Source organism: Pagrus major, chromosome 14, assembly GCF_040436345.1.
Source record: "Pagrus major chromosome 14, Pma_NU_1.0".
Lineage (NCBI taxonomy): Eukaryota > Metazoa > Chordata > Actinopteri > Spariformes > Sparidae > Pagrus > Pagrus major.
The window spans coordinates 10,045,438-10,101,282 of record NC_133228.1 but is presented as its reverse complement, the minus strand read 5'-3'; the positions used below and the strand labels follow the sequence as shown (position 1 = coordinate 10,101,282).

At 41.0% G+C, this 55,845-nt stretch overlaps 1 protein-coding gene across 1 annotated transcript; it reads right to left on the bottom strand.

The window, feature by feature from the left end:
• Window positions 1-4,842: 4,842 nt before the first annotated feature.
• On the bottom strand, window positions 4,843-55,600 carry gramd4a (GRAM domain containing 4a). The gene is made up of 19 exons (XM_073480512.1): window positions 55,250-55,600; window positions 46,190-46,391; window positions 39,223-39,343; window positions 22,222-22,342; window positions 20,291-20,352; window positions 18,138-18,276; window positions 17,593-17,618; window positions 17,199-17,290; window positions 16,122-16,213; window positions 15,474-15,522; window positions 15,293-15,364; window positions 15,160-15,203; window positions 14,929-15,038; window positions 13,087-13,241; window positions 11,168-11,312; window positions 10,889-10,982; window positions 10,424-10,514; window positions 10,147-10,215; window positions 4,843-9,624 (listed from the first exon to the last, which is right to left on the bottom strand). The coding sequence occupies exons 1-19, from the start codon at window positions 55,276-55,278 to the stop codon at window positions 9,514-9,516; spliced, it is 1,824 nt and encodes a 607-aa protein (XP_073336613.1). The 5' UTR covers window positions 55,279-55,600; the 3' UTR covers window positions 4,843-9,513.
• Between the last annotated feature and the right edge of the window lie 245 nt (window positions 55,601-55,845).

The window sequence follows — 55,845 nt, the reverse complement described above, 5'->3', positions numbered from 1 at the left end:
GCTTTTTTACACCAGCTTCATGTGATGGAGGACGAGCTCGCGCAGTCCTGGTGCAATCATGGTGAAACAGTTCAAAACCCTGTAAATGATATCGGCTGCAGCTCTACTGCTCACAGGAATATTAACTATTGAAGCAGCCAGAGGCAGCGTGGAGGGAACTCTTCACTCAGTGAAGACAAGGGATCAAAACTTTGTAAAAATAAGCCAAAAGTTTAAGAGTGATTCTTGAGTGCTGACTGCTGTGTTGAAAAGATAAGGACTACAATCATGTCTACCCACAGTGCCCTTCCTCAAGCACCCAATCAACCAATAGCAGGCATTTAAGACGTCAAACATTGTCAGATTTCTGATGTATACATGACAGATGAGAATATTGTCGTTGTCTCTTTCTTCTGTCTTGATTTCTGATCATTGACACAAAACCAGGTGATGACATCTTCCTGTGTGTGTGAGGAGCGTCCCAAACCCTCCAGCACAGAAGAAGAAGAAGCAGATGATGACAACAACATCCTCTGTGCTGGTCGGGCTGGGGCGCTCCTCATCGTCTGGACCGGTGGCTGAAGAGGGTGGTGTCGGGGGTTGGAGGGCGGAGGGGTGGTGATGTACTCACTGGGTCTTCACACAGAGCTTTTGGTCCCTGGAAGCGGGTCGGCTGCTGAGAGCGGCTCAGTGGTCTGCTGGGTCTTCATGGGAGGATAGGTGGGTTGACGTCCACTCTCAGCTGCTCCAGGACACAAAACACAGAGATGTCCTGCCCTGAGACACAAACACAGGTCAGGAGTCAGTATGGACACAAATATACGACCTCAGCATGTTGAATCTGTATAAATATTATAAACACTGTGTGTCAGTGCTGGTACTTACTCAGCCCACTGACAGAAAGCTGACCACCACCAGCTGGTCCTGGTCATCCAGCCTTCCCATCTGCTCCGTATCCTCTCTGTCGTCTTGGAGATCCTGGATGTCCCACTTCGTCACCTGTTGTGGGCAAAAACCAACAAACTGTACAACAGAATGAGCGACGTGAACAATCCTTGAATTACTGGTGAATGAGATGAAGACGACAAGAAGTTTTTACTCACCTTTGTCTGGTAGAACCTTCTACACCTTCTAAGGACAAATACTCAACAGCACAACAGAGTTACATTTGTAATCTCTAAACTTTAAATGAGTGAAATCAAAAACTAAAACACTTTTGTTAAAGCAGAAATAGAAGACTTTTCACTGTTTCCCTGTGGTATCACAGACTTTGACACAACACCGGAGCTCTCCATTGAGTGAATGCCCGTCTTCACCTTCTTTGCCTCCATCAGCGTTTTTCTTCTTCTTCTTTTGCAGTGTGTTTCCACAGTTATTCCAGTTGTTCCACCGTTAACTTGGGATAGTGACCGGGGAAAACAATGCCTCTTCCTGCTTTGGTTACGAAATGACGGAAGCACTTCCTTTGTGCTGTAATACGACCTTCATTTTTCCGGTAAAAATGGAGTATGGAGGATGGCGGCCGACCCGAAAACGGTGTAGTTTTTAGAGAAATCAAATAAACGTGCCGCGTGCATGTGCGTGTGAGCCAGTGCTTTGGATTGAAGCACTCGAGTTCAGCTCATTCAGGGATCAGACTTCCAGTCCTGCAGCTGTCGGTCTTAATCCGAGTCGCTGTCATCAGATGGAAGAGGACGCATCCATGTTCTTCTGAATGTGGAGGGTCCGAGGCCAGAGGTGGAAGGAGCGGACTCCTCGCAGCCGTCTTCACAGTCCCACCGCTGCCTCTTCGTACCTACCTGCTCCGTGTCGCTCTCTTCTCTGCTCCTCTTAGCAGAGGAACCGAGGCCTGAGGTGGAGGGAGCAGACTCCTCTGAGGGTAGACCTGGAGGCGGTCCCGCTCGCTGCTCAGGACGTCCTGAGGGGAGCTGCTGGAGTAAATACTAACATTTAATATGAGAGAAAATATTATAAACACTATTCTGGTGAGGACCTGAGCCATGGGTCAAAATGATGTCATAAAACAGGCGAGATTTTGGACATCCAGTGTTACAAACACAACAACATCAACAAGCATATGACCGAAATGTTGTGAGACTTCTTGTAAAAAAAAAATAAAGTTTTAATCATAAGTCGCTCGTGAACAACGTCCTGTAACAGCCGGAGGAGAAGAGGAGGAGCTCAGTCCATACGCGCGTTTTTACGCACGAGTCTTTCCACGAAAATTCAATCATCGGAAAAGTTGAACAACAAGGGAGGTAAAACAACATCGGAGGGACTGAGTTAACATCATACAACTTCCAGACGAGACGTGCATCGCACTACATGGCCGTTACGCACAGCGAACCATGGATACATTCATTAAATCATGCGCAACCAACAACAGGGCCTCTCCAGAATATCCACGCTAACCTCTGTGCACACCAGACTAGCAGATTATAACTCGTTATTGTCTCAGTTGATGAGCTGCACATCACAGCGCTGACAAACTGCTGCCTCCACATTAAACCAACCGAAGTGACGCGCAGAGATCATCTCAGTGCTGCTAAAATACCAACAGGTCAAGTAGAAGCGGTGTATCCGAGAGTTCATTTAATGTGAAACTAAACTCTCTGAATGTTTTCTGATACAATAAGTCAAAGCTTCAACAATGAACTTAGGCCGCACACAGCAGAACGTTCACACCCTGTGCGTCCTGACGTCGTTCGGCTCCATCGTCTCCATCGTCTCCATGGTGCGCCAGTTAATGACATTTTTAGCATTTTATCAGATTCGGCCCTGTCGCCATTTTTTTGCCTCAAATTTCAATGCAAAATATGGATAATTTAATGCCCTCAAAGCAAAATAAGAGTGTTTTCCAAGCACTACACTGATGGTTGTTGGTTGAGACACTCCACACCTGTCGCGGGAAAGTTAACACATTCTGTCAAACAAATCATCATTTTACATGAAGAAATCACCGAGTTAAAGTCTGTTTTCACCAAATCTGTGTTTTTCCAACACATCTAATAACCTGCTGTGAGCTGTCCAGCTTTAAATGAACAAAGTTACACCGATTCCTGCACTGATAAGGCTTCTGATGGTTTCAAACAGGTGAGTCATGAAAGACAAGATGTCCTACCTGCATGGCTGTAGCCCAGCACACGGCCTCCTCCCAGCGGCAGCAGTCCCTCGAAGATCCGCGGGCCACCGATGGTCATCTTTCACCTCCAAGTGTCCCACAGGAAGTTCACTGATCCAGAAGTTTTCCAGAAGATTTGTCTCAAGCGCTTTAGTTCTCAGAGAGAGAGCAGCCTTTCACAGTTTGGGTTTGCAGCAGGTCAACAGGTCAACTCGTGCCAAAGTCCAAATGAGAAAGGGGAATAAAACATATCTGCAGGTCCACGAGCAACGTTCTGTTTCCATGGCACTGAGTGGCGTGAGTGAGTGAGGGACACATTATATTTCATATTTTTGTTGAATGTAGTTGAATTTTAATGGTTTTGTAGACTTTGTTCAGTCTTTTTTGCAACTATGTGTTTCATTTCATTACAGTGCAGCTGTGTTTGTGTTTTCTTACACTTCTTTCTTAAACCTTCAGTTTTTTGGGTGTTTCATTATCACCTAATCAGTTCTGAGGTCAGTCCAAGAATGAAATCCAGTTCAATACAAACGATACAAACACACAAAAACACTGCAACATTAGTCATCTTTGCCCTTCGAAGGCTGTATTCATCTCTTTCTCTGCCTGAAAGAACACTTTTACATGAATACAGATGCAACAGAATAAGGTGTCAGTGTTAGAAAGTGCAGTAAGAATAATCATGCTTCAGTCAAAATATACTGTGAGCTTCAGTCCACCTCCGACTGCTGACTCATAGCCTTTCTAATATTTATACCTTAAATTTAAATATTTCTTTTACAAGTGAATACTACCGCTCCGCCATGTTCTCAAAAGTCATTTAGCATTTTATTTCCGTGGGAAAACTGCACCCACAGATGTACATTTCCCAGATCCCCCCTCTGTTTTGTAAGTGCAGCCATGTCCTCTACCTGCACAGAAATACTAGAGTGCCACATGTTAGCGTGCAATCAGGGCTCACAGACTTTTTCACAGCTTGAATCTGGTACACTGACTTCATTTCCTCCTCTAGGAAGGTTTATATTTTCACCTGTGTCTGTTGGTTGATTGGTTTGTCAGCAGGATTACACAAAAACTACTGAGCGGATTGCCACTGAACTTGGATGGAGGACGGTTCTCGGCCCAGAATAGACCCCATTAACTTTTGGTGCAGATCAGCATAAAGGGACAGATCCAGGAATACTTTTTCACTTCCTTTAACCTTAGCAGATAGGGCGTTTTTTGACAGTTTTGCTAATCTCTCAGGGATCCTGATGGCAAAAATCAGGCATATTGAGGTGACTTGTATCTATCTATATCTATTATTAAAGACTTTTTGTCATTTGAACCACATGAGAAAAGAATCGGGACACATATTTCGACAAACGTCCTGTAAAATGTTTTGGCTGAGGTCACGAGATCCAGATAGAGAGAAAACACGTCTTTATCCACCTCCTGATTGATTCTTTGGCCGTCCAATCACCATAGGAATGGACTTAGATCGGTAAGACATCAAAACACCAAATTTCTTATTCCTACTGAGGGAATAAATCACTGAAATATCCTTGGGCAGCTAACCCTGACCTCCCTGTGGAGAGGGGGAGAAAAAAAGGGATTCTCTCCCAGCTGATTGGTCTCCACACAGTCTCATACTGACCTCATGTGGTTGTAAAGAGGTACTGCAGTTTGGAGCCATTCTTAAATAACGTCTGACCTAAACTGAGGTAGTTGTGGGACAGAAGAAGACAGAGACGAGAGCAAAGTACCTTAAATTCATTTACTTAAATTAAAAAATGTACATCACATTATTCTTTACAATAGACATGTCTTTTAAAAACTCAGTGGTTTTTGTTTTCTTCACTGTACATTTCAATCATTTGTATACAAATTCCTCTTTGACAAAAAAAAAGGAGAAAAAAAGAGGAAGTCATTACAGCGACTGTCACAGATGACAAATTAATCACTCACTGTAATGACTGCAGTGTTTCCCAGTTACACTTGGGCTTTAATTTGCAATTCAGTGACTGTACCAACTGAGAGCTGTCTCAGTCCATAAAACAGGACTGAATCCTTGAGATGTTTTCGATTTATTTAAAATTCACTCCAGTTATAACGTCAGATTAAGGCTGTTTGCAGCCTTGAGACAGTTAATTTTTCAAACTGTACAGAATGAGACAGGAGCCCTGGTACAGTTAGCACTGTACACTCAGCGTCACTTGAAATGCTTTTGGAAAACCCTTAATTAACATTTACACACAGTTAGAGGAACTACATATTTAATACAACAGCGAGACATCAGCTTAAAACGGAGGGGACCTTCAGAGGACAACACCACTGTTTTTGACCATGTCCCTGTCATTTACATCAGCAGTTAAACCCTCGAACTGCTCTCTATCATTTGTCAGTAGCAAGATACACAGTATGGCAGTCGGTTAGTGCAGATTACCGTTAAAGGAATATTTCGACATTTTGGGAAATATGTTTATTTGCTTTGTTACCGAGATGAAAACATTGATACCACTTTTTTCAGCACTTTTGGCATTTCACACGTTAATGATAGATTACCATCCTTATCCAATTTATCATTTTTTGAATGTATGTTGGAGTGGCCTTTATTAAACATTTCCCATAAGCCCTTGACCACTGGGGGTTATATGTCACAACTCGACACAAGATGTGAGCCCATGAGCTGCAGGGCCGTATGAATGATGAATGGAGTAGGTTTTTGACAGATTACAGTTTTTTGTATGCTTAAATGTAACACAATATAACCATGATCACGAAGGTTTCAATTTCTAATTGCATGCGATGCAACTGCCCAATTAGCTTACAAAAAAAGTGAAGAAACCAGAGTAACTGTGAGCTGACTTGAACTGGAAAAGACTTTTCCAATCAGTGCATTAATTAATGTTGTCCAGCTCTAAATATCCACATACAGCCAGCAGTTAAAAGACTAGAAACAGCTAGCCTGGCCTTGCAAAGGTTACAACATGTATGCTAAGCTAACGGGCTGCTAGCATTAGCGTCATACCAATTATACAGGCATGTGTGGTATCAAATTTCTCATCTAATTCTCTGTAAAAACATCCGACTATTCCTTTGACTTTCGCTGGATTGCTGGAAGTGCCTTACAGTGATTAGTGAACAAAATTAGATATCATTTTCAACAACAATACAAATCAACTTTTGTTTTATTTCTGCCTCTTCAAAAAAGGTGCATCAAGTCACAATGGACAAAACTAAATGTCAAAAACACTGATGTTTCCATTTCAGTCCACCATGACCATCTCTGCTCTGTATGAAGCCTGTGTTTTAATTGCATTACACTGTAACCAAGTACTGAGATGTTGGATATGACCATTAACATGCTGTATGCGATTTAAAATACTGCTCTTGTTGTCACTATGATTCTGAGTTTCCTATTGGTTAAAGATGAGCAGAAATAGTCATGTGAGTGGTGCAGAGCCATTGAGAGCTGAGACGTTAATTCAACAACAGCAGTCCAGTCTTCATCACTCCGGAGTCAAAAGGAATTCAAACTGGGTTGAGGAAAAAAAACAAAACAACAACAAATAATTAAATTTTTACAACCTTCTGTAAACATGAGCGTAGGCAGAATATGGCAGACAGAAAAATTTAAGATTTGGCAAAAGAAAAATAATCCTAAACATTTAGAACGTGATACATTCTGTGCTTTATCTGAGCGCAGCCATGTTGAGGTCTCCCAGACCCCCCGAGAGCTGCTTTTCAGCGTTAACAGATTACAAAAAGGCTTCAGGTAAAAGCTTTAAGACTATGACGAGCCATCCAATCACACAGTGAGACAGCGTTAATAACTGATTTCACCTGCTCTAATATCCAACAGGTTTCCCCCATTCATGGATCAAATTCATCCCTAAACAAAAATAGATAAATCCATGTCTGGGAAGGAAGGCAGCCTTTTAATAACAGGCCAAATCATTCAAATGGATGTCAATGAAAAATATCCATCTTTAATTAGTCTAAACTACAATTAATAATGTGGTTCATTGAACTGGTCCATTGCCTCTCTGGCAACTTCATATCCAGCTCAGTTGATTCTAATTGGTAATGATGACAAGAGGACTTGTATAAGAGAAACCTTGACATTTTTAATCTGAAGGGACGATAACAGAAAATAATCCTCTGGTTTTCTTGGGGTTCTGTGATTTAAGAGTGATTTAAGATTGCTGAACTAAAAAGAAGTGTCCAGTGAGTAAAAGTGACCAGGATAAACGTAAATATTCAAATGTCAAGGTTTCACTTTTAACAGTGTTTTGTAAGATTTACAAGGAAACTAAAGCTTGTGCTGCTGGGCAGACAGTAAATAGGAGTTATGAGTGTGGAACAGCTACTCTACTGTCTCTCATACTGAAATCTGAGGAGAAATCATCACCTCCAGTCCCGTATGCTAGCTCCATTCAAATCACAAAACACGGTGTAGTTTGGCATTATATATCTCTACATATCAAACCATTCTGCAAGAGTAAAGTCCAGCTTTATTCTCGCGAACAGTGTCTTAAAATAAAGTGACGCTGAAATATTCTGATCAGTCTAGACCTTTATCCATATACTTTACAGACTACTGTTTTAAAAAAGCAAGAGGAAAAGTGGAAGAGCACCCAGATAACTGTCTCTACTCGCTGTGGCTTTACAGATAAGTGATGAAATACGCAAACAAACAAAAAAAGGACCTAATTAGGCATGTCTTTATAGCTCATAATCCTGGTTTTCAGACATAAAAATGGATTTACACTAACAGATTAGAAAGAATTTATATTGATGCTTAGGTCGCCTCAAACAGCCAGAGCAGCTGAGAATATATGCAAGTGAGAGTAACCAATCAGAAGGAGACAGCACTCTATTGTATCATCAGGTTTAGATTTACTACGTGGTTATATTTTGAAGTCAAGTACCTTCTTCTATGGTCTTCTGGTATTAATAAACTGTGCTCGCACTGAGACCAGCGAGATGTGACCTGCACCGGCTCAAGTAGTCAGACGAAAGAGAAACACCATACTGTAGGACTTTGGAACTATTTGCTAACACTGACCATGTATTCCAGCTGAAGTAGTGAGGATTTGAAGACTATTCACTGCAACATAAATGTCACAAATTCCAGTTAACGTCCTAATAAAGTGCAGGAAGAATACCATTGATGGGACAAAAAAGGGGAAACTCTCTCTCTATATGTACAGATTGTGCCTTGAAAAGAGAAGCTCAGACACAGGAGGCTACTGTGACACAGCTCCGAATGGCAGTCAGTGTTTGAACCATCTAACAGTGGTTGTGCTCTCGTCTTGGGACCACCAGTTACTCATCCTAAAGGCTGTTTGTTACAAAGACATTTTTCAAAAGAAAGGCATTTTTTAGAAAGAAAAAAACAAACAAACAAAAAACTACACTTTTCACATACGCACATTTACAAACACCGAAGCGGATGCTGAACGCGGCGGCGCACATTTTACTGTTTTGTCAGATCGGCTTAAACACACTGTCGCTGCTGAACCGTGTGTCTAGAAAGAAGAGGAAGAACAAAACGAAAATTACAGACAGCAGCAATGTAAACTAACAGAAAGGCTCTGTGTCAGTCGAGTGGTGATCTGACATTTTCACAGCTAATACACATTAAAAAACAATCACTGATCACACTCAAACTATAATTTTGTTGGGCTAAGCCGTGAGGCACCGATCAGCCGGTTCAATTTCTAAATATTTCAACATTAATGGTTGGTTTTGCACTGATTTATAAAGCTAAAACTTACAGATTTGTTCCTACAGATGTTTGCTGGCAGTTGAAAGAACCTCTTATTTTCTTTTATCTTCTAGTTGTTGTTCTATGATATTTATTTTACAGCCAGGATGAGCACTTCCTGAAATCCTCCTACCACAGAAGAAGTCACTCCACTGACTGAGGGGTAAAGACAAAAATAGAGCCACTTGACGCAATTTAAGAGCTTAATTTCAGCTCGCACACACACTCACACATGCAAACACGGACACAAGTAAGTCAGGAAACCAGTCAGCCAGTCCGTTGGTCAGTCAGGTGGGAGAGGAGAACCAGCCCCCTCGCCAGCCTTCTGCTGATTGATAGAAACCACACCGATCCTCACTCCTCCCCAGAACCAGCCGACGGATTTTGTTCAATATCCAACACCCACAAAAAGTGTGATGTAACTAAATCCTGACATGTAGCAGACACGCCCACACACCCCCTCCAACAGGAAATCCACCAATCAAAGCTGGCCGATGACCATCGATGAGGGAGCAGACGCCCATCACAAGAAGAGGAGGAGCAGAGCAGAGGAGTGTGGTGGGTTTTTTAAAGTATCTTCCAGTCCAGTTGAATCTCAGGAGGCCCTCTCTCCCCAGACGTTAGCCCCAGTATGGAGATGTGTTGCTGGGATGCAGGCTGTCTAGAGTTCTGCGCTGGCCGGTGGTTTGGTGGTGGTCATGATCTTCATGTACTGGGTGAAGATGGCCTCGAAAGCCTCGTCTCTGTGGATCATGGCACCGAACACCAATGGCTGGAGGGAACAGAAATGCTTGGTCGTCAACATCTAGTTTATGTTCAGGCAGCAGCATCACATTTTAATGCAAGCAACACATACACTGTATTGTACAGGCATGTGTGTTATCAAACTTCTCATCTAATTCTTGGCAAAACACTGCACTATTCCTTTGATGTTTGGCACTGTCAATCACTGAAGTCAATCAGAGTGAAATATGCAATTTACACAAGTGGGATGTGAAAACTAGGTCGTCTAAACTGTGGTCTTGTGATCTGTAGTTAAACTTTTGAAATAAACAATATTTACATATTCAAAGATGTATTATTAATAATCTCTATCCAGGCAATTGGATAAACTGTATCAGAATCTTGGAAGGCCACAAACTCATATTAAAGATGTTACGTGTTTTGTGCAGCCCATCTGAAAAGGCTTGAGCTTTTTTCTGGTTGAAACAAAACAGCTGAATACACTGAATCTATTCAACTCATATAAATCTAAAAAGGAAAAAAAAAACACTTCAGTGTCTCCATACTGTACCTTCTGAGTGGAAGGAGTGGCTATAGAGATGCCCATCCCACTTCCTGGTAGGACTGACAACACTTTGTACTGGGGGGGGTCAAAATAACAAGATGGTTACTATTATTATTATTATTATTATTATTATTATTATTATTATTATTATTATTATCATCTAATAACACTTAATCATACAATGATATTCGTGCTGAATCAAACACAAATCTGTAATTCCTAAATGATCAATCATGAGTTTTCCTGCCCCTAATTCAAACTGTCCATGTGTTAGAGTATTTACCTTCTGTATGTCAGTGATGTCCACCAGCTTGATAACTTTATTCTTCTTGGAGGAGCTGGATCTGGAGCTGGAGCTCTCAAAGCACAGGTAACTGAAGGGGAGAGACAGAGAGAGAACAGCTTGCTGAAAGGGGTCTCGTGGGAAAACAAGCAGGGAGGCAAAACGGACGACAAACTGAACGGACTTCTTGTCAGTTCCAGATCCAAACAGGTGAAGGGATTTATAGATCAGAGATATTCTCAGGAGGAGGCCTGTCCTACTTGATCCACTCTTGACTGACTGACACAGACATAGGGAGGGAGAGAGGGAGGAGAAAGTGTAGCTATTTTCCTTTTACTACAAAGCCATTGGCCTAAATTGTTCCCTGCAGCTCCTCCTCTTGGCTCCACCTTTGAAGAGTAACTCTCGTGCAGTCAGAGATTTAATGATAAAAGATGTCCTCCTGAGAAAAGATGTCCCACTTACTTCTCTGTGACGTAGAGCACTCCGTTCCTGATGTAGTCTGTTGGCATCTTCCTGTCTCTGTTTATGAGGCAGCACCTCCAGCCATTCTCACACACTGAAAACACACAAGATAGAGATGTTTGCTTAATCTCAGCTTGTAAGCTTTTTGTAATCTAAAAAGTGGAGCAAACATTTCTAAATTTAACTTACTAACCATTATGAATGAGGCCTGTACTAAGCAAAATGCAGAAATGTGGGTACTTGGTACACTTTTTTTAATGCTGCAGTAAATCCCCTCACCCGGCAGAGGGCGCTCTGACTCCTGCAGGTTGAAGATCTCGTGAAAGGCTCCCTTCTTGGTGCTGTGGGAGCGACCCGTCTCCTCCTCTCTGCTCACCCCACATGGGACGGTGGCGAGGCTGCTCCGAGACACCACCGGCTGAACCTGGAGAGAGACGGAGGAGGAGGCGGGGGAACAGACAGGATGACGGGAAGACGGAAGTCAAAGCAAAATCACCATGAAGGAGACGAAAAGGGCATGTAGGAGGGAATGATGAGGCAGAGGAGGAGGGACAGGGAGACATATTTAAAATCAAAAATCTCCACACATTCTGTGGTACCGTCTAATAGGATTGCATGTTTCCAGAGCTACTGAGAAGAGTGGCCACAATCGAAAACAGCTCAAGTTTCAGTATTGCATTATGTGCTTCTCTGCATGTGCACTTGTTTGCAGCAGGCTCAGCTGTGACGTGCAAAGCAGAGAGTGAGGCCATCATTCAGTCATCATCCAGTTTATAGGCAAAAATACTTGTTAGTTTGTGGAAAAAAGATCATTTTTATCTTAAAATGTAGCCTGGTGTACATGTTTAGGTCAATCTTTTTAATACAAGCGTTTCAGTTACAAAGGCAATTAACTGACATTTCAAAAAGTAATTACATTTTAGGGTCAACTACAACAAATTATTGAGAACAGGAAGGATTTAATGCACTATCGTTCTAAATTGCAGTGTAAGGGGAAACTCTATGGGCACTTTAACTATTCTGTAAACACACCGCTACTTTTCACAGAGCATCTATATCAGTGGATCGAAAATGTCAACAATCTGGACATTGTTTTTTAAAAAGATTCAATGTAATCTTTAAAAAATATATATATATAATAAGGATTTGAGAAGTCCGTTTTGAAATTTGAATCTTAGTTATCATGACATTTTGATCCATTCTGTCCACAAACACTAATGGCCAGTCCCGAGGTGTATCACACATTTTGCACACACACACACACACGCTTTGAGGTGAGCTTGCGGCACACCCAGGCGCAGCACGGTAACCAAAGGCAGACACACCAGAGTCCCTACCTTCTCAGTGCCAGAGAGCTGAGAGAGAGAAACGACAGAGTACACCTGTGACACAGCAACACACACATGCTCACACACTCAATCCTACGTAAGAGAGAGAGATACACGAACACTTTGTGGTGTCCCGGGCACATCCTGACAGAGAGTGGCTGAGTTGTGATGCATTATTGACAGGGGAGATGATATTTTGATACTTTATTGATCTATTTTCTCCCTTTGGCCTGCCACAGGGGGTCAGTGGTGGGAGGGTAGACACAGCCTGTCCTGATACAACCTACAGTTGAAAGATGGTCTCCAACTATCTCTCTCGATAGAAATGTGTAAATGTTCTTCAGTCTTCACAGAAATTACTTTTTTGGTAGATATAACAGCTGGCTTCTGTTATTTACTTTCCTTTCTTTTTTTCTGGCATTTTTTATATGTTATCAAAATTAGCCTGCTTACTAAACTAGCTAATTTTGTAGTTACATAGCAATAATCTCATTTCACAAAACTTGTTGTATACAAAGCTAGTGTAAATCTCTAATGGACCTCAATGGTGTCAATGCAGTAGCTGCTTAAAGATTTGTGACACAACTGCAAAGCCTCTATAGGTACTTGGTCAACTTTAGCTTTTCTAATTAGCAACAGGGATCGCTTTAACAAAGAAGTAGGGTAACAGAAATAATCCTCACGCATTTTGAACATATTTTGTCAAGCTTCAGACTAAGCTGTGTTGAAAGGTCTGTGTGGGTTTTTATTTTTATGTGCCAGCAATTTAAAAGTTAGATTAAGAAAGCAAGAATCTGTGAAGAGGAGGGAATAAAGGAGGAGAAACAGCAAAGAGCTGATACAGATCTGTATGTGTTTATTCCTCCCTACCCGTCGGGACACAGTGGCGTTGGTCCTCTCTTTGAGTTGAGGGTCTGTGGGAAGGCTGTTCCACACGATGTAGGGTGTGTCATACTTGTCCCGCAGCTTCGGACAGCTCTTAAACAGGAAGTCTATGATGAAGAACTTGATACCGGCATACAGGCCTAGAGAGGAGAGAGGAAAGGACCGAGAAAAACAAAAGCAGAATAAGGAAAAGGATGAACAAGAGTAATGGAAGAAGGAGTTATAAACTAAATCTTGTTGGAGAAAAAAGGCTGCTCTTTCCCTCCCTGCTAGCATAAACTTTGACTTTTCAAGGCCTTCCAATTTTCAGTCTTTTATCGTTTTAATCTCAGAACCATTCACGGTGCAGAGTTACAGAACTCCTTCACATCATTCAAATTCTTTTAAATAATTTCTCTTTCAATATCCTTCACATTTAAATCTTTTTTTAAGGGCTATTCACACAGTAAGTGAGATTTGACCTTAAATTATGCTGTACGTATAACTGCAGAGGAGGGTCAGATGAGGAGGGTGTTTACAAAAGTAGTCAGTTCTCTAAACTAACTTGCAAAAGCCAAGAACAACAGATGAATAACTGTGAAAGTGACTGAACACCAAACCTTTGAATTATGTTTTCCCAGCAGAATGATGATCGCAACTGATAAAACGATTGGTCAGTTGAATATTGATTTACTTTCGTTAGTTTAATGATGAGGACATTACAGAGAACATTGTTTACATGTGGAGAAGTACTGCAACAGATGTAACACATACATGCTGTTTGCAACACTGGTCTGAGTAATTCTGACCAAATGGCTGTTTTGCAGACAACACAGTGACAAGAAAAATAGAGATTTACTAGAATTACTCCTGTGTCTCATCCCTTCCCCTATTGTGAGTTGTTGGTCGTTTGAGGATTACACTGTGCGTTGATAATAAAACAGCATATCCACTAAATCTTGGTTTAATTTCATTGAACGACGGTCTTTGACTGACATGCAGTGTCCATTTTTTGTTTGGTTTTCATGCTCTTCCATATTATTAAAATGCAAATTTGGACATATTGTAGAATTATTTCTGTTTCACAGGCATAATAATGAATTGGATGTTGACAACACACAATTACAACAACTCTAATGCAACATGAACACGGCATTTGGCAAAGTGGTGCTCTGAACTAAATACGAAGGCCCATACTTTCATGGCCACAATGACAATGCTATTGTTCCCATGTTCAACAAGTACAATGTTAACCACGTTTGCCACCTTAGATTAGCCTGTTAGCTAACAATTGCTAACTAGCACTAAATACAAAGCACAGGTAACGCTGGTAGGAATGTCATTAGTTTCACTAAAATTGATCCAGTGGTGGACAAATTTCTGTAGCAAATTTTACGGCAATAAGATTTTTCATTTCACTCAGAATTACAAATGTCAACCTCATGGTGACACTGGAGGAAAAGTCAGGGGGTCATAAAGTCAGTGGGATTCATTTTCAGTGTAAAGAAAAGTATGTAGTGCTCACATGAGAAGTAACAACTATTTAAATGAACATAGACATTGTATCAAGAAATATTTTTGCCCTAGCCATTTTCTGATGAGCCCGCAGCACTCTGGAGACATTTTGTGTAATAACTACAATAACTAATATTCAGATAGGCATGCTAATAGCCTGCAGCTGCCCCTCACAGCCAGAGGGAGAACAGTTACACAAGTGCTGTATGAATGCATTTGTTTGTGTGCGCTGGATTGTGTATAAGTATTTGCATTCTTTCAAGGGCCAACGCAGAACGTACAGTACGTCAGAAGGATAAAGAAGCTTTGTCTGTGCGCGTGTGCGTCTCTCACCGATCATGAAGCCCATTAGTTTGTATGGCAGGACGCAGGAGGTGATGAAAGCCACCCACAGGCAGATGTAGAGTTTCCGGGTGCTCTCGGGCTGCACCCACATGAACAGGCTGACAGAGAAATATCACAAGAAATGAAAAGATCATTCAAAAGTTGTTGTTTTTTTTAACCATCATACACTTTTTGTATACCACAGCATTTAGTAAAATACAACAATTTCCCTTTACTTACTTTTTTATCTTCTCTAAAACATCTGCCATCTTACCAAACAGGTTCTGTAAGGAGAGTTTAAGCACGATATGAGTAAGTACTGTTTCATCATCTCTGTACACTGATTTGAGAAGTAACATGAGCTGTGTTGCACCTGTGCTTTTTGTGCAACGTCAAGTACAAGCTGGAACTTCTCAGATACAGTCAAGTCTTCCTTTGGAGGCTCCTGCATAAAACAAAGAGAAAACGTTCACAGGACTCCACTGATGATCATGTTTTCCTCCTGACACACAGAGACAGGAAGCAGTGAAACAGGAACTGGGAAGTCATCTTACCATGGGCTCAGAGACCTCAGGCACAATGCTCCACTGGATCCTCCAACCTCTGGAAAAGAAGGAGGATGATGTGATTAATGTGCATTTTTTACGAGGTGTTTTGTTTGGATGAAATTAGGCCACCAAGCTACTCTTCACCCTCTAAAGCCTGCAACTCTTTACAACCTTCATCACTTTTAAAGGTGAACAGGTGTCCCAGTTTAACAGTGCAAGTCCAGGCAGATGTCTGACAAATACTAATGTGCCCTCATTTCATAATGATCCCTAAAATGCCCCACTTTATTTCGTTGATGTTAATGTGGTAGAAGCTCAAACAGGAGTTATATCATGTATTAGAAACAATGTTGATAATAAATATATGTACGTGTGCATGTTTTAAAAATCAGCTCATTATGATCAACACACATTTGCTGTAGCAGATTCATGTTTTTATGTGGCGCCACAGTGTGCATCTGTTCACCAACAACAACTGTGGCTGAGTAGTTAAGTCTGAGATGGTTTTATTACACAAAGCACACACTAAACCTTTTCACAACTGGAACAAAATGTCAAACTAGCCCTGGCAGCAGTATAGTGACCAAATCATAAAAACTGGCACAGTGGGCGTTTCTCAAATATCGGAGTATCCACTGAGGAGACGTGTTTTACCTGGCAATGAGGTAATTTAAGGACAAGCGCAGGATAGCCAGGAAGAGTAACATGGGAATGGCCCAGCCATGCCAAGCAGCATTCATGTAGATCTGCAGGCAAAAGGAGCATAAGACAGTTCAACATTCAGTTTACTGATTAAAGTGATCATTCAGCTTTGTTTCACATGAATATACACACAATTCAAAGCTTTATAGGACTAATGTCAAATTGATTCAAATATTTGAATTTTTCCACCTGTTATGAAGTTGAATTGTCAGAATTTTACTTTAATAAGTGACGCAATGACATATTGATAACAGCAGCTTATACAAACAGGTTTCTATAGTTATATAAAGTATAAAGGATTCCCTTTACAAAATTCTGGTTTTTCTTTCATAACCACCAACATTATTTGACAGATCTCTACTAAAGAAAACTGTGTAGTTTTATGCATGAGAGGGAGACAAACCGATGATAATATGACAGTAAAGATTCCCTTTAATGATGATTTAAGACTCTGACTTAAAACATGTAATTCTGGTGATAAAATGCTGGTGGAAAAGGCTATTACAGTCACCTGTCGAACTAGAGTGAGATTATCTCTAGATACTGAAATGGCCTTGGCATGTATGAGTGCAATCAATAGGTTGAAGACGATTTAGCTTAATCACCAACTGTGGACAATCAGACACAATGAAGATCTGATTAGACCTCTTTGGTCCTTGGCAGAATCACTCTAATCTGTCACTGTGGAGCAGAAATTACTTTGCTATTCATTTCCTTCCATTGTCATGTACAAACAAAAGGGTTCATCAGTCACTTTATAAAGCTCACTATTTTCTCTAATAAAGCTTAGAAGTTCATCAACATAGCTTTGTGTCACCCAGAAACAGTAGAATATACAGAAGTAATATTGTGTTATAGTAATGACATTTTTTTTTTTTTAATCTTGTGTTCCTGACTGCAAATCAAGTTTCCCCATCTGGGATAATAAAATGACTGAACTGAACTGAACTGAACTGAACTGAGAAAGACTAGACAGCACATCGTTCAACATAATGGATTTATGTGTTAGAAATTGAAGTGCACACTTACAATGAAGGCAATAGCTGAGGTGTAGACAGAGTGCCAATTAGATAAGGCGGAGAGGTTCCTTAAGAAGTTGGTGACAGGTCTGGCTCCTCGCTCTAGAACAAAGGATATATTCAGTGTGGTTTAGAACAAATACATTATGTAGTTTTTGTCTATTTTCTGCCTATAAATACCAATTTCAATTGTATTTTTAGTGTGTTCAAATTTAATATAATATCAAATTATTTCTTGAAAAATCATGTACAATGAAGCTCGAGGTACTAGGTACAATATCCATAGTCATGGGTGGTCAACAAACAACTGCTCCAAAAATGAATGTTGCATACAGCAAAGTTTGTATTTTAAATGTGCTTCTACTGCGGTGTTCTACTCGTTTGTGTGTGTTTTGAATACTCACTGAGTCGCCTCATATTTTCTGTTAACCTGGACAGAAAACACAGAAGTGAAGGTCAGAATAAACGCATTTGCTCACGTATAAACACATGCGCAACAAGAAAAAAACTGCTTTATGTAAGAGGAGGTGGCGGCACTTTGGCCTTCATCAGCTCAGCATGACTCATTCTCTTTTACAAAGGAAGAGAGCAAGGAGGAACAGAGAACATAAGTAAGGAAAGAGCTTCCTACTTTCTCCGTCCTCTCTCTCTTAAAAATAAAGCCTTGTCCAAACACATCTCATCTATCAGCCAAACTACTACAAAGAAACTGTGGGAACATTGCACATTTCAAAAGGTGCATGCAGTAAACTGTATGATTTAGATTTTTATCCATGATGCACATTCAAGGTCTAAAATATGAATCCATTCTTTAAATGAATCAAAATGCACATCTTTACTACCCAGCTGCCGTCTAGCTGTCTGACTCCACATCTTCTTGAACAACCGCAGAATCAATACCTGAGGACAGACACTTCATGTTCTATTCCAGAGCCGCTCTTACTCTCACCTTTTAGCACTTAGTGGTTCCTCGGCTTCCACGGTGCTCTCCTCCGGCTGGAAGCGAAAGTCTTCGATGTAAACCCCGAAGCGTTCGTACAACCACTTCTGCAGCCGTGAACTCCAGACCTCCTTCTGCTGTTTATCTGCTACAGAGAACAAACGGGTGTGTATACACCCCCTGAGATTAGGTTTATTCATCAAAACTTTTTGGATTCCCTTTACCAACGACAATTTGCTGTTTACATAAAAAGATGGCTATGTAGCAACATAATGTCATCTATGAACATTGTCAGTGAAAGTATGGCCTGTTTTGCTACCAACATTTGGCCACTTAAAACTTAATGGAAAAATCTTCCACCAACTTTCAACTGATCTTTCACTAAACCCTGCCCCTGAACAGTGACTGTCCAATTTAGCAACTGTAACTAGCCATGACAGCCCTGTCAAGCCTTGGATTTCTCCATATGATGAAGAGCTGTGCATGGGGTGTCCACGTAATCCAGAGTGCAAGTAAGAGAGATACTCTGTATCTCAAGAGTTAGGAGGGCAGAAGCAGAGATCAAATGTAAAAGTAAAGGATTATTTTTGTTGTATTGTTGTCATTACAGCAGTGTTTGCATATTGTGATTTTTCCCTTTAAATAGTACGCAATTCACATACTATTGGTTTCATACCAAAGTTTCAGACATACTAAAAACCTCAAACAGTTCTCACCTACTAAACAGCATGTAGGTCAAGTAAAATTCGAGTTCACTACCCAACAGCAACAGCTGTCAGCCGACAAAATCCATAGTTGTCGGCTGCAAGTAACCAGTCTGTTCCTGTTCAGCTCTTTCAAATATTAACGGAACTGTTAAATCTGTTATCGTTGTGAACTGCATTATGAGAGAATGGAGAGCTTGATAGGCATAGCAACAGTAACTAAGGGGGCTGGGGCACAGCAAATGGTCAATTACTAATGCTGAAGTGCCCCTGAGCAAAGAACACTATCCTCAGCTGCTCTGGTGTAGCTGCTAAGTACACACTAATTGACTCTAATTGACAGCGGTTGTACTGATCAGCTCCCCTCAGAGACTGCGAGTGAATGTGAAGCTGGAAAAAAAAGCAGCCTGTGCTCTCTGTCCTTTTTCAGACAGTGTGTGTTTATCCTCTCTGTGAAATTTGACTATGTAATTATTGCAAAATGGGAGCTCGAGCTGTTTTTTTGTTTTTTTTTGCTGCAGATTTAATACGTAACACAACAGATAATGACATTCTGTTAGAAGCCATTTCAAATTGTAGTTAACACAGTTATCACAGAGCCATCGGCCTAAATTACTCTATTCATCCTCTCTTCTGTACGTGACAGATTACACTCACTCTCTTTGTCCATTTATCCACACAAAAAAGCCTAAACACACACACTCTTAACCCATCCTGAAAAAAACATTGACACCCACACGCACCTCCGACACTGGATAGAGCTCCGGCATGTCTGCCCTAGATGAAGTGATCCACAATCATAACCCATTTTCCAAAATTAGCCACTACGTCTCTCTGAAACCACACACACACACGCGCATGCACACACAACTGCTAGGTCATTAGAAGTCACACTGTGACAAAAAGTTTCAAATAATAGCCAAAACACACACATTTTAGGAACTAAACTAAACCGACTATTGCTGCATTAACAAACTCTCCTCTTCCCTAACTGATGTATCTTATGACAGCAATTAACCTCCACAGTAGAACAGTTTTTGATTAATTGCTGCAGTTTGTTGTTGCTTGCTTGCTCTTGAGACAACTAATTGCACACTGGAAATCACCATGGAAGAGTGTGTTTCCGTTCCGCACACACACACACACTGTTGCTGTATGTCCTAGAATAACCCATCAACACCACACTCTGTCTGCACTCACACTGTTGCTGTCGAGCGCTCAACCGCACACATCCTACATCCCCACCTCCCCTGCACACATACACGCACATGTGTGCGTGTACACACACACACACACACACACACACACACACACCTCTTGATTTACTCCCCCGCTCAGAGGACGTCAAAGTCTTCCTTCCCTTCTCATTTCCTGTTCGTCCCCATGGACTCACACCCACCCACCCACCCTTCTCTTTGGCACACTCCCTCTCCCCTCCTCCTGCGGGGGTACTCATACCTGTTCCATTGTTTGAGGGCGACTGCTGTTTCCGGGGAGGCTGTGGCGGAGAGTCCTCCAGCCTGAGGGGGACGGACAGAGAGAGGGAGAGAGAGAGAGAGAAGGGGAAACATTTGTCAAGCGTCCATCTAACTTCTCTATTCAGAGCTGCAGTCCCACAGCAGGCACGTCTCCGGCAGAGTTAAATAGACACATATGGAGATGGAGACAGAATGAGGCGAAGACATTTCAGTCTCAATCTGCTTGCGTGAAGTCAATATTCTCACCGTTATGATCTCGTAGCATGTGCCAGCAAAAACAGAACATTTTTTGGACAATCAAAAACAAATAGTGAAAAACTGGCTCTATGAATCCATCACCCTCCACCACACTGAGTGGCAGCATATCTCCTCAGAACAAGCGCTTCACACTTTCTCACCCAGCCAGCACTTATTACCTCAGACTGCTCTAGTGGAGCTGTTAGCAGACTGTGTTTCTGCAAAACAACCTACAGTATAGACGGACATGTGTAACTGGTCAAAATATTCTCAGACTTATGTAATTTGGCACAGTACAACAACATTATTCTTTTTACATTTCTGCATGTTCAGCTTACTTGCTACATGTATACAAGGATCTAAAGACTGTCTGGGTTACACTTCCAATTCTGATGAATGACATGGAAGCGTAACTATTGAACACAATTTAGCATTTAGTACCAAATTACATAGAAACATAGTTACAAAATGTCAGAAAATGTTGCAAATGCCTATCACACATTTCCAAAGCCCAAGGAAACCTCTTCAAATTGTCTTACTTTGTCTGACCAACAGTCCAAATCCCAAAAGTATTCAGTATACAATAAAAGAAGATTGAATATTCAGTTCACAAGCTGTAATCAAACTGAATTATTTATCCAAATTGTTGCAAATTAACTTTGACTAATCCATTTTTGCTGCAGCTCTAAATATATGAGACAAATTGAAGGAAACACTTGAAAAATGAGCGGAGAAACATAGTGAATAAGCTTCAACAGCAGTGGTGGGGTCACTAAAAGTATCCTGTGACCTCAGCCTTCACCCGCTGCATTGAAGTGTCTCCATTAATGAGACAACATCTTACTGGGACGTGATTCAGTTATGTTCCTTTAATTTGTCAGCCATCTGTATCTGGAACATTGCAGTGTGCAGATATTTTACAGAAGACATTTAAGTCCACCCAATTATATTCAACTTCTTAGTGAAACCAGTGTTTTAGTTTTGGCTACCAGGCTCTACTGCCTTGCCCAAAAACACTTGGATAGTAGCCGCAGAAAAAGAGCACCCCCATCTCTCCAGCTGGATACTGCTATCAGAGGATTAACTGAAGAAAACTCTGCTCACGGTACATTAGCTTACCTCTCACACACTGTCTCAGACATTCTTGAGGCTGTGTTTCTGTGCTGATAATCACTTTGAGAGCACTGGTGGAATTTCCCATTGGCAGGCGTGGAAACATCATCTGATCCCACACGCAGAGTCGTACATACACACCCTGGGTTTAAGGGTGGCTCGCTGGGTGCCAAGAGACGCAGGCTTTTACTGACACCAGCATAGCAACTGTGTCACAGTGTGCACTTGGCGACACAGACCGGCGCGTGACTTGCTTCTGTTTTTTCTCTCAATTTCCATCTCCCTCCAAGCACACACACACACAAACACACCTCCTTATGGAATACCCCGCCTACTAAGCTGCTGAGGCCTATATTTATAAACAGAAAACTTTGGTAGCACTGGGACTGACACGCACAAACACACTGCAGATATGACCTATGATAAACTTTGATCAGCTGAATTGTCACAAAGTGCAGTGTCACCATTTCCTGTCATTCCATCACTTTTACTTCCCTTCTTTTGCACATTTAGTCTCATCTCCTGTCGTGCACTCGGCTCTGCTTTCTGTCTCTCTCTTACCTGGTTTTGAGCACCTCATTCATCTTCTGCTCCAGGTCTATCCTCTTGCTTCGCTCTCTCTCCAGCTCCTGCCGCAGGGAGTCCACATTGGTCTCTTCCCGCAGCTTCCTCAGCTCCTCCTCTGGAAAAATATAACACAATCATTGGAGATCAGCATCTCAAATTTTTGATATGAAAACAACTCAGCCCCAAGAGCTCCACATGTACTTTCGAGGTCATGAAAAAGGCATCTGATAAGTATGCGTGAAAGTTATTCAAACTTTATGTGGAACATTTCATCCAGCAGATCGCATCTGAATTGGGGAAAACAACTTCAATTTCTGCAAAACAGACAATCTAATCTAAAATGAAAATATAATTAAATGATGAAAAAACATCTTATTCTGAAGTGGAATCAAAGTTGAAGTTACACAACTGGAGTGATTTTCATTAATAACACATCCTCCAATTATTAATGCTGCTCTCACTTCATGTCTCCCCCCATCCAGCTCCTTCACCTTCACCTCCACCTCACTCTTCCTTCTTGTCATTCACCCCCTGGCTTCAAGTGGTTTCAGGTATCAAGGCTTTCTAAGCCTGGGGTGCAACATCAGCACAGTGGTGTTTCCTCTCAGTCTATTGTCCCTGAATAAAGCGACACATGAATATTGGAGGAGAGGAGGCAATGAAAAGGTGTGCACGTGCAGAGGCACAAATGACTGAATGCTTCCAAACATTTATTCATCCATAGCATGATGCATACAAAAAAAGAAGAAGGAAAAAGCACAAAATCACATCCACATATACAGAAAAAGAAAGAACGTAAGTCAGCAGGGCTTTTCCTTTAAAAACTGAACTTTGTGAACCTCCACCACACTGCTGAGGTTTAAGCAGAGGATTTACAGTTAAGCACAATAAATGCAAAGTTTCCAACACTGCTTGAAAGAGGAGTACCTTCATTATTCTAAGGGACCAAACTAGGAGTGAAGAAAGTGTTAAAAGCAGGGTTACGCGCCCCCTGCAAAGGAAAGTGTATATCACCTGGTACCCCTCTTCTTCTTCTACCCGACACACTGCCATCATCAAACAGGCAGGAGGGGATTCATATTACAAGAATCAAGCTGCCAGTTTCTCTTTCTCATCACCTAATCTCATATCTCACTCGTCCTTTATCTCTACCCATTAAAGCTAATAAAACATTCATTGCCAGCACCTCCCGCAGCTAACGAATTACCGAGAGGGCATACACTCTATCTCCAGATCTCACTTGCTTTGTATAATGTTTTGCATTTCTGGTTTAGTGAAAGCAGAACATTTTGGTCTTCCCTCATGTGAGTCACTGAAGAGGAAACCCAAAAACAAAGCATGATTTTGTGCTCTCTTTATTCATCTATGTAACATGACTCCTCTCAGACACTTTCATCCCTCCACTGGCTCAGTTTGCCTGTCCTCCTTTCCCTATCTGCAAACATAAGAATGTGTTTATGGTATTCATGTATGTAAACAAGACAGAGAGAGTGAGCGTGTGTGCGTAAGCGAGAGGCCAGCCAAAGGCTGCTATGGGCTAAGCAGCTTAGGACTGGCTAGGTTGCACTGTGCCAGGAGATACACGTCCAACTGTAAACCTATTAGACAAATGACTAACAACAGCTGCAATGCACCCTGGGTGCTGTAGGCAGAACTAAATCAGTGGTTTACTCTATAGTGAAAGTAATGCTTAAATACAATGGAACTTGATGGACAAAATTAATTAAAAAATTATTTAATACTTTAAAGTAAATCAAAGTGGCTGAAAATAAGCGTGACAGGGATACAGAAGATGAAGATGTTTACACCAAGTCTGACATATTCCCGCTTTACAAAGTTGATATGACATATATCTTTGCAAACAACTGTCCATTTACACATCCAGCAGAGAAACAGTAGGATGAATATTAATTAAAAGTTGCATTTCTGGCCACTTGTTGTATGAAATTCCAATATTCACTGGTCCTTTAGCTCTGTTTTGGTCTCCACCAACTTCTGAGGGAAGTATCAGGCTGCTAAATGCTCCACTATGTTTACAAGCTAACTGCTAACTTTAATTTGGTGCTGAGCACATTGGGTAGAGCGTTATTTCCTGTTAAAAACAGCTGCCTATATAAATAGCAACTTAAAATGATGCCACAATGTCAGTAAACCATACACAATATACGGTACTTTTAATGTAATTGACCTATTTTGCTAAAAATATTGATAGTACTGGTCAACAGATGAGTGTGACATGTACTATACTCAACGACGCTGTCACTCATTTGCTGTTGTCCATACCTTCAAGCCGCTGACCCTGCAGATCTCTCACAAGGTCACTCCCTTCCTTTTCCCCCAAATTTCCTGCCCCTTTAATGTGTGTTACTTCTTCCCCTCACCTTGTGCAACTATTTCTGTGTATAGAAACCTCTACAACTCCTTTCCCCTTTCTCCACCCTTTTCCTCTCCATAGTTTCCTTCCCAACACCAAAAATAGACATGCCTCATTCCAAAAGTCCATAATACTGTGTTAGATGTGCCGCAAGTGTGTGAGATACAGCACTGCATGACACAATATGGTATGTGTGTCAGACACAGACAGATAGAGTACAATCGTTTTCCTGTTCCACAGAGGCCCTGTACATCAGATAGCATATTAATAATACTGTCAACACGCCTGTTCCGCTTCTAAAATTGGATTGATGTCTTCTATATATAAATCTTCATCCTGGGTTACCATATCACAGGGTCTCTTTGGCCATTATGAGGGATAGTAACTACACCATTTATCAGCAACACAGACAGGGGATTAGCTAAATGCCATGCCAGGAGATGTCACTTTTAATAGCGCTGACCTTCTCTGCCATGCAGGCTTTGCATGAACCTCTAATCTCTGAGAAAAAAAAAATAAGCTAAAAACACACATTATATCATCTGCTAATAAAGGCTAGAAATCAGCAGGAAATCCTTGCAATGTCGAAAGAAGGTAATTGCGATATAATGATGTGAATGAGGCCAGAAGAAGCTTGCGTGGTCCTGTTTAGTTTAGGTAATACAGTAGATTCTGTACCAGGTATGGTTAAAGTCAGATGATGGAGAGGGTCAAGTTGTAGCTAGACACTCTGCTGAGGTTAAATATTGTGAAATGTTAGGGTTTTTTAGATATAATTTTAACAATTAAATTGGTTGAAATCAGATGTGTCTGAATATATTTGGACAAGTGGAACAATAAAACTTCTGACATAGTTTTATAGAGATGTCAGAAAAACGTGCCGAGTAAAAATTGTGCAATATTGATGACATTCAGATCGTCTTTCGACATTATTTTTCTTGTTAACTCAAGTGAAAAAAATAGGGTAGGGGTGGTGCTGTGGAGCAAGGGTGGCATCTGCAACCCAAAACCACCATGGCTAAGTGTCATATGAGAGACTTCCTTTACACCCCCTACATGGCACAGTCATTTTTAAACAGACACTTAAAATTAAGACACATAGAACTATATGTTTTCATCCATGTTTTCGTAATAAAAGAAGCTTGTGGACTCTAACTACTGTATCTGTATCTATTGCTATCACAATAAAGATGAGGCTATCAAACACTTTGGTATTTGGTTGGTTTTGTATATCTCACTGGGGTTGATCACATAATAAACAAAGAAGTCTACAGTACCACCTCTGTATACAGCGCAGTGTGGTTGCCAAATAATACTGCCTAACGTGTAGAAGCTTTAGTTATCTATTCAAGTTCACAGTACATTGTAATTTGGATCAACTTGTCCATAAATTCCTGATTTTGAAGCTGACAAACTTACTGAGGTTGAGGTTACTTTTGTGGCTTTTGATCTTATCGACAGCTCCATTGTAAAGCAGCTCAAAGCTGTCAAAGGTGTAGTCCTCAAGCCTGCAAAAACCCATCCGTCTCTGCAGTCGGCCACTTCCCGGGACGCTCGTGCAGGAACGGGACGGCAGAGTTGCCGCCTTGGGTCTTTCTTGAAATCGAGCCACGGCGACAGGTTCTCAGCACCCTCTGCTCACTCAAAAGTCCTGAGCCCATCAAACTTTGGGTATATGCTCCATGTTTACATGTCCCATTCAATAAGAGGTCAAGGACAGGTTCCACTGTGCTCTTCTGTCACCAGCAAAACAAAGAGACTGTTCTGTTAGGCCTCCACACACTGAGTGATAGTCAGTGGTCAGAGCTGGTCTGAATGCTTTGGTCACTTTGTAAAAAGAGAAGGAGGGCACGGAGGTAGAGAGAGGTGGGGCTTTGCTGGGTGGCCAGCAGACTAAGAGGGCCTGGAATCTGAGATTTCTGAGTACACTGGAGCTGTCAGACACACACACACAAATTATACATGTTCATGTGTCAGTATGGGTTTATTTGAGTGGTTGTGTACATATGTGGGACCATATGTGGGTGTTATGTGTTTGTTATGTTTTGGTTTTATGCATGTTCACATTAGAGTGCAGGAGCATGTGCGTGTGGATGCGTGAATGAGTACTGTACATACGCAAGCAAAGCAAATTGCTTTTCATCTAAGCAGGCAAAGTTTTTAAGACCTCAAAGGAAAAGTACTGTGTGAGTTTTTCAATCCAGGTCAGAGACAATGGCTCCTTTCATTAAAGGAAGGTGGGGGCACGGGGGGGTTCAGAGAGAGAGAGGGAGAGAGAGAGGGGGGGGGAGAGAGAGAGAGAGAGGGAGAATCAGCTGCTTCACATTGGCCTCTAGGCCTGTCACGATAATCAATAAATCAATTAATCATACGATAAATTAAAATGAGCTCGATAATTTTGCCGGCCTCGATAATTTCCATTTGCATGCTTGTTTGTTTTCCTCGTGTCTCTCACTAGAACCCTCTTGTCAGTCACTAGCCCCATTCACGCAGCCGTTTGCATGCGGGGATACTGCGCCAATTCTCCGCATCCGCCTTTGTGTGAACGTTTCAGATGCGGTGAGCGGTGACATTTCGCTGCGTCTCCGGAGGTAGTATCAGAGGCGAACCGAGCTGGCGGCGCGGAGCGAGGGCGTGTCGATCTGATGGTGTTGGTGTCTGATAACTCTACAGATCCTTCACTCAACAAAATAAAAATAAATGTCCCACAAAGCAACGTTACAGGACCAAACAACAGGAACGTAGTAACTGGTCGTGTCTTTGGCAACTTATGTGAGGAAAAAAATACCGCAGTTATTCGTGGAGAAGTGTCTGTCAGCCTGTCGGTCTGACCGACTCTTCGTCACATTTCTGCCCGAAAAACAGCGTCTGTCCCTGGCAAAAAACTTTAACTCGCCAAGTGTTTGTCGCGCGACGGTCAGTTACTGTTGTGATGGAGACGGTCAGCCCTCCCGACAAGACTCAGTGAACTTAGTGAACCCCGAGAGTGAAATAGTCAGACAGCGTCCAGTTTACTGATGGCGATTATGTAATTATGTAAATTATAGAAAAACGTAACTTTGTCACTTTCCAGGATGTTTGGTGAGTCAGGATCTCAATCACAACACATTATAACAGCATCCATATGATTATAAACAGACAGCTGGTACATGTTTAGATTAACAGGAGGACACCGGGGAAACACCTTGAAAAAAAACACATACGTCATCATCATCACGTGTACCGTCACGCCTCCGCATCACTACAGACAATGGTGCTAACATTGTTGCTGCAATAAGGAACCGTGGCTGGCCATGGCTCAATTGCTTTGGCCACAGCCTCCATCTTTATTTATTTTGGATATTTAAAATGTCTTTTTCACATTCCAATGTTAAATATTCTTTAGAAATAAAGGTTTATTGATCTTTGAAAGGGTGTACTTGCATTATTATGCCATTATCATTATATTAGTTGAAAAATGGTCTCAAAGCGACAATATTATCGTTTATCGCATAATTTCTAGGACAATTTATCGTCCAGCAAAATTTGTTATCGTGACAGGCCTATTGGCCTCTCATTGTTCTCTTTCTCTACAGTGTTTGCCACAACACGGGTTGACTTAAGCAGAAAGGAGGCTTGAGCTTTGTGGCCTCCAGCTGATCTGCAGGTGTTAATACACCAGTCAAGACGCTGACGGCGGAAAAAGAGAAGGGGAAGATAGGCTAAAGATAACAATAAGAGCCCAGAGCTGGCAAGTGGAGAGTTTGAAAAAAGCCAAAAATGTGTTCTTTCTATACAATACAAACCACAATATTATCTTTTCCTCTAAGATTTATCTTTGCTTTAGAAATTAAACCTGTTGCACATTTACACAGACAGCTACTCACACTAATCTACTGATACCGTCCGCACCGTGCAAGTGTCAAGTGCACAGCATTTGGGTTTTTGAAGAGAATTTCATTGTCAAATGTGCAAATATTAGGGCTGGATATAATTAATTATTTTCCCTCCAAGTTTATTCTCCAATTTGAGTTTGTATTTTATAACTATTTTACTGCAGTTCACTTTGAGTGCCCAAAGAGCAAGTACTGTATTTTTTCTTCCTTTTGTCTTAATGTATCTTTTTAAACTTTCTTCCCTCTCTGTGGCCTCCTTTCACTCTTGCCCTGATATCTCTTCTTGACCTAGATTTCATTTGCTTGTCTCACTTTTTCCTCCTTCTACAACATTATGTTGACTTCATGGCTAAATCTCAAACTTCAGTCCTCCCTACAACATCAAAACAACAACACTCCTTCTTTCTTGTGCCATACTGTCTTTGCTGACAGATTGTTCATCACATGGCATGGAGCCAGACTTCTTGACAGGAAATGTATAGGGAGTAGTTCAACTGTCGTCTCTCAATGCGGAATTCTGTGTCAGTGTCTGTGTAGGCAAACAAACATGCAATAAATAATGTAGATAAACAATGTCCCATAATCCAATGTTGTGTCAGCAGGGAGGATAGCATCTGCTTGTTTCGAGAACGGTAATCACATTTCACGACATCATGAATATCTGGCCAGGAGTGCAGTCTTCTCTAAGAACTGGGAAGTGCTTTCAGGGAAACGGTAATGAAAACAAATGACACTCCCACAGTTCAACACGGTGCAAGTGTGTAAGAATACACCCAATGGACTGGATATCAGAGGGGCCTTACATTCTCTGTTATAGCTCTCAGATTGCTCAAACTTAATCAAGACCAAATAAGTTCAGTATGTCGTGGATACGCCGCCTGGTCAAAAGACTGAGACTGTAAAATTAGTCTCTCTACCCACATCCCCATCTGTTGCATTCTCACACACTCAAATGATGACTAAACACTACAGCATCTAAACTCTTGAGGGTACAACAAAATTAAAAAGGTAAGAACTGGGACAGTCTAGATTACATTGAGAGAAGTAAATGTAAAATGAGATATCTGCACTAACGTGCACTGTACGATTGCACTGTGTGTAGATACAGGGGTTACATGAATTACAGGTCCATTAACAATGCCATTCTTCTTCACAAACTCAAACATCCCAATTAGAAAAACCTCTGGCTGACAAGAGCCATTCTGCCTAAAATACTTAATTTCCCTTTTGTACAGAGAAAGAAAAGAGTGTCTCCTTAGCAGGCACGGAGCAAGGTTTTTGTTCATTATCATGCAGCATGTCATCAGCACAGTACAAGTAATCAGTAATGAGGCAGAGTAGAACACTCAATCACTTGCATAATTATCTCCGAGACTTTTCAATTACTTCCATTTTTCTGCTGTAGACAAACTCTTCAGACACTAAAGAGATCCATTTCTTACATATTTAACTTCCAAAGCAATACCTTAACAAGCTTTTGACATGTTGTCTTGTTCTGTTTAGACAGAAGACAAAATACAGCACGATACTGCACTGTCACTCAAATCCATCTTATATAAAGACTCTAAAACCATAGCTTTTAGCAATAAAACTAGCAGTTTCTCCAGTTTGTTATATATATTATAGCTGAAAATCTGCAGACTATATTGCATCATACCAAAACGTTTCCAGGGACGCTACAATCCCGTCTGACAGCACTAACAATTTGGCACTCTAAAATATTTAAGTGAATGTCAACTGTTGTTGACACCGAAAAATAGAAGAGCTGCCTTTCTACAAAGTAGCAACATTAAGGTCTTCACAAAAGAGCCCTTTTAAAATTTAACATTTCAATTACATATTGCAGACCTTATAGCCATAGTGGCTGTATAACTTACAGTGTATCATACTTACTTTAAAAAGTAATTTAAAAAGTTGAGTTGTTTGACAAAAAAATCTCAGTAAACTTTGTCTGCTAAGGTTGATCAAAGCTCTGGGGTATCCCTAACCTCAAGACCACTTACTAGCTTTTTTGTTTGTTTGTATTGCCTGGTTCAGACTACAAGATATTTTTGGCTGTTACGATGACAATGACAACAAACAATGGCGGTGTGTATGATACTGTTAAAAAAAAACCTCAAACAGAAAGAAAAAGCAACATGACCTTTCCTCTGTTTCACAGTTCCCCCTCCCGACATCATTCTTCAGTCTTTCTGCAAAGTATACAGTTATGCATGGAAGATCATCCTGTGTTCCTAGTGGTCAACATTTAGACCATATTGTGAAATTCACTGTGGAAGGAGAAAAAAAAATTCTAACATGCAAGTCTTTTTACATTAACCTTGGAAACAGTAGTTAAACTAGAATCCTTTTTACAGGATGACATGATGTGTTTGACACACTTCATGGGAAAAAAGATTGATTTTATGCACATTGTCATTCCCAACCAACCTGGCGCCATACGTCTGCAGGAACAGATTAAAATTGGGCTTATATCGTGTCATCTGAACCTGGCATACAACTACTGGTTTCATTTTTGTTTATAACCTTTGCAAATGTGCTCTACTGTGTGTCATTCCAGTTTAACTACTGTTTCCAAGGTCAAGGATGAACTTTCAAGCTCTAATTTAAAGCCAGGCAATTCTAGAGCACCAACTACAGCGACAGCTTAATTTTTAACAAGGTTGTTAATGTCAGTATCTAATTGGCCCTGCACACCCACACAGGTGTTTTCAGCTACTCTGGCTAATTGGCTCTTTTTCACAGACGACATGTTGGCATGTCACAGTAGCAAAAGCACAGGTTGTAAATACTAAAATTAATTATTGCTGAATTCCATTTAGCTATCCTGTTCTGCCCTAACAAACAACCAAATTCACAAAAAAGTGATGGAGTTGTCATCTGTCAGTCTATGTCACTGGATTTTAATATTCATTCTTGTTTTAATATCTTTCTCCCTTCTTCCAAGTGGTTCCCTGCTGATGGTGCCAGATGGTATCATGAAGAACACAGTACAATACCGACCTATGATTCATCCCTGATTCCGCTAGCTTTCAGTTTTGCTGCTGCAGCATTGTGCCTGCTTGTGTGTAGCCTTTATGTGTGTGCTCCTCTGCCCAGCGTGAAGTAGGACAGCAGCTAGGACACTGTATTGATCAGCCAGTCACTGTAGCGCACAAAGCATGGCCTGTTCCCCTGCAGTGACCTTCAATACGTGACCTCAGAACAGGATAGCCTCTCTCTCTCACTCTCACACACATCTAGTTCTCTCAAATGTTATGGAACTAGTCCTGGCAAAACCGATAAACCCAATTATAGCAGGACATGTCTACTCCACAGGGCAACGTGAGTTTACAGAAGCAGTACAGACATGTACACACTTTTGCTTGCGATGACCAGAAAGGACATCAACAACCAAAACGTCCAGTGTGATTATCCGTTTGGCGTGTTTACTGCATAGCTACATGTGTTTGTGTTGTTGTTTTTTGTCCAGCTAGGACTACAAATTAGGTCTTTTGGAATGGTGAAATAGAGATTTAAAAAAAAGAAGCTAGATATCAACAAGCCAGGAATAAAAAGAGAAAGAAAAAAGAGGACACAATGGCAAAGAAAGAAGGCATTTAGAGGCAGGAGGGAAAGGGAATAAAAGCAAGAGAAAGCTAACGAGAGACAGAGAGGAAGCAATAAAGCCGAGCACATTAGGTCTGCTCATATCATTACATGAGGTGATTTCCACTGGCACTACCTGCTGCCATTTTACCACCAGCAGGAGGGTCAGTCTGCTCAGCTCTGTTGCCCAGGGGGGCATATTCCAGTTGATATATCTCTCTGCCTCTACATTTTATACTGTAGTAATCACAGAACTATCACAGGGTTATCACTCAGGGAAACCAGGTCCTAGTAGTGCTGATCATGAATTTTGTTGTGCTGTGTGTGAATACTGAGAAGGGCACAAAAATTTACACAGAAACACACATCCATATATTATCATGTGGGTCATTTTCGAAACACACACTCGGACTGCAGTTTTATGCTATAATCATAATAATAATTTACATCTCCTCTGTGTTTGTGTCTTCTGTGGTTGCTGTTACAGAGCTCGGCAGAATACATGATGAAGCAGCCAGTCTGCACGTAATGAAGGAACTGTTAACTCATTGATTATCTGATTACTGAGAACTTGATGATTGAAATGTTAAATTTGTCACTTAGTGAGACCGAGTCTGTCTTGGCTCTCTGTATTTTTAAACATACTCTATGTAACATCTTTATATGGGATCACATTTTAACAATTAAAACATTACATATTAATGATGACATTTGGGGTGGGTGGTATGGATAAAATGTTGAATAATTGACGGATACTTCAAAGCTGGCATGTAATTACCATATTTAAGTAAGACAATCACCAAAACCTGACAGCCATTACTGACCCTGAAAGCACTGGTACCTGGTTGGATTCAGTATCACTTTTCTTTTCTAGATAAAAATCCCCTTGAGGGAATTTAATTAGAATTTAAAAAGGTGCACTATGTAGTTTTAGGGAAGAGAAAAGAAAACTCTTCATTGCCTGACTTTTTGTATGCCTTAACAAACTAAATCAACAACTCTCTTCGTTTGTGTGAGTGAATAAACTGAATAAAGAAACTGACCTTAAACACAATTTCATACTGTTTTACTTTGTTTATATTTTCTAGTTCCTACTTTCTAGCTTCAAACAGTGTTCTGGGGGCCGTATTTTCCTCTGAGAACAGCTTGTTCATTCAGTTATGGAGTTTGTATTATTACCTCATTAATATTGTAAATATTAAGATCCTGACATAGTGCCCCTTTACATAACAACTTTGAGATATTAACATGTATCCGAGCTTGTAAAATATTGATATGACTCTAAGCAATGAAAAATAATAAAAAATAATAATAAAATAATTTTCTGTTGCTGTGACTAATCCACATACCTCACTGTAGACAATTTATCAGGAGCTGCAGTTCTATCTAGGTCTGTGGATAATCCTGCAGATCTAGCCACAACAATTTCAATGAAAAGACACACTAATCTTGAGTTTTTTCAAATGTATTTTTTTCAGAGATTTGCACCACAAAAAAAGAATCAATTCACTGTATTCAGGTGGCGCCAGATGTCTCAGAACCTGGGCAAATTAAACCAAAACTATTGCCATAGCTATTAATCAATGGTGTATGTGAGTAAATCAGCTCCCTTACTTGACTTACTGAGGCTTTCACATGAACACGTAGCGTTCACCCAACAGACTTTAGAGATTACCGCAGCACTTCCCTTGGTCTATGTAGAATGAGGCGAATTATGCATTTATTCAACGATGAAAACTTAAAAAGACGGAGTGAGACTAAGTGACACTGCCAGCCCTCTGAACTAATCAGATTAGACTGTTGTGGCGTGTCTGTCTGTATGTATGTGTGTGTGTGTGCCTACACACAAACATAAAAGAAGAGAGAGAAATGACAGAGGGAAATAAATGAGAGGAAGGGACTAAATAAGGTTCTGAAGAGGCGAAAACTGACGGAAACACAAGCGTAATGCAGCAGAAGGTCATCAGACCTCTGCTGCGTGCGCGTGTTAGCCTCCGTCTATGTGATCTCACGTCCGGAAACTTGGTTACAAATTAACCAATTAAGTGCCCTCAGAATAGCACTGGCCAATCACAACAAATGCAAAGGGAAAAGGCTGGGGAGATACACACACAAACACACCATCTGGAATGGAAACTCATGCCTCCTGTGAATGCAGGAGACAATATACTTAAGCAGTGTGTTTGTTTTGGCGTACAGCGTGGGCCCCCGGCTTTATTTTAGGCAGCAGTGAGAAAGACGTCAGCGTGAGAGAGAGAAAGAGGGACAGAATACGCCTACACTCTGTTCACTCTGACTGTGAAAGAAATCCAAGAAGCCCAAATAATTTCTTGGGTTAACGCTGATGCACCATTAGAGGAATAAGCACAAAACCAGCACAAACCTCCTGATGTGTCTCAGTTAACATTTATTATCTTCTCACTGAAAAAAACTACACTGTAAACTGGGAAACTGTGAACTGTAAACTGAAATTAGGGAGATGAGAAGAGTTAAAAAGTAAAGCAGCGCAGAAAGTGGAACTCATTCATATTTTAGGTTCTGAGATCTAGAGTCTCATCTAGAGCGACTTGAAATGAACAAGCAAGATTTGCTGGCTGGTGACCTTTCAATGATGAAATTGTCCTATTTGAAAACCGTCATTGATTTAGGCTGCAAATCATTACGTTTATGATTGATTAATCTATTTTTCTATTAATTGTTCAGTCTCAGTCATATACGTCACAATTTACCAAATCTAAAGATGAAGTCTTTACCATCTGAAGTGATAGCTTGTTTTGCTTAAGCCATACATTTAGTTAAGAAACAAATATATTTTATTGCATCACTTTTTAGGTGAAAAACAAACAATCAAAGAATCTTAATAAGTAGTCATAAATCATAAAGTCTTCTTGCACCAATAAATGATTAATAAATGGTGGTAATCTCATTCGGTCATTCTATAGTTTGGAATCCGAAGTATTTACACGCATTTAACTTGTTTTTGTGGGGATACAATGTGCAAGCTGTGCCTTCAGCCATGGCAACAGACTTCAAGATCAAGATAAGTCAGGAAACCAATATAGGATGCCAGCGAGCTAGACCATTTAATGTGAGGATATTCACAATTATCTCGATTCATGATTATCCCAATAAAATTAACCACGGTTTACTTATTGTGAGTGTTTTTTTTATTGCTATCTGCAATCAAATCCATAATTGTCCCATCTCTATATTCAGTAAATACTTGTCTGTGTAATAGGTTTCATTGTTAGTGATGGGGTCTGCCATTCCCACTCTGAATTCCACTTGTTTACCTAGATAGAGATTCACAAGACAGGATGCATGCAGCTAACTCAGCATTACTATTTGTAATTCTGTCATCTCCACTGTTAACTGTTAACTCACCTACAGCTGTGTTGGAGTTGTGTCAAGCTACTGTTAATAGAAACATTTGTTAAGAGAAAACAGTATTTCCTACTGCTGCTGCTTCACATAATTGGCACAACATAGGGTGGCTTTTATTGTGAAGCAGTCACAGGAAACGCAGGTTATTCATTACAGAAGTTAGCTCTGTGACCCTTCATCAAAAATGTCTACAAAAAACTATACACACGATAGTGATTTTCATTTTTTTGACAGCTGACCAGCTTTAAATATAGCAGGAAATAATGTTCTGTTGTATTTCTGACAAAATAACAAGGAGTGTTTGCTGCTCTCAGAATTCATGCAGCTGCTGTTACCACCAGTAACCACAGGTGTCGCCAAATTAACCTGAACTGAAATCTTAAAGAGTAGAAATGCAAATCAGGGCCGTCTTCTGACAGTATGTTGTTGCCTATATTACCTATGCTCTAGAAAAGCCATTACACAAGACATAAACCCATAACGTCTCGCTACAAGTAACCTTTTGTTTCAGCCCACTAATCCCATTAGCTATAAGTACCAACAAACTGTACATGAGCATATACACAAGTCTATATTTATCTGTTCTCAACACATTACTGAGAATATAATGAATGCACACTCATATAGGTCTTTCTATAACAGGCTATATTATACAAGGAATGCCACAGCTTTATCAGCAGTCTATTATTTATTGTACGATTAAAACATAAAGCACAGGGAAGCAGAATAGAGTGCAAAGGAAAATAGTAGAAATAGAATACACAATAACTAGAGTGCAGGGCAGAGAGCTCAGGGCTCCATTAGGTGCTAATGGATTGTCACGCTTCAGTGTTCCCCGAAGTACGATTACATCGGCCAGGGATAGGACGAGAGATTGGCAGGCATGAGAGAAATGGATAACCAGAGAGTGTGAGGGGAAGGGAGAAGCAGCGGGCAGCTGCAAGGAAGCAGAGGGAATACACTTGACTTGAGGTTGTTTTCGAGAAAACAACACCAATACCCAGAGGTACTACTACCCTTTACCAATCATCAGCAGAAGGCAACATGTAGAAAGGTTCCTCGCCTTCGGGGTCCCCTTACAAAATGCCAAATGGCTGCCATCTTAGGTAGAGCACTGATTACATTTCTGTTCTTTACTCTTTGAGCTCATGTTAACTCTTACAGCTGTTTCCCCTGGTTGAGTGTTTATTTTCAAGCACACATGTTAGTAGTATGATGTTCTGAGATTCTTCTGAGATCTGACAGTGTCTGAATTAAAGAACACAGAAAGGGAAATCAAAAGCAACAGAAGGGGAAAAACGAGCAAGGAGACAGCCGAGACTGATCCAGAGAAGAAGAGCGGGGAATGGCAGGCAGACTGTGAAAGAGCAGCTCAGCGGGATGCAGAGAAAAAGGCAATGATGGATTTATTTTTTTTAAAGAACAGGAGGTGGAGAGAAAAAAAGGAGGAAGTAAGGAAAGGGCAAACGGGAAGGAAGAAAGCTCCATGAAGGGAGAGCTCATCTAGTTAGCACCCTGACGTTGCAACAATGATTCCAGCCCTTTTTAGCTCAGGCACAGGCATTGTGAGAGAGGACATTGCCTGAGGTATTCTCTTTCACCCTCTCTCTCCCTGTCTCTCACCCTTTCTCTATTAGACACACAGTCGAAAGTGAAGGGGGGGGGGGAAATCTTCACAGTCCATTACACACTGGGACTGTCAACGTGCTGCACAGTACAGGACAACCAGTACCCTTCACTGGATACCAGGTTAGACAAGCTTGTAAATGAGCTGAGTGAGCTGTGTGAGCTGTGTGGGTGGACTCGGGATAAGCATCATGCAGTTTGTTTGTTTTTTATTTTTTGTTTTGTGTCAATGATCAGCCTGCCTGCCTCCCTCCCCTCTTTTTCCCTGCCTCCGCACCATCCATTTATTCCTCCCCTAGCCTTAGTTGTTTGGGACTTCAGTTGACAGACAAACAGTAAATTCATAACTCAAAACTGCAATATGAAGAGCAAAGAATAACTATTTCTTTCTCACCCTCTAGGGTTTCAATAGTGGATGCTGTACTATGAGCGGGAGTCATGATTCAGGTCCGTTTTTTCATGAATAGAGAGCAAAAGCAGGTGTAACCATACGTACATAAAATGGTGGCTTCACTGTTACGGTCATATTTAAGGTCTTTTTTGCTAGAAACTGCTGGGAGCGGTGAGAGTGAACAAAAACAGTAAAGTTGTGGGCTGTAAAACCTGTAAAACTGCACGGGGACTGCAGTCAGGTGATAATTTTAGTGGGTTTGTCCCTTTTCTTTACATAAGTCATTGACCCACTGTATAAAAAAATGATTATAGCATTAATTTAATGTAATTTAGAGCAAAAAACTATATTGACACTGGCTTCCTAGATACATGTTTTTCATATATCACTTCTTGTTGGATCTCTGTAGATATTCTACTGTAGATTACAATGATATGCATGGTGCAAACAACAGATGACTGTAATAAATAAATATAGAGAGGGTAATTGAGGACGCACCGCTGCTTTATGGATGCTTCACCTCAGTGGGCCTCTCTGTATAGCATGGTAAATTGATTAAAATTAGCTCAGCAGCTGCTTTCTTCCCATTATGCTTCCAGCAATTTCAGGGTTGCTAACATACAGTTAGCAGAACGAGATGTTAACCTTGTTATCGCCAATTCTAAATATCCGATTGCATGGTTATCTGAAGTCCATTAAACTTGTTTAAACTGTTTGGCTTCATCATTTTCACCTGACTTCCTTCTGTGAAAATACAGAAAAGTTTCTTTTTAGCAAGAAAGGTAGAACTCTTGTATAGCATTCTAGCAAGCAGTGGAACCAGAAACGGCTTCCAGATACAACTGGGTACTATCATGGCTTTTAAGTTGAGTTGGGCAACAAATTACTGCTTTATGTAGTAAGCATAATGTATTGGGGTTATGTTGGGCTGCCAGTCTGTTTGAAGCTGCACACAGCAACCAAGAGCAAGGCATAAAACCCACGTCCTGCAAGACTCAAACCACAAAGCAGACGGATAACACAGGATGCTTATAATCTAGAGTTAACACGCACATTAAGATTTATCATAAGAGATTACAGGTTACAGCACATCACAACACTCACAGTAAATGCATTCAATCTCAGTAGGGACAAGAGGTAGATACCAGCAAAAGTTGTATGTGTATCCCTCCTAAAGACAACTTTTATGAAGTGTTACAATAAATGTTTTCTTCTCAGGAAATGAGACATGACTAAGTGCCAGTATTGCGTGTCAAGGACAGATTTTCATTTCAGCTACCATTGAGTTTAACCACACTGTCTCATCAAATAGCGGAGGCTTCCTGCTACATTCACCATTTGGTTTGCAATCAGAAGCTACTGCAGACAAGACATTGTAGAAAACGGCAGTATCTCCACAACACAAAGTCACCACTGCAAGTCACTGAACTCTCACTTTTTCCTCAGCGTTACTTCCTCGCTGTTGGTTCTGCAAACAATCTCACTACCCACACATGCTATAAAACCACGAGCTGAATGCCACAAGTTCAGGGATTCTGGGTCATGTAGAAAATCTCTAACTGAATTATAGAGACAGCTTTTGGGAAACCAAAACCAGAAAAAATTAGACTTGTGATAACTTTTCTCTTTGAGAGGCACAAAATTAACCAAAGACCCGCCAGCAAACATTTGGTCTCCACACCCAATTACTGATGTCTCTGTTGTGTCTGAAACTGTGAACTGCTCCAGGACTGGTGTTATCTGGTGTATATACTCACGTAGGAAATGTTTCTCCAATAAGGCAATTTCCAGGTGACCTTTGACTTCATTGAGTCGGTCTGACTCCGACCTCTGGAAGTCCTGGATGGCCGCAGCCATGGTGGGAGACCCCGAACCCGCCTGTGCACGCACACACGCATTCATGCACACCAATGTACAAACAAGGTCCATACACACACACCGACATAAACATTTCCATTCACAAACACAGGAAAGAAAAAGAGAGACATGTTTGAATTTAGAATTACGTGACAACAGAATGCATACGAGAGAGAACAAGCATGGAAATCCCACATGATCAAAAACATACACACAGATTAGCATGGCACCATGACTCACGCTAACGTTTCCTCTCAGGTTTAAGTCCAGCTGGAGCGAGATAGGAGGAGGAAGGCAAAAAAGAGGAGAATCCCCTTCTTCAGACTACAGCAACACTGATGACTCACACGCCTCTGACTAAGGGCTTTAACCCTGACACACACAACTAGCAACACAACATGTGTGTAGGTGGACAGCATGAATGACAACGATTGAGGGTTGCCGACTGTGTGAAAGAGGACAGAAACGAGGGACAAACTGTGAGGTAGAAAGAGGTGAGTGGGTGGCGGAGGGATAAAAAAAAGGAAGCAGAGAGAGGAGAGGAAAAATGTCTGTGCTAGCGGGTGATGAGCACTGCATCGCTGCTCGACTACAGCGAGGGTCCTTTAAAAGACTCTGACACACACACATTGCAGCAGCTTCTCCCCGACAGCACCCAGCATGGTTTGTGTGTGCCTGCGTAGACACACCGCAATGTCTTTAGCTGAAGTGCTCTCTGCAAAAGCGCGAACGTGAGACACAGAGAGAGGAAGAAAGAGAGAGAAGGAGGGAGAGGGGGAAAAAAAGATAGCAAAGAACTGACATTGACCTGAAAAAACCATGCTTTGGGAGAGAGCCCAAAGCCTGACAAGATAGGCGGGTGGGGAGAATAGAGACACGGAGATAGAGAGGGTGTCCCTGAAAAAGAAGCACTTCAAAAGAAAACAAACGGGAGAAGGAGTGTGTGAGAATTAAATGGAGGCAAGAGGATGAAAGAGAAAGAAGTGGGAGAGGCAGAAAGACGAGGAGGACACGGAGGAGATGAAAGGAGCGAATGGTGGGAGTGAAAAGAAGTTCTGCTGCATTGCGAGCGCTCAGCCACACAACGCTCTTGGGTTTGGATTTTTTCAGCCGTTTGTTATTTTTCATAAGTCGAATTGCTACGTGGTTTGGTCTAAGGACGGGATGTAACATGAGCACACCTTCATGTTGTGTAATGCAATCGTCAACTGTCAGTCTCAACCTCCTGGTTATCGAAAGTAGGTCAAGCCCTGACGTCACCCCGGATGATTATCGGCTGATTAATTACTGTGTTCCCCCTCTCCCTCTGTCATGACTGTGGCTGTAGTGAGCAGAGAAATCTCACTGTATCCTGCAGTTAAAATCCATCATCATTTCCATGTTTTGAACATTATTATCATCATTACAGAAGAAAAAAAAACTGAGGAGATATGACCACAACATGTATGCAAACAAATGCAAAACAACATCTCGTGGAGTTCATACAGCATCAATATTGTGATATAGAGCTACTGTACTTTGCTTCACACCCACTCTTAGCCTTTCAATCATTTAAGTGTTGGTTCTGCTAACGGTGCACATAAGGTCAGTGAGCATAACTGATTCTAAATGTAGCTCATCTTCAGAGGTGAACAGATACATATTTTCTGCAGCATATTGTATTATGAATCTACAACCTGATTCCAAAGACACCATGTAAAACATAAATTAAACAGAATGTGATAATTTGCCAATCCTTATTGACAGTATATGTAATGTTTCACCCTATTTAACATTGATTTTTGTAAACATATACTTATTCTGAATTTAATGCCAGCACCACGTTTCAAACAAGTTGGGACAGGGACAACAAAAGACTGGGAAACTTGTTGAATGCTCAAAAACACCTGCTAGGTAAACAGGTTCATTGGTGACAGTTGATTGTATCATGATTGGGTGTGAAAAGGGACGTCCTTGAAAGGCTCAGTTGTTCCTTAGCAAGGATGGGGCGAGGTTTGCCACTTTCTGAACTACATGACCCTATAAAAGGATATTACTACGTGGGCTTGAGAATGCTTCATAAAGCTGTTGTCAGTAACAGTTTGTTTGCAAATGTATCATTCTGTTTTATATTCATGCTTCAAACACAGCATCCCACAATTTTTTTCACACTTTAAATTGCAAATGAGCCACAATCCACAACTCTGTTATTTTTCTGTAATTTAGCTGCACTGAGGTTAACTGCAATCAATCAGCCACAACAAAACAAAGAAACAAAACAAAAAAATAGATGCAAATTGTTAATACTGACAACATGTCCAGAGAACATCCAGATATTCATTGAGAGATATTATAATCACACAGTGATTGTTTTGTCTGGGTGAGCCCAAGGTTTTTGTTTCAAGACATTTGGTGTCCTGGAAGCTTTCAATGTCCCGGAAAAATTCCAGTCAAATATTATCTGTTTATTGAGCTGAAAAACAATTCATGATGGCTGCCGAGGCAGTTCATCACCAACCCAAAGTGTCTGTATTTGACGATCTCGGAATGAGATTCAACAATCAACAATCTGTCTCTCTCTACAATCACTCACTCCACCTTTATACAGTTCAAAATGTGCTTAAAGGAAATTGATTTCACTGGACATTATGACTGGTGAGGAGGGATGTCAGTTTCAGTTAATTTTGCCTGTGAAAAACCAATACCCATTTACCAGTAACTAACTAGTTAATTATTGAGGAAATACATAATATGACATGAAATTCAATTGAATCCAGCACTCAATTGACTAAGTGAGCTCCGGCACATGTCAAGACAGCCTGGCCGGGGGCTGACATGGAGAGGCTCTGAGCGAGGATTGAGATTGCTGCCTTTCTGTATGAAGATAGTGAAGATATCAATGCCACCCCTTTCTTTGCCTCTTGTTTAGAGATGTATTCTGTCTCATCTCCCTAACCTGCTGCTCACATTCCTCAGTTATCTGCTATACCTCTCACTTGATCCTTTTCTCACTCTTCGTCTCTCTATGCTCAGCCTCTTCAGGGACATTGTCCACAGGCTGTATGGCTGCCTCAGTACAGAACTGACACAGAATTGTCTGGTTTATCCTGGAGAGTAGCTCCAGGGATCTCAAATGCTTTTTGCATACTTGTTTTTTTTTTCCCCATGTAGTGATAATGCCTGTGCTTTTTAAGCCTGCAGCTTTCTCATGGGGAGTCTCACAGTGGGATGGGAAATACAGAAGGTGTGATTTCAAGGCCTTGTTATGCTCATAAACACACATAACACAAGAGACCTTCTCCATGTTTGGCAGATTGTCGGTCGAGCAGGCTGGTGTTTGCACTTTTTGATCAGCCGTGTCCAATAATTAACAGAAAAGGGTTTTACACAATGGACACTGATATTTTCTTTTAGAAATGTGTTGCTGTAAAACCATCCAGACAAACAGAACATGACTATTGATTCAAAAAGAAGCATATTATGCTTTATTATTGTCAAATCATCAACAGTTTCATCAAGAAAACAAATCTAAGATGAAGAAGCAGGGGTTATGATTAATCCTCTATTAATGGGAGAAAACGCTGGCAATAGAACAGATAATGGGGTTATACTCTACTTGCCAGACCTCATATTACCTGAGCTGCCTGTTCTACTTTCACTTACTTTTTCCACTGAAACCAAACACTCTCCTCCCTACCCAACCTGATTTCCTGTAAACCTGTGATTTCCTGACTTGTAAAAATGTGCATAACAAAAAAGAGAGGTATGCGCACATCAGACCTCGACTTCCACCACACAACAAGAACAATAAAACCTGTACCACCGCAGTGATTTAAGTAGCAGGCTTCTCGGTAAAGAAAACCACAATCCTGTGTAAAGGTGCAATCCACAGCTCTTCATACAGTAAGCTGGTAGATTTAAACCCACTTTTTTTTTTCATATGTATTCTGGAACGACTACTACGTCAAAACCCTAAAAAAGAAAGACTGCGGGCACGACTTGAGTCTGCATTTCAATGGAGATTACTGTTCAGAATCATAATCCAAAGTGATTACAGTGGTGAACTGTTTTAGTATTTGTCTGCCATTATGGAACTGATCTTTAACCCCGACTATGAAACTGAAAAAGATAAAGAGACTTGATTCTAAATCCTAAAGATATGATGACAGGCTCAAGTACTCATGACCCAGTGATAATACAGCATGGAGTGACATGCTGGAGAGCTTTAAGCACTGATATTTGGTTAAGTGGATTATATTATTTCAGATATCTGGCGGTGTGACTTTAAGGGGCCTTTTATTTGAAAAGCAAATGCATTTAATCATAATGTATACATATACAGCAAAAGAAATCTGTCTATGAAAGTTTAGTCACACAAGTTTTGGTAAGAATTTTCATTATATATAATGATTTCAATAAAACCAATGAGGCTTGTAAAATTAGCATTAAGTTTTGAAGTGAGGATTTATTTTTAAAGCAACAGTACGTAACTTTTCTATCATTTTTTATTTTTCCACAGCCCCACCGCCCCCCATTTTACTTGTTTCTGCACTATATAATTTCAGTGAGGGTAGGATCACAGCGTTACATACATGTTTACTTCAACATACATGTTTTCAACACATAATGATGTAATGAGTTTTGTTTGTAGTCAGCACCTACATTATGTCTGACAAATTGTTGCAGACCTGGGATTTGTATTTATGACAGTGGTGTTGCAGTCTGGTGGGCGCCAAATCACACAAAATGCCAATTTCTACATAATGTTGCCTTAACATAGGGTTTTCTGATTCTACACATGCACAACAGGACTTACATATGATTATTATTTCAGTAAAATATCATTTTGCATTACTTGGTGCATTGTCTTGGTTCGCACCGCATCATCTTACCCATCTCAATGTGCTTTCGATTAATGACACGATGACACTAAGTATGACAAACGCAGTGAAGAAAGCCACCTGAGCCAGCAGGAAACGTCGGGAGAGGCCGGTGAGGTCGTATGCAGTCATCTGTGCAATGACTGAACACCATCTGCTTGGTGACATTTTACCTATTTAATATGGATGACACAGGCTAGTTTGTCAAAAAGTCTCAGTGCATGTGTGCTGCAGTCAGAGGGCAGACTCTGTCCTTCTTTAACAGATGAGGTAATGAAGGTGAGGTTTAGACCCAGGTCATGTGATCTGATCCTGGAGAGTGGAGACATATCATTGCAGTCTGGGTGGGCTGCAGCTTGCCAGCAGGGATCTATGAAGGGCAATAAGCAGGGATGATGAGATTTCCACCTAGCAGATATTAAATAGTTCTGTGGGAGAAAGTGCATGCTTCACATATGAGTGTATATATGTTTGTGTGTGTGTGTGTGTGTGTGTGTGTGTGTGTGTGTGTGTGTGTGTGTCGTGCGTGTGTCCCAGCAGGAATAAGATCTAGCATGGTCTATTTTGGGGCTTTGGAGTGTGACTCATCAGTGCCGTGATGTGGGCGATGCCTTCCCAGTGGGCTTGTGTTCACACAGGCAAACACCAATGCACATACAGACATGCAAACACCAGCTCACAGACATACTTGTGCACACAGGAGGGCACAAGTGCATACTTAGAAATATAGACACATGTTGGACGCACTAACAAGGGACCATATTGAGTAGATCATTTAAAAGAAATTTGCTCCAGAATTGATAAAAATCAGCCACAATTGAATATTGTTTTGCTCTCGAGGCCTGTTATGATCTAATGATGTATTTTGTCTCTGAGTACCACTCATTCACCACCGGGCCTTGTGCAGCTTTCAATGGGATGTCATATCGGCTCTCTATTTGAGTAGAGACAAAAAGAGAAAATGAAACAAGGACAGAGATCCCTGGGGCCTTCATTCAGGAAATGATACAATCAAGTGACTAATCCTGTCTTTATAAGCTGGGTATCTTTCTACCAATTCATGAGCGTGACGATGACGGCAATACTGGTGTTTTAGTCAGCGACGAGGAATGACAGAGAGCTGCAGATTTCATGAAATATGAACACAATCTAGCGTGGGAGGAAGAAACATCAGAAAACATGATCTGGTGAGTTATCTTCAGCCTGTCATCTCCTCTGCTCTAGACATCTCAGAGTCTAATAATCAGAGGCTAAATTCCTGTCCTCCAGCCTCCTTTATTGCTTTAATCTTTTCTCTTCTTCTATTTTTCATTCCTTCCTGCTATCCAATATCTGTTCATCTCACCACTGCTTTCACCATTCCGGTTCTTGTCTGCTGCTGATTGCCATCTCGATTCTATGCCCTCCATCTGAAAACTTTTATCTCTGCCATTTCCGCCATTTTTCTTGTCATGACAACCCCATCCTCCATCGCTTTCCTTTTCTCTACAGAGTATAACTGAAAACAAGTGGGATTAAATAAAACAACACAGCGTCATTTTTAGTGCACATCAGAAAGGCGCAACAGCAGCTAGCTACTGCACATCTCCCGCCTTCTGTTTTATGTGTTACACTGAGGTCAGAGCATCCTTTTCAGACAGAATAATTCATGAGTACATTGAAAAAACGTTGCCATGTGTGTACCTCCTAGCCAGTCAAGGCTGAATGCGTATAAGGCAAAAACAAGATAACCGTTTATTCAGTGAGATAAAGATGATACATACAGAGACAGGGATATTAAGAGGGAGACTGACATTAAGAGAAACAGAAAGAAAAAGGAGAATGACATAATCCAGGCAAAGAGAAAGAAAAAAAGGGAACAAAAAGCAAAAGAAGCAACACAAAGTGAAAAAAAATCACGTTCTGCTTCCTCTATAAAATGGGATCAACTGAAAATGTGGCCATAATCCACCTCAAACACACAGATAAACACATATCCATTTACTGTATATGCATGGTGAGCACTCACAGGGTCTCTCAGGAGGTCCTCTGTGCCTCTGGGCTTCAGCTGCATGTCGTCGCTACATTCGTTGTCGGAGGCGGGTGGCGACTCGGCCAGATCCGGAAAGTCGTCTCTCGTCCTGGGGCCTCGGAAGCGGATCTTGTCCAGGCGCTTTAGCATGGTCAACACCGCGCACCTGGGCTTTACCTTAACATGGCGGACGGCAACCCTGTGGAGACACAAAACACAGAGATTATTGTTAGTATGGCTGTTTGGAAAATAACTTCCTTTAAATATTTTTTTCTTTTCTTCTGAAATTATTGAAACCTGATAAACAGAAAATTATTGACATTCCTTCCCTTCGCCAAGTTGGACTTTCACATTTGATGAAGGTGACAAAATCCAGATATAGAGCATTGTACTGTAATGCATGTTGTAGCAAGCTGATAAAAGTTTTTGAGCAATTGAAGAGGGTCCAGGTCTCCAGGACCCATAACTTTGGATTAAAATTGCCAACAACAAAACATACAATCTCCCTTGTCATAAGCCCCAAGATACTTCTGTGGGTATTAAATTCAAACAGGACTATGCTAGTCTTTCAGTATTTCACCTCTGGAGAGATGGCCCTTGCATAAAACTGGGTTTTCTCTGCAGTAGATAGACACAAAAATTGTGTTTTTTTAAATTGGTACTACATGACCAGAGAACAAAGAGAAAAAGGGCAGTGGTATTTCCGTTTGTTCAAAAGGTCACAAACCGACAACAACCAGAGTTGCTGATGGGAACGTCATTAGTTTTGCAGGTATTGCTGACATTAAATTTGGACATGACAGCACGAGATCAAAAATGATGGCATCACACTAGTCACTATAAGTGCTATCTTATTTTGAAATTCATCTTGAAGCTTGTACTATAAAGCACTGCAAACTCCCTTTTTACCCCAATCTTAAGTTGCCAAAAACCTGCACATTTCTGCCCATAGCAATTCCAACCAAACTCTGACAAGGTTAGCACTTAATAAAGGTTAGTGCATTGCTCTTCCCCTCAGCCTACACAGATAGATGAAACCAGTAACCCTGTTACAAGCTTTAACAACCAAAACCTCTAAGTCCTCTGGCAAACAGTTGACAGCAGCAGATCTGCTGACCCCATTTGCCGATGTTATTTCCATAGTGGGAACAGTGGCAGCGGTTGTAAAGGGTTGTGAAAGGCTTAATGGTCATGTTTGGTATCAGGGGCCGAGATATAATGATGACAGATAGACAAGGGGGCTGGATGTGTCATCATACACAGAGTCACAGGAGTCAGGCTACTGCAGCGTTTTCTCAGCATTCAGCAGCAGCAGCAGTCTGATGCTGCAGTAAAATTAATCCCACTGATAGAAACAAATACAGACAGGATAAATGACCTCATTAATGCTCACCAAAAGTGAGCCAATATGAGACAACTACAGGACAAATGTGCAATAGATCATGATTAGCATCGCACTGGGAGACACAACAGGTGCTTAACTGGTAATGGCAATGCATCTGTAGGTAAGCACTGATGATAGTCTCCTCGCTGCCATTTGTCCACAAATGTCCCCGACCTATTAAAATCTGACTGCATCCATAGTGTTGACATTTTAGCCACCAACTCCATTAAGTCCTTTCTTAGATTGAGACATGCCGACTGAATGAAAGAACAGTAAGAATCCCCAGTCCAAGGGGATTCCTAGGGGATTCTGGTCCATAGTACTACTCTCTGAGGTCGTTCTGAATCGACCGAATGCTGTGTGTCAAAAAAATTGTCACAATAATCCGTCACCCTGTCCGTCAACTGAGCACATACCCACAGACTGTGTAGTAAACATGGCTGTGTTGTTTTTTGACTTCTGTGGGCAGTGATTAAGTGTGGTTCTTATTGATGTAATCCTCAGAGACCACTTAATCTGCTTGACTGGAAGACTGGCTGTCACATTACAAGTATGGTTATCTGACTGATGAGCTCTCCGTTTCTATAAATCATTGGCTTACTAACAATCTGTATGGCTCGTTGCTGGGTTTACCTCTACTCTAATTTGCTTACTCACCTCATTTCTAAAAACTCATTAGTAGCAGTGTCACGATTCTTCAAATTCAGAATTTGATTCGATTTGAAGGGTTTTTTTCTTCAGCACTGAATGCTATGCCATTGTTAGGGCAAGATATAAAGATCCTTTTGATCTGTTGAAAGAATTTAGATATTTTACAACAGCAGTTTGACTTTATCCTGGCCTTTGGTAGGTTAAGAATAGGCACATTCAAATCATATTCACCAACAACAAAAGATAGAAAGTTTGTAACAAAGTTTAGCTTCTCAAATCTGGCCTGAGTAAACCCTCTTCCCAAACAAATCAATAAAGGATCCCTGAAGTAGGAAATTATTGCCTCTGTGAATTTTTTTCACTGCACACATTAGACTGAGCCACAAACCACATAATGGGGGGAAAGTCAAACATGCTCAGTAAGATCTAAGAAAGCGCTGATCTAACTGATAATGTTGGTACTTGGTATGCTGGGTGTTACAATGGGACAGTGACCCTAGAGAAAGATCAAAAGAGGGTTTTGGATGTCTTTATCAAGCTAAAATTAACCTTTTCTTATTGAATCCTGTTGGAAATGTGCCGACAGCCCTGAAAAGTCCATGCATGAAAACCAATTTGGTGGAACTCCATCAATTCTGCCAAGAAGTGTGGTGAAAGATCCAGAAGTCTTCAGGACACTTGCTAATGTATACCAACTGATTGAGGTGAAGTAATATACGACCAAATATTGTGTTGTATGTATATTGTCTTACCCATTACTGTCATTATATACAATGCATGTCTAATCACTGTATGTAAACCTTTGACTGCAACTGTATTTTGATGTTAAATATGCTTCACTTACACAATTCCCTTTATCCTAAAACATTAAGGGCTTAGATCCTGGATTGTTACAAGGAGAACATCGATGAATGCAGACACAAAACAAAATGGTTTAAAAGGAGAAACAAACACACACACGCAAATATTTCACATTCTGTTTGGCCATGTGGGAGCACATAAATAATGAAATAAAAACAAATAGTGCTGGTAGTGGTAGCAGTTCGCCCTTGTTAATAACTGGACAGTATTCACACTTCATCTGTGCAAATACTAAATTTGAATTATCAAACAGAGCTGAGCAACTAACAGATGATCCAACTCTGACGCAGTCATCACAAACTGACGTCACTTGAGATGACGACCGAAAGGAAAAGACGCCTCGCTTTATCTAAAAATGTTAACTCCTTTCCTCGCATCTCTCTTACGTCTTTAGTAGAAGGGAATACGATTGAGATGTACCCACAGATAGACATTAAAGCAGCTTACGGTTTTTGTGCATGAACTTAAAACAAACATCTAATTTCCTCATGTCGGCAACCCACCCACATATGTACCTATAAGTGGCACACACAGAGGTGACTGGTGGGTTTATTTTTCCTCGCTGAGGGGCGAGTGGAAACATGGTGATTGGCAGCTTAATAAACACTTCCCTCCTCTTGTCGAGACAGCTGTCACAATGAAACCTGTTCTCACAATAACCACCTGATTCCAGTTTATACTGCAAGTATATCACGCTACAGCTCTGTGAGCCTCTGGTCATCTCAACCTAGTTGTGGTTAACTACTATAAAATACAGCCAAAACAATAAAAAACTAAAAGAAAAAGGAGCCTTCATTTGTTTAAACTAAGCTTGTATTTGAGAGCAAATTAGATGTTCCCATGCTATTCCTTGCCTCCTTTCACTGCAGTGTTCGTCAGACAACCTCTCCTTTATTTATTTCCTTTTTTTGAGGATTGGTTCCTCCAGTCCAGAGGCAGTTTCTACAACAACACCATCTTAAACAGGAGGATGAAAAGATGAAAAGAGGACAGGAGGAGGAGGAGGAGGAGTACAGGGCCTTAGCTCAAGGTCTGATCACTATGTGAATGTTACCGGGAACACACACAAACAGGCCTCATAATACATTTGCTTAGTTATGTACAAACACTACATCCACCTTTACCTAATCTGAAGTCATGACTAACAGGAGAGGCTGCAGTCCTCAAACATAATAGAGCGGCAAAGATATGCACACACACATGCACATAAAACAAACTGACACACACAGGTGGATAGTGTTTGTTTTTTTCTGCATATATTAGGTAAGGGTGAGTAGCTTTACAAGCCCTGTGTGTATTGGCTATACAAGTCTAATACATGGTGTGTTTGTGTGTGCGTGTATGCTCAGGCTTGTCTGGGTAATCTTCTGCTAATGACCCGTAGTAGCTAGAGGTTACTCTTGGTCACACAGGTCACATTCACTCTAAGAGCCAATCACGGTCATTCATGGCTAACAGGCAGTCTAATGCCTTTTGGTCTACATCAGCATCTCTCACTTTTGTAACAGAATAAAATCATGTGAAGGAATCATCAAACCCTGCAAATGGAGTTTCTCTTTTTTCAACTGAAATGACTGACAGATCAACAAAAATTTAATCGGGACCTATTTTTGATAATCAATCAGTCGTTCATTATGTTAGGATGGTTCAAGCTTCTAAAATGAGGATGACTTTATTTCAGTTTGGGTTTGGACAGGGAAATTACAGCATTTCCCTCCGATTTCTGATGTTTTATAGACCAGTCAATTAGTTGGTTAGTTGAGAAATAATGGGAAGATTGATAAAATATAGTATGTGTTGGCTGCAGCCCTCGTTTGTACAATAATATGTAATACAAGATTGGCATTTAAAATGTCCAATCTTGGTCAATCATGTTCAACATACAAGATGTGAAATAATTTTGTTTAAACAGCTGGCCACAACTAGGGATTTGTTATCATCTATTCATCAAGCAATTATTTTCCAAAAATAATCTATGAATCCTTTGGTCAATAGTACATCAGCAAATAGCCTAATCAAAAGTTTCCATGGCCCCTTGCTTGGATCTCAACAGCCCATAACTCAAAAGATATTCAGTTTACTATCATAGACAACTAGAAAATAATCATATTTTAGAAGTATTTTTGCAAATCTTGCTTAAAAATAGTATTACTTCTAGTCCATCAACTCGACAATTAATTGAATGATTGCTTTTTCTCTAGGTCTTAGCAACTTGCAAAGAAATCCTCATTCTAGCAGAGCAGCCCTATGTATTCATCACACTACAAGACTGAAAATATAGCATGCAACGTTTTCAGATATCCATCCTTGTTGGTAACCATGATGCATTTTTTACGAGTGCCATTACAGTCATCACATTCTTTTATGTATAGCCTTTAGTGTACACTTATAAACCTTTGTGTTCTCAGCTGTACACAAACACACTCATCTTACTTTGATAACCAGTCAGGTGGCCTTACTATCACCCACGGCTATCTACATCCATAGGAGGATACTGGCACAGTATAGCCACGTGAGATGTGAGTAGTTCTTTCTACAATTACCCCCATATAGCCGTTGCCTATCAACCATGCGTGAAAGGGAAGGGGGGCAGTGGAAACAACCACATACTGTTGAGTACAACACAGCTAGAGCACTCACACAAGTAGGCCACTTTCTGTGCAAGTGTATTTTCTGGGACATTAGGCAGTTAGATTTTGTTTTCTGAAAAACAGAAAGCTTGACAATAAGCACTCATTAGCTGGAAATGCCACAGTGTCATGTTTCCGCTTTTGTGACTGATACAAACCTCGTTTCCTGTCTACAGGTGCTCTAACTCAAATGTGTGCATAAAACCATGCAAGACCATCCTGTCATCATCATCCACGGTGCTTGGTTTCTGTAGAGACAAGGTTCAGTGCAGCAAGAGACTCACCTGTAGAGCTAATCTCAACTTCTGCAGGGTTTTATAAGACACTGGAGAGAGGTGACCTTTAAAAACCTCATCTGCCAGCAATTACTTAAATGTTCCAATGAGTAGCTGTAACTTTTGTTCAGCTCACTTTCCGAGAGACTGGCAACAGACGCTAAGGAGAAAGCTACTGCCATGCTGAATAACTTTGTGTAATGAAACAAACTGTTGCAGGTGCCATTCTAACGTATACCCATTTCAAACTAGACAAAAAACCCACCAACAACCACTAACATCTGGCCTTTGTCAATATGGAAAAGAGTACAATTAGCATTCATTCCAAGGTGAAATGACACTGCAGAAGTCACAGGTATTCTGCTCCAGCTCTGACAGACAGTGAAGGAAACATGACATCCAGATGGATACGCAAATATTCACCCCTCTTCAAGAAGGACGCTATGACTTGTGTTGACTTTCTCACTCTTTTTATTGTCTTACCACGAGTTGACATATATGGCCTGAAAATTATATTACAGTATTTTAAAGCTATCTCTAGATACACAATACATGTGTTGATGTTCTTAAATCTCCATAAAAACACTTCATTAATGCTGGGACTGAGAGACAGAATCGGAAATTACAATATTTTTAACCAAATACCCTCTCTGATGTGACAATATTGTAGGGATGACTATTGGGTTCTCTCACAAGAAGAAGAGTTTTTTGATAAATCATCGTCAGTAATGTGGATATAGTAACTAAGTGGGTAAAGACAAGTATTAGAACAAGAAGAACAGTCTGGTAAGTTCAGAAAATAAATGAAAACGATATCCAAAAAATTAGACGCTATATGTACTCATATCTCGATAATGATAATATATTTAAATTGCCCAGCCCTATATTTATCTTTTAATAAAACTCTGTCTATGCCTCATTGTTGCGTTAATTTTTCAGATTTCCTTTAGAAATTTTAGTACTGTGACAACAACACTAGTAAGAATGGTATAAGAGGACTAAACAATAATGCTGTAAAAGAAGCAGCTACTGAATAACCACATTCTCATTAAGTTGAACCACAGTCTCAATCAGGATAAACATTGTTATTGTAAATGTTTTCATCAAGCCTCCCATTTTCATTTGTAGTCATCCCCGGGGATGGAGCGGGAGGAAGGGAGGATAGTGGAGATATGATGAACTTTAGACATTAGACACGTTCTTTGTAGTAAGTTTGAGATTGAAGGCCAAACAAGGGTCTCAGCAGAGTCCCAGTCACCAAATTTGGAGACAAGAATAAGGAAGACATGCCAGGAAAAGGAAGAATGTTCAAGCTTTTATCCAGCCAACTAATGCAACCCTCCCGGCAACGTGTAGTTGACTGAACAAAAATAAAAGTCAGTTATTATGGCATATGTTTTTCAAGCCAAACATCATGTGCACGTCATTTTGAATGATACAAGTCAGCTTGTATTTTCGACATGATAAGTCATGTGCACGGTGGCATTTATGTTGTTATTACCACCAGTGATATGTAAATCAATACAAAAAAATAATATAGTAATAAAATAATAATTTGTCCCTCTTCTCTTGTTACCCGCATTTCACCGTTGTTCTGAGGCACAGACAACAAAACGTAACCAATTTCCAAGGGCTCTCTTTTAAAAATGTCAAACACACAAATCACAACGCTTCAACTTGCAATTATCTTGTGACGACAATAACAATGACCGACATTAAAGCATGCCTCCGTGGTGCACTTGACGCTGGATTGAGAGGAGTTAACTGATATTAACAATCATGAGTGTTTTGAGAAGGATAATATCATATCAGTGGCCTCCTGCTTTAGAGCACAGTGAGACCACAGTTGGCGAGGTGACATTTACTCACACGCTGGGAGGAAAATTAGGCATGAGCTACAGGAGACCATATGAAAATAGTTTGTTGTTGTTAGCCTCCAACCCCTGCCCTTGCCCTCAGTGCCTTCAACACATCATTCCTCCTACTCTGCTGCTATTATTTCACCACGCAGTTATATAAACCATGATACAAACGATCAATATTGGCCTGAATAACTGGTCAATCTGCCCTCTTTCTCAAATTGGATGGGCAAAGTTGAGTCAGGTCAAAGAGGAACCAAATATGAACTTCGTGGGAGAGGAACCAGGCGGGATCCCTGCAGGGCAGGAAACAAATGCTTGTCTCCACTTACCCACTGATATGAATGGGAAATTAATCCTGGTTTGACAGCACCCTGGCTCCTCTCAAATCATTGTGCACCAACAAGTAAAGTGGGTTAGTAACTTTGACAAAACTTAAAGGGGCACTATGTAGTTTTGGAGAAGAAATTCAAAGTCAGAATAGTGATGAGATAAAAAATACAAACTCAGAATTATTTATCTTTTCCATAACTGAATAAACAAGCTGTTCAAAGGGGAAAATAAGATCGCCAGAACACTGTTTGAAGCTAGAAAGGTGGCAGGGTCCGCCACTTATAAACAAAGTTGAACAGTATGGAATTGTGTTGTCCTTTAAGGTCAGTTTGTTTATTCAGTCAGGAAAACAAAGAGTTTGTTTGTAAAGGCGTAGATGTATCAATCTTGAGATTAAAATGTCGTCCTCAAAACTACATAGCGCACCTTTAAAACAAGCTCTACCTATCAGTGCTTGTAATGGATTTCAGTTCCAGTTTCAAGCCTGCGAGTTCATTCTCAGACCGCACGAACATGAATGGATGGAGCCCCCTGAGTCAACGACTGCTCAAAATACATTAAAAAAAATATGAACACAAAGTAGCTAGGCTATATCAATACACGGTGTTATGTAATGAGGTGTGACTGGGGGTAAAACACACAGAAAAAAACCCCGAAACTGTCCTTTAAAAAGCAGCGATGACCGCTATTTTAATGAAGCAGTGCACTGACAGCAGGCGACCGTTGAGACTTTTCATGTTCACGACTCCATTGAACGGCAGCAGTTTGACGCTAGCTGAGCCCAGACCGCACTGTTGAATGTAAATGTGTCCTTTTTACAGAAAACGTGTCAAGGACTGAATTAAAAAGCTGGAGTTTGACGTTAGGCCTCGAGATAACGGTTTCAATAAAACCCCCAAATGGTCGGACATGTTTTTTAATCTGTCACATTAGAAGACACCAAAAATAATTCGCATTTCGGCTGACAGCGAACGCAGACAGTGTCACAGGCGGTTGGCACGAAACAATACCCTTAATTTTCAAACAAAAGAAGGATATAAAAGAGAAAAGACAAGTGTCCTCACCCAGCACGTAAATCGTAGCAAAGTTTCATGAACACTGAGATTTGCCTTTAGTCCGCTTTATCCGTCAGTACACCTGCTGCTCAGGACGTCCAAATTAGCGCCAGTCTCACGGCGAAGACAGCTCACTCGGTCCATCCATCCCGACAGTATCCGCTTGTTTCAGTGCACCGAGCAGCGAAATGTCGTCTCCCGCTGAGTGTTGAGCGGTTACACGGGCAGACACCGACAGAGACGGAGAGAGAGAAAAATACCAGTTGCGTCCCTCCTGTTTTGGGGAGAGCTGCCCTGACCAGCGCCGTTGTTGGCCCCGGAGCTCGCAGATACTAGCTTGTCCTCCTCGTCTCTTGTTGATTTCGCAGAGGGGAGCGGGGGAGCGGGGGGAGCGCGGCCGAGGAGGTTTCGTCAGTGTTCGGCGCTGCTTTCTTAAAGGGGCCGCTGGCGGTGAGCGGTGCTCCGGAGACAGGACGTCATGAGCGGAAACACCTCTCCTTACCACCGCCCTGTGGCAGCCACTGTCACGTAGTGATCAGCTACAGAACAGGTGGGTAAACAATGGACCATCTTAACGTCATTAAGCGTGACTGTAAATGAAACCC

Coding starts and splice junctions, on each gene's coding strand:
- gramd4a (XM_073480512.1), bottom strand. CDS start 55,278: ATGAAACTTTGCTACGATTTACGTGCTGG. Junction 15,365..15,473: donor CTGAGGTCTCTGAGCCCATG/GTAAGATGACTT, acceptor TGTTTTATGCAG/GAGCCTCCAAAGGAAGACTT. Junction 10,983..11,167: donor GTCAGAGCGCCCTCTGCCGG/GTGAGGGGATTT, acceptor GTGTGTTTTCAG/TGTGTGAGAATGGCTGGAGG.